A 60948-nucleotide genomic window follows, 5' to 3' on the forward strand; every position below is an offset into this window, starting at 1 on the left:
CAGTCAGAGTTTGAGGCCCAGTCTTTAACGTTCCCTGTAGCCATTTACTTTGATTCACTCTCAGTCCTTACCCCTCTGTGAGGATGAGTTGTTGTCCAGGTCAGAGGGACTCTAGTCAAACACTCAGCTTTTGAGGAGGTTTGTTGATTGTTCTTCTTTGGCAGCTGCCAATGGCTGTGTCCTGTTGTGTGTAGGAGTTGAAGAGGATAACGCGGGCAAGCTCATCCTCCCTTTTCCGAGGCAAATGATTTACTCTTAGACTTTGCTCCGAAGGAGTTCCAGGGAGGACTGCCACTTGTACATTTATCATCTGTCTCACAGCTCTCCTGTTACTTTGTAGTCTTGTTACTGCGAGTTAGCTGTGTGTCAGTGTGGCGACCGGGGTTTGAGGTTAGCCAATTCATTCACTTTAACCTTAGCTTAGTGTTGCCAGACAACACCACCTTGGGAATTTCACCTTTAAGATTATAATAGTTTCCTATAATCTTAAAGGCACTCAGATCCGTCATACAACGGGGCAGAGACAAAGTAAAGTTACAAAATCACTTTATTGAACATAGCATCCACACTGATGTTACCAGGGAAATAAGGGAGACCAGTCAGGGTGGAGGCCTACCAGTAGGGAGATGAGTCCAAGGAGTAAAAGGGGTCCCAGGAAAGTCACCCCAGACACTCGTGACACGCACGCACACAATGGTGAAGAGCAACCTGGGGTGAAAGCACACACACAGCACACAAAGGAGACACCGCCACTGAGGACACCACATCCACCACTGTAGTCTAGACCTGTGAAAGGACAAACACACAATTAAAAGAGTATAAAAACAAAAAAAACAAAAACAAAAATACAGTGTGTGTGTGTGTGTGTGTGTGTGTGTGTGTGTGTGAAAAAAAAAAAAAAAAAAAAAAAAAGGTAAATAACTAAACTGGGCAAATTAATACAAAACAAACTGAATCATACTTGGACAAACAACCATTATCTGCAACCTGTGCAAAAGTAACCACAATACACACAATCAAAATTAATAATTGCAAGTTGCAGGCAACTTAAATTCCCACAAAACAAAACTCAAACATTTAATTGCATGTGGACACACACACACACACACACACGACTTAAAGAGGCCGCCAGGCCTAAGCGACTAATGCCACGGTTGCCGACAACCCTCCGCAAGGTAAGGCAGTCCGAACCGGAGCGACAGTGCTCAGCTCCAACCTTTTTATATACAGTCTATGGTCCACACACGCAGGAGAGGGGAAGGAACCAAGGCTGTGCTGTTTCTGCAGCGGCAACCTGCAAACACACAATTAAAAGAGTATAAAAACAAAAAAACAAAAACAAAAATACAGTGTGTGTGTGTGTGTGTGTGTGTGAAAAAAAAAAAAAAAAGGTAAATAACTAAACTGGGCAAATTAATACAAAACAAACTGAATCATACTTGGACAAACAACCATTATCTGCAACCTGTGCAAAAGTAACCACAATACACACAATCAAAATTAATAATTGCAAGTTGCAGGCAACTTAAATTCCCACAACCCAAACCGGCCCTACAACAAAAACAACAGTCTTATTTACTGTCAAACTAAACATGTAAACTGGCAGCGCAGCCACCACTAGCCTACCTGCAACACCAACAGAAGAGGGACAGGGACGAGGCAATAGGAAGTGACGTGCCCTCAGCCTCCGCAAACAAGAGAGAGAAATCCAGTGACGCCTACCGGCTTTTATATCCCCTTTCCCTACTGCCATTGGCCAGAGGGAGACATGCAATTAGGCACCATCTTTTTTCAATTGATAACACAGGGCCACAATACTCATCATCCTACTACATCAGCAAGCTCCTGCCCATTGTTGTGAGTCCATGGTAAAGTGTTGTCTTTCCCACACACTCCATTTACCTCCACATTCACCTCTAACCGTTGTCCTTGGAGAAGGGGCACCAAGCTCACGCACATGCTGAGAAGATGTTGAAATATGGCAACAGCCTACTATATCTACAAAAATTATAGTCCCAGTGATTTATCATTGTCCAGCAGCTGGTTGTATTTTCTCACAACAGAAAAACAAGAATATCAGTAGAAATAAGCAAGCAGAGGTGGAAGCCAATAGCAAGGTGTTTGCACTATAAGGGACTACATTGCGTAAAAGGAGGGATTAGTTCGAACTAAAGTTTGAACTAAATATAATTTGGATTGAGCTAAGAAATGTGGATCTGCAGAGGCCTGATAAGGTCTCACCTTTAAAGGTGCTGTAATGGGAAATTTTGGTATAACTCATGTGTGCCTATTCAAAACTGTGTAACCAATGACTGTGTGGATAGTTCTAATGAAGTTTTTGAACCTAACCTTTGTACATCCTTTATGGTTGTGTGAAAGACCTCTGTGTGAACTGATGAAGAACACATGTAGACAATATATGTGGATGTTTTTGCCCTTCTTGTTGTGATAAGTGTGTTGTTCATACATTGCGTTGGGGGAGAGGCAAGCAGGTGAAGACTCAGCACAGAGACAATCCCGTGAGAAAGAGTATCGTATTTTGTCTTTGTGGAATGTGTTTTTGGAACAATAAGACTGTGGCCCTGGGTAACATCCTCAGGCCACTCACTCACTGACTGTACTACTGTTTGGTTGTGTTTGTGTGACTCCATTCATGAATGTTTATTAAACTCAAGAAAGACAGCTGACACGTGAAGATCTTCTTTTTCAATTATTGAACAAGGTAAAACATTTTTGCCACCACAATTTTGGCACCCCAGATGGGACTCCATCCGTGAGCGGACTTCAGGACCTCTAGACCGAGGGTGTTAGAACGTGCGCAAGCCAAGAGCCAGGCTCTTGGAAAACCTCTAACTCCCCAGAAAAGGAAGGTTGAGAGGAGGGCCTGATGTCTGGAGGAGCGAGGTCCCCTCACTGTTGGAGTCCAACGAACCCGGTGGCTGTAAACGCGAGAGTTTTTTTTTGCTGTTATTGTTGACAGTGTGGACCTAGGTTGTGGAAGGCCTGACTGCGCAGAAGTTGTTGCGCTCCTCTGCCTGCTAATGGAAAGTGGTGCCGGTAGACGTGCCGGGCACCGGGTTTTCTTTTTCCTGGGGAAAAATTAAAAACGGTGTTTGAGGGAGCGTACTGGCCCGGTGTAGGGAACCTGGGCGTCTAGATTTGGAATCTAGCAGCTAGATCTGGGATCTAGGGGGTAAGTTGGACTTACCAGCCTCCGTGAAGGGAGAGGAAGAGGGTTTAGTGTGTTATGTTTCTCTTGTTTGTTTCGGCTTAACATTTTTGACTGTCTTAGGAGAATTAAATTCAGTTTGCAAAAAAAATTTATTTAATAGTAAAAATAAGATAATCCAAGAGCAGAGTTAACAATTGTATTGTTAAAATACAACTAACGGTAAGTAGTATAAAATAATCTAGATTTGATTAAAAAATTGCTGAAACGTCTGAGAGGAAATAATTATGGGATCAGAACAAAGTAAACCCTCTGAGGGACCAGATTATAATGCCCCAAATGTGAAGCACATGACAGTAAACTATGGAAAAGAATCCATAGCCCAGTTAGATGTGTGGGTCAGGGAGTGTAGTTTCCCAAGGACAGGCAGCCTGAGTGTTAAACAGCTCGAGGGTCTGTGTGCAGTGCTTAAAAATAGAGAAGAAATGCATCAAAAACCTAGGAGCCAGACTGGAAAGTTTTTGATATGTGGATGGGTGAGGCAAAGCGTAGGCAGACTCCCAGAGAAACTGCGCCCCAGTGTGTGAAGCTGGATCCGGACCTGGACTCCACCTCCACCTCCAGCTGCTCCGCACCAGCTCTCTCTCTCTCCGGGAAGGAACTGTGCCCCCGCCTTATGTTGGCCCCCTCCCTGTACCTGAGCTGCACTCAGAGGTCGCTGGGGCTGCTGCCCCCTTACCACAGCATGGCTACGGCCCTGCTGCTTCACACTCCTCACCGGTGCCCAGATGTCCTTTTAACGACATGTGAAGAGGGAACCTCACGGGGACAGGACGAGGCGGCCCCGAACCACCACGCAGGAGGCGTGAGGTGACACCACATCTCTATCCCTCAGCTCCATGACCCGTTCGGGCCTGGAGTATAAGAACAGAACAGAGGTCGTGGCCGGGGACGTGGATACAGTGGAGGGGACCGGAAGAGAGGACACTGGGCTCGCGACTGCCCGACAGAGAAAGATGAGGAGGACAACAGAGACTGACTATATGGTGGAGGTGAGAGTCAGGAAGGATCTAGTGGAGACACTGGGCCGGCAGCTGGGAACACACTGAAAACACGTGAGCGCACACACACTAACACACACACACACAAACACACTGATACACAGACACATTGACGTCACTCTCCCCTGCTGCACTACACACACACTCCGGTTGTGATATTGAGAACATTGTGAATGAAGTGATGCATGAGAATACATTTTTGCATTTGGATTGGCTGTATTGGGATGATATGAAATGTGCCGCTTCACTGACATTGCCAGTGCAAGTGGGAAAAAGTGTAGATTTACAACAATCTGAACCACACATCGCATTGGGGAATCCTGCATGTACAAAGTTGGACCATTGGGTGAAAAAATTAAATGCCTCCACAGACTGGAAGGCTACAACAGAGCCTCAGGTGTACGTAAACGAAACCCTAGGGGCGAAACGCAAGTTGTTGGTTGTGATGTGCTAATCACAAATGTAACTATTTGTTTTGATTTTCCTGATTCTGACACTGATAACAGCATGCTGTAGTCTGTTGAAGAGATCCCAGAATTAAAACAGATTCCTGACCACCTCTGGGCGAAAAGTAAATATGATGTAGGCCTGATTAAAAATTGTGAGCCTGTCATCATTACACCAAAAACAGACTACAGACCCTGTCGTAACCAATACCCTCTCAGACATGAAGTAATTGAAGGCATCAGGCCTGTATTTGACGCTTTGCTGAAAGCGGGTGTGATTGTACCATGTGCTAGTTCTCCAATGAGAACCCCCAAGATTTGACCGGAAGGCGAGCCTCCAGAGTGGAGATTTGTGCAAGACCTGCAAGCCGTTAAGTCAGCTGTGCAGGCCAGAGCGCCAACGGTACCAAATCCACACACCATTTTGTCTCAAATTCCATCTAATAGCAAATGGTTCTCAGTTGTTGATCTCTCAAATGCTTTTTTCAGTGTTCCTGTGCATCCTGACAGTCAATTCTGGTTTGCCTTTTGTTTTGCTGAGAAAATGTACACGTTCACCCGTCTGTGTCAGGGCTATTGTGAATCTCCAACGATTTATAACGCTGCTCTGAGGGACAGTCTGCAGACTCTGGTGTTGCCAGAGGGAAGCGCTTTGTTGCAGTATGTTGATGATATTTTGCTTGCAAGTGAGACCAGAGAGGGATGCGTTAAAGCCACTCTGGCTCTTCTGACCCATTTGGCTGAACAGGGGCACAAAGCCAGCCTGTCCAAACTGCAGTTTGTTGCCACAGAGGTCACATTTCTGGGTCACGTGATCTCTGCTAAGGGAAAATCCCTCTCATCAAAGAGAATTGAAGCAATTCAGAAAATTCCAAAACCGGTGACAAAGAAACAGGTGATGTCGTTTTTGGGCATTACAAGCTATTGCAGACAATGGGTCACTCATTATGCTGAAATGGAGGCACCATTAGCAGCAATCGCTCATGGGAAAGGCCTGAAAGCATCAGACCCTGTCACCTGGACTGTGGAGGCTCAAAAAGCTTTCATTGACTTGAAATTGACTTTACAGACACCTCCGACACTTGGGTTACCTGACTGCTCACGACCTTTCACTCAGACTGTTGACGAGAAGGGGGGTTTCATGACTTCTGTGTTACTGCAAGACCACGGGGGCAAACAAAGACCTGTAGCTTATTTCTCATCTAAGCTTGACACAGTGGCTACAGGTCTGCCTCACTGCCTCAGAGCTGTAGCAGCTGCGGAGAAGGCAGTCATAGTGTCACGTGACATAGTGGGATACAGCGATTTGACCTTGCAAGTCCCACATGCAGCGTCTCTCATCCTCCTCGAGCAACGATAACATCTATTTGTTCCCCAAGACCTGATTTGACTGATGTGCCCATTGAAAATGCTGATTTTGATTTCTTTGTTGATGGTTCTGCTTCTAGGGATCCAGACACGGGAAAGAACATTGCAGGTTTTGCTGTCACAACTCTCCATGACACTGTCATAAAACCTCTGTCTTCTTCACACTCAGCACAGGCGGCTGAGTTGGTGGCTTTGACAGAGGCATGCAAGATGGCTAAAGGAAAATCTGTTAACATTTACACAGACAGCAGATATGCTTGGGGTGTGGTTCATGACTTTGGGCAGATATGGAAAAACAGAGATTTTCTCACTTCCACAGGGAGACTGATAGCTCATCATGTGCTGGTTACTGCTCTCCTCGACGCCATTTTGTTACCTAAACAAATTGCTGTGTGTAAATGTGAGGCTCACACTAACGACACTGACTCCATCTCTCTAGGTAATGCACCAGATGGGGAATTCCAGCAAAAATCAGCTCAGACAATGGAACTCCTTTTGTAAGTGGGGCACTGAAATTGGTTGGTGATTACATGGGCATTGATTTAAGACAACATTGTGCATACCACCCAGCCTCAGGTGGAGCATGTGAAAGAGAAAATGGCACTTTGAAAAACAAACTCGCAAAAGTGTGTGAGGCCGCTAAAGTGTCCTGGACTAAAGCCCTCCCCATTGTGCTGATGCATATGAGGGCCAGAAGGAGAAGCAGAAGCGGTTTAAGCCCGTTTGAAAGCCTGTTTGGGAGGCCTCTGAACACTGGGATTGGGCCCGCTAAGAGACAGTTGCCAGAGACTGGCCTGTGTGAAGATGAAATGTTACGATATTGTGCAACCTTGTCGTCTGTTTTGTCTGATATTCACAAGCAGGTGAAAGCTGCCCTGCCCAGACCAGCAGAGACGAAACTCCATGACCTCAATGTGGGCGACTACATTGTGGTGAAGGACTTCCGACGAAAGAACTGGAAAGCTCGCAGGTGGAACGGACCGTTCCAGGTGCTTTTGGTGACGGAGACAGCGGTAAAGGTTGCAGAGAGGCTACGTGGATACACGCCAGTCACTGCAGACAGGTTCCGGATCCAAACGCACAACATGTACCTGATCGAGAGGTCAAGACCGGCCCATCCCCTTAAGCGGCTCGGATGCGGCCTAAGGGTGGCGACTGGCATCCTGCTGGTCATTTCCATCTGGGTGGGAGTGATTGTGCTGTGCGTGGAGGAAATCCAACGTCAGAGGGTAAAGAACAACAGCACAACAGTCTCACCTCATCCTGACAATGAATCTGAAATAGCACACACACCTCACTGGCTGGTGAGGAGATCTGCTGTGCTTTCTCCCACCACAACCTCGAGACTGGAAGATGGACTCCTCTAAAGTTTTTTTTTTTCTTATCCAATCAAGTTGATTCTTTAATATCTCAGATAAAGCCAATCAATTTAATATATATATATATATATATATATAATCATGGTTTGATTTTATTTTTCCTTTTTTATTCTCATGTTATTCAATTTGTTATAATTCATTGTAATCCTTTTCTTTATTAATTCTCATTATTATACGACAGTAAGTACAGGACAGTGTGAGTTCCAAAAACCAGAGGGTTTTTGTCTTTTATTCATTGTGTGTTATGTTTGAGTTATCTTTGCCATATTATTTGAAGTAGATTAGCTCAGTAGTAGAAACAGGGCTTTTTCCTCATCATATCTGAGGTTTTTCCCTTTTCCTTAGACTAAGTGTAGTTAGACAGATGGGTCTTTTTGCCCCCTCTTGTCAAATGGGGTTGGACTTTTGGCTCCTCTGTGCTTATGGCCTGTGTTCTTCTGCCTGGGGTTTCAACTCCTATGTTGGAGACTAAAGTGGTGAGAAGGTCCGGCTGGACCAGGGCTAGCTGGTTAGCATGCTAACTTCAGTAGAAGATAAGCAGTGATAGAAATAGAAGCAAAAGAAGATGTAACTTTGCATTGCATTTCGCTGTCTTGGTGAGCAAAGCAGTGACGTTTGATGCTGTGGTTTTGACAATCTGTTGTTTTAATTGACATGTTTTGTTAAAGCCATTAACAGCAACATCTAGTTGTACAGTCAGTACAACAAAAACCATAAATATTGCATCAGTGCCCAATGGTAAAATCTTTTCACTGTTCAAACTATGTTTCATCTACTTGATAAAGCAGATAGAAAAAAATTAACAGGATTTATTTGGTTGATCTTAGAGATCAGTATTTCCCTTCAGCAAACAGCAGATTGCCTGTAGTGCAATTGCATCTCAAAGTATCAAGTTTTAGTTTTAATTTGCAGCCTAATTAGTGTTACTGCACTTGGCTTTAACCAACACCATAATCAGTATTGTACGCAGACCTTGATAATGAGCCCTCAGCTCTCTGAAGAACACATGCCACACAAAGAAAATTAATGATGTTTTATAAATTATTGAGCTGCTTCTCCTGAAGTGTAGCACATATTGTTCAATGTCCCCACACTGTGTAATTTCTACTGCTTATCAAGTTGTATTTCTAATGATGGAACTGCATGTGGTCGTACACATTGACGGCCAACAGGGAGTAAAATAAAGACTAATTCTGCACAACCAATCAAGAAATAGTTTATTAGGGAAATGCATGTGGTATGCGCCTTAACCTTTAAGCTACTGGGGAGTCCCTCTTGGTGGACGTTTTGTGTCAGACTGTCAGATGCTGCTGTTGGTTGAAAAACTGCAGTTGAACTTCACTATTAAGTTCTCTCTGGAGGTGAATGTATTTAAAAAAAAATATGTATATACTTTATTATAAATGTTTATGAGAAGGATAGATTTTAAGCCTAGATAGTGAGAAATGTACCGGCTCAAATGCAACTGTGCACGACAATATTTAAACAGAAATCAGATTTTTCTGCAGTAGCTAAGCAGCAAGAAACTTCAAATATTAATTAAAATATTTTCCTTTAAGACATTTTTGCCTCCTTCCTCTTTGCTAAAGTGTTTATTATTTTTTACACTCATATCAGATGTGGTGTCACAGCTGTACACACCTATGCACTCCTGAATACATGAGAGATTTCTAATCAAAATTTTGATTTTAAGGTATTTAATAGATATTTAATAGATTTAAAACACCTCAACTTTATTGAAAATATTTCAAAAAGGTTTTAGCAGCTATATTACCTCTATGGTAGTACGTTTTTTGTTGTTTTTTTTAACTTAAATTTCAAATCAGCTTTAAATGCCCAATAATTCAACAAGATAGAAATTGACAGAACAAAAGGGTTAATATTTCATTCTTAATTTCATTTATTTATGTGACTCAAGACCATGAGCATGTGTTATGGAGTACAAACAAAACATACATTAATAACAAACAGCATGGCAACAAATGTTGTAAAGAAAGGAAGGACATACTTCAAACAGGCACCTAGTTTACAAATAACTTTTGGTTTATCTGATCACAATGACAATATTGATTTAAACATAGATGGGTGGTTTAAATAATATCTTGGTGAATACTTTGGCTGTCCTACTTGGAGACAACTTTAACATCTCTCATGAACTTGTGTTGACATTTCTTCTCGGCGTACTTAGAGATTTGTGAGGTCCACACTGATGAAGATCTTCTTGTGAGATTGATATTTCCCAGCATTATTTTTTTCCACTGAATCTAACTGTTATGGGTCGGGTCTTGCCCATGTTTTCTCGCACCCCCACAATGGTGCACCATGGAGATATTTCCTTTCCTTAATAGTCGCACCTGCAACTGCACCAAGTTGACACCCCTTCTCCACCAGTTGAGCCTCTGTTTCCTCACCAGTCTGTTCCTCCTCTATCTCACTGATGCACGTCTTCTTTCCGACTGTACTGCTCCAGTTCACCTTCCAGCTGTTCTCCAGAGTGTTGTTGCATCCAGATGCCATCAATTGTTTCTGCGCCACTCTAACTACTGCCAATAGTTAATAGTTATCAGCACAATTTTGGTAAGACTAGGTGCCACAGTCAGCCAGGATTGAATGAGTTTCAGCTTCGACTGCTGCCATTATATCACAACTCAAAGTTCCTCCTGGCTCTCACCTCTCGTACTCATGATGATGGTATTGTCTTCCCAGAAGTGGAAGTAAGTCACAAGCAAGTCTCAAATCTAAACTCTGAAGTCTCAAGCAAGTCCCAAGTTACTGTGGTGAGAATCGAAGTCGAGTCCCTGCTGTAAGTAAAGCAAGACAAGTCAAGTCATTATTATTGTTCTTGCCTCTGCCAAGCAGGTGATGTTTTCACCTGTCTGTTGATTTTGTCATAAAAAAAGCACTGAACTAAATTTGCAACAAACTTGGTAGAAGGATGGGGGAGGGGCCAGGGAAGAACCACTTAAAGATTGGTACAGATCTACCAGATCCAAGAATTTATGTATTTATTTATCACTTTCTTTTATCACTTTATTTAACCATTCGATTAAAGATAGTCGATTAAAGAAAGACATGAATTGTCCAGAGTATGTTTCAGATTGAGCTTTTTTGAAGCTTTTGGAGCAATGTCACAAAGATCCCACAATTGTAAAAATTCACTTTACTCACATGGAAACTGAGGCAGCAGAAATAAATAATAAGTTATCTGAACTCCCTCAGTGTGTAAACAGCACACAAGAACAGAAGGACCTTTGAGTGGATCATTTATTTGATAACCATCACACAAGAAAGTGAGGACATAGGCACATTGAACATGAACGCATTCTGTAGATTGCTGTGTAAAACACATGAGCAATTCATACAGTAACATGAAAAACCCAAAATACAGTGTTGACAAGATAGCACACAGTTCATAATACTCATCAGTGCAGCAGCTAGTGGTTTGCTGCTATTTGTGCCACACACAACTCAACTCAGCTCAGCTCCAGCTCCTCAGCTACACCCACAACCAAATGTGGCTGTGTCACCCATACCTGTCCTGTAGACCTGATGCACAACCAAGGTCATTTGTCTGCAGAGGATGAAGAACGTCACATGATAACAATAATAATAAGTTGGATGCTATGATTGTTACAGTATAACACTTTTTACCAGGTAACCACATGTCTGACATTTTCTGCCATGCTTATCATTTTTATGGATGGGAGTGTCGCTTGGTCAGTGAATTACTTTGGTCCAGATTGAAATACCTCAACACCTCCTGGATGTATTGCCACAGATATCAAAGAGCCACTAGTATGACTAGACTCTTTGTTCCAAGTAATTAATTATAATAAGAATAATTAGGGTCAAAAGATACATTTTTTCTTTATCTCAGTTAATTGCTGAATGTCATAGTTAATCGCGATTAATCATGTGTTTTATCATATGATTAAAATTCAGTTTTTGAGCATTTCAAAACAGTTTTCTCTTGCTTGACGACACATAACCATCAGCCTGTCTGAACTAGATGCTAACATTAGCATGTCTGACGTGTAATTATGAAGATTTCTGATAATGTATTTATCCGTAGACTCTGGGTAAGGATCTTTGTTGGCACACGATTAACACGATAAAAAAAAAAATGTTATGCTCAGTCCTTAATCTCATTGTGATTAATGCGATAATGCTGACAGCCCTAATATAATATTTTGTTTTGTAGCAGACGCCTGGATATAATTCATCATAATTGGTAGTTTGTGTAGTGTTGTATGTTTTACACAATTATTCTGTGTGCCTTTCTGTGTTAGATCAGTGGATAGGGTGACACAGTCTCTTTGGGGTGAATTACTCCCTAATTTGTTTTGGTTTTGAGCAATGCCATTTTTTGTGCGTTTGATTTGTTAATAAAAAGATGCACACATCTGTGCAGCAAAAGAAAAAAATTGTCCGTCACAATTTTCCTGCAATTTCTACAGTGTACTAGATAATCCACTTATCCTCCCCTGCAGAGATACTCATTAGCCGTTGCTACAAGCTAAGTGACATTAACTCTGGATACACTAAAGAGCTGTTGCAGTCAGTTTAAAACACTGGGACATTTGTCATAAGACAAGATGACTCATCATCCTTTGTCATCAAAGTTTTTATAGGAAAACTTAATCTCTGCTGGTTTGTTTGAGGTTGCAGCTGATCTCTTTTCCAAGCAATTTCTCATCATATCCCAAAAGTGGTCAAAGATAAATATCTGAACAAAAAACTGAGCTTCAATACAAAAATATCGATAATATAGCTGACTTTAAAAGCACATATTGGTCAAACTCTGGTAGATAATAAAAACAGAATAACAATTACAGTATCACAGTGAGTTACACAGCATGAACAAATATACAGCAAGTCAAGATTTTGCATTGTAAGCCACAAACATACAGTTGTCTACAACATCTGTTTTGGTTCTTTGGCGGTGACATTAGGCAACACTCATCATTTCATTAATATTGAACAAGCTCTTATAACACTAGTAACACATTCAAATGAATTCACTAGTTATAACAACAAAATTACGACCCACTATTATAGACAGTATAGTATAGACAACCTTTGTCCATAACACCTGAGCTGGCAAGCTTCACATTTCCAATTCATATTTAAATACGTGCAAAGAGCATAAGAAAGCAGTTAATTACCTGTTACCACAGCGCTGTCAACAACAAGCTGACTTACCTATAAACTAGTTACATAGTAGGCCTCCTCCAAGCTCTGATAAAACACAGGAACAATGTTGCACATTGACAAGGGCATAATACATTCAAGTCATACCACACCAGTGACTGCTTTGAAATAAAGATAGCATCAGAATCACCACTTTAACATACATGTAAAAAAAACCCTTCTTTTGTCTTAGTTATGGCCTGTTTGATAAACCTTTGCTTAGCACATATATGCGTGCTATATAAATCATATTTGTGTTTTATGTAGCACTGGAGGTATGGTAGGAATGCAAACACTGCACATTATTTACTTGTAAAATAGCTTTGTCCTGGTTACATTCTTATCAGCTCTGTGAGTATCTTGGTGAAGGATTTGTGTTTTTTATATAATACTCATAAGCAAACATTTAATCTATATAATAATTTCTCAACAACAATAATATCTCCAGATAACAACCAAAAAAATCTCAAGAAAACAGAGAAAAAAAAACATCCAATATTTTTGTTTTGCACAATCCTATTTTTTAAGGGGTGCATCAATGATTTGAGTACAGCACTTCCATAAAATTAAGAGACATTTATCAGAGGAATTTTCAAAGCAGCAATTATGATAATGTCATTTTTTAGTGTTTTGAAGTGGTGCTGCTCTTGATAAAAACTTAACTTAATGTGTAAATTAAATATAATCTCTCTTTAAAATGAAATTTCCTTAATGGCAAGAAATTCCAGGTTTTCCCAGGAAAATCATTATATTATTTCTGGACAGTAATTATTTCAAAATCTTGGAAAAACATGGAAAAACACACTCCAATTATAACAGTGTTAAGTGTACACCTTGGGGTGAGCAGTAAAAATGAAGGTTAACATGCCTCACGTTTATAGTTTCTTTTATGTGCTTTATTCCAGCCTCAGTGGACAAACAGCTTCCACAACAACGCACAACAAGAGTACCACTCCATGTTTGTAAAATAAAAAAAAAGTGCCTGACTGCAAGCTGACGTTTGCTGTGCTGCTGCAGCGTTAGCTACATCCAAGGTTGTTTACCTTTATCAACTCTATGAGTTTATGAGTTTCAAGCTGCCTCCCCTTTTCGCATGTTGTACCAATGTTCAGAAACAAAACCAAGTGCATAGAACATAGTGGGTAGTTCATTGGAGCCTGGGAAATAACAGTGCTAAGCTGGGGGCTGGACTGGCATGACCAAATTTCTACCCATATTTATAATGGATAGCATTTGCTGTTTGCACTCACTAATTGTGAAGACCTTCTGATATTGTCACTGGTGCAGTGTAGATCGCATTAATACTTAGATTCCATTATTAAATAAATGTAATGCTTGTTTAATGTATTGCTCGTTTGGTCATCTTGAGATGGGATGTTTTTCATGTTGCTAGTCTTACCTTGAGCATTTAGATACTATAATAATTCTACTATTTCTAGTTCTTCTCATTGTGTTCTAGCTGTGTGATTTCATTGTATCCATCTAACTCCCTGCAAAATAGAGACATCAGTTACATGCAGGGAGCTTGAACTTGGACCCTATGCAGTGTTATCTCTATGTCTTGATAAATTCTTGATAGTTTGAACTTCTCTCTCAAACTCTCTTTTTAGTGATTTTACACATCTGTCACTTTTCATAAGAACAACTCAGTGCAACACAATCAATGTCTTCCTGGAGACCGTGTCTGAAAATGTGTGCTGTTTTCTCTATATTTAAACAATGTCACATCTCTCCCCTTTTATCACGGCTGGCTCATCACTCTGTCATCCTGACCTAATTGGAAAACATATCATGGCTGCTCCTTTTCAGGCATGCCCTAGCCTGATATATGTCTGTGTTTCAGATTACCGCCCACCACAACCAGTCGGTTTCTGGAGTGTAATAATCTTGAGATGCCTGTTTTAGTAAGAATATTAATAAAAACACTAAATACTATATTAATATACTGATAACAAATGTGGTTTCTCCCCAACCTCCTCTTACATTTATTTACTCTGTCTCTTTGCTTTATTTATTATCATATTATTTGACATTTTCTAGTTGAAACTAATTACTTTGCTTCTGAAGATAACATGAGGTTTGCCAAAGTTAAAGGGTTATTATTTCCCTAATCTCTAATGGCTGGCCTGGGAGACAATTAAATATTACTGATTGCAACATTGTTTATAATTGTTTTCATATGAAGAGAAAGAACTCTCTGGGATTGTAGCACATTAATGTGGGATTGTTAAATGAAATTTCTGATTTGTATTTTGTACTACTTGAACATTTAGAGTTTTTGTTGTAGTATGTTATTTTGATAAGTCGAGCATTTATCCAGTTGGAGGTTAATTATTGTGTAGACTGCTGGAAATTGAGGTAGTCGACCAATAGCTTTTGTGTGAATTATTTCATGATGTGTTTAATAAGGTGTGTATACGCTGATGTTTGTCCATTTGCAATGTTGTGGAGGTAGATTTTGTTTTTATTGTTTGAAGGCACAGTTTTTCAGTGATTGCTGGATGTCTTATATTACAGTATCCATCATATGATTTTGCTATCGAGGCATTACTGTATAAGTTACAGAACTAATCTAGGACAGACATTTATAATGTAGCTGAGTGTGGTGAAGAGGGCCTGGCAGTGAAATTACGAATGACATGCCTTTGAAATAATATTCCACAGATCAATGGACTTCTTTGTTATGGAGAGGGAGGCAGAATATGTTGAGAGAATGGGACATGACGACTGTCGTGGTTGTTCTCATTAATGCAGCATGAAATAATTTCTGATTATGCAAGTTTTCAAGGAAGCTCAATTGACTGTTTCATGTAATCTATGAAGTAGGTTACAATAAAGCTAGAGAGTGTTATGTGACTGACAGTTATGAATGGTTTTAAAATGTATATCATTTCCTTGTTGATTTAATCTCAGACATCCTGTGTTCATTTGATTTCGGACAATTACAACCATTACTGCTTTAGTTGATTGTATGTAACATGATGGTGTTATTATGATGATGAGTAAAATGCAAACTACATTGGGAGAAAAAATAGATGCATCATAAAATTATCATAGAATTATCTAACTTCAAAATCCCCATGTATTTGTATTTTCCTGCAGACTGTCTAACTTGCAATAAACAATTTATTTGCAACATTTCCGTACCAGACCTTCATCAGGCACATGGCTTTCAACGATTGGTTTGATTGGCTTTACAGCCACTCCTACTTAAGATGGCTCCTCATTGTTGAAAACCATTTGCCTGATGAAGGTCTAGCACCAAAATGTTGCAAATAAAATGTTTATGCAAGTTAGACAGTGTCTGGGACTTTTTAATTGCTACTTTGGATCCATTCATCCTGTTGAGATGCACCTGCCTAAATATACATGCAAAGTGTTCTTCTGCTTTGAACCACTAAAAAAACCCTAAAGAGCAAAGGGATCGGGCATAGGGTCTAACCTGGTGGTATGGGTCCTATGCTTGTTGACGCTCCTTTGTTGAAGCAACACATTATAAAAGCATGAACATACAATAGCATGATAAGTACCATGATAGGGGAATTGCACATAATCCCCTGATGCTGAGAAATTAAAGATTTTCCAGAGTCCATTCAAGCAGAATTGAACCTGAGTATATGGCTTCCTGTAGGTGGAGGAGACTGCACCAGCAAAACCTACATCAATAGCTTTTAAATAAACCACTTACTTTTAGTCTTTTCTTATTTTGGACAAAGGACAGGTCTCATAGTGTTAGTCAATGGTTCACTTTTTAGCTTCTGTTATCACTGATAGTGTCCACATGGAGCCACCAGACAAGGATGAAGTGAAGTGAAGTGAAGATAAGGGCAAGACACATGTAACCGTAATAAGGTGACCAATAGAGTCTTTACACATATAGGTGCAAACTGAAGACTAACCTTATTTGGGTATGGAAATGTGTTGCACCTATGCAAAGACTAATGATACGTCCTCTAGAACAAGACATCTTGAGGAATTGGTGTGGTTCTCTGATTGCCTTGTTGACACTGTACTGCTTAAGTGTTTCTCCTTGGTGCATCATCAATAAATTGTGAATGATTTTTCTTTGGCTCACAAGAATTTCCATGACAACCACCATTTAGGTGCGGTGAAAAGTGATGCATGATGTACTGCTTTGTGAAGTGACAGTAAATTGTATAGGTAGCACATGCTGACGTGACGTGCTGATCACTGGCTATAGGCTCCATATGTATTTTTCTTTTACTCAAATACACACGACAGCCTTTATGTCTTCCGTTTGAATAATACAATAAATATGGAGCCAGAGTGTGTAAGACATGTTTTTCCAGCCAATAGGCAATGTTGTTTATGCTGTTCTACAGAGAAATGAAAAACTTTAATAATGAACCTAAAGAATAATAATTTAACAAGTGCACACACAAAGCCAGCTGCCTGTTAACAATACCAGCAAAAGCAGTAATGATACTGAATGTGTTGGTACAGCTAGCACAAAGAATGAAGAGTGAGCAGTTAGTAGCTAATCTTAGACTACTTACATGAAATAACAAGCCATGTTTGAGATTGATGAATGTGTGAATGTTTGTCTGCACAGTTTGCATCTCACCTTCTGGGGCCGTCCTTTAGCCTCTCAAAATGATTCCACGCTCTGGATTTCCTGACAGACATACTGGTGTGTGCTTAGTGTAACAGACTGTCTTGTGTCACTATGTTTTTTGATATTTGAGGTAGTGTGCAAGATTTGCTGTATGACTGTTGTAAGCCAGAAGTTGTTGAGCTGTTGAGACACATGTGTTAGGAAAAATGAAGTTGTTAATTATACTTGGTTACATGACTATGTTATACTTGCCGGGACCAGTCGTGTAAATAATGTCCATTTGTCCGTGACTGAGTGTAGCCAGTTCCTGTGGAGAATTTTTTTTTCCTTGCAACCATTCAACCAATCAAAACTTAGTCAGCTCAGCCCAACTAATATGTAAAACTGATCTGCTGAGTAAACTAAAGTTTTAAAAAAAATACAGTTAATTGTTAATTTGGATGTGCTTAGCTGCCCGAGGTTTGCACTTCCTTGCTCTCTCTGGACTGTAATGTGAAGCCCAATGGAACCCTTGTGTCCGCTGTCTCTGCAGTAGTAATAGTGAGCACAGTGATATGCTAACCTATGGGAGCAATGGCTTAGACTAACTGAACCATAATTGTTGACCATGGCCATTAACAATTTTAAGTGATTACTTTAAAGATGAGGCACTGCTTAGAACTGCGGTTGCAATGTGTAACCATCGTTCCAGACAGTACACTTGTAACATCGGATAGTTAATAGTTTTCTCCTCCCTGGGACTACATTGCACATATTATGGCTTTGTTTGGTTCATTTCTGGGTAGCAGTGTGACTTAGTTATCCCATGCCTGATACATTGAAACTGCCAGTGAACTAGCCCTCTCTGATTCTTCACCATTACTGCCTTTCTTGGGTACAGCTGCCATTTCTATCTCTCGATCTGAAAGACTTCTATCTGAGTGGACCATTGCACACCCCACCCTTGCATTCCTGTTCACCTCCACTGTTTCAGTCAGCTTGTTGTCATTATGGACTCGATTTCTCAGCCCCAAGACAAGGCGGTTGTGATGACTAGTGGCATCTCTGAAGTCAGTGCCCCCACAGGGTGTTTGCACAGGCCTGCTTTTCGTGCCCCACCTGGAAATCGTTCTCCACAGCTGGCACTGCATGATGCAACAGATAGACCTGGATTTGCATACTGCCTGGAAGCCCCTCTTAAAGTTTTCATTGTAGTAGCCATAGATGATGGGATTGACACTGGAGTTGGAGAAAGCCAGCCAGTGAGCAAAGGGAAAGATGTAGCTGGTCAGGAGGTCCAGCTGGTCCCTGCCTAAACCTGCATAGTCCGCCATCATCATTAGGGTCCAGAGTGGCAACCAAGACAGCATGAAAAGTAAAGCCACAAGGATGAGCATCTTTATGACCTTGATCTTTTTCTGTGATATCATTCCTAGACCACCCCTTCTACCTCCCAGCTGGACTGCATTGGCCAGCTGTGGCTCTCTGTTTGCGACCACATAGGAACACAGTTTGACTCCGATGCTTCCATACATCAGGGTGATGACAGTGAGGGGCACTAGGTAGATGTGAGCAAACAGAACTGCAGTGTAGACCTTTCTCATTTGAGGATTGTCAAAGTTTTCATAGCAGGTGTACAGGGGGAGTGTGTTGTTGAAGTCATCATTGTACACCATGTAGTGGAAAGGGAATTGCTCCACAGTCAGAGCCACTGCAGCAGGACACATGATCACCACTGCTAGCACCCAGATGAAGACGATGGCTGCCTTGGCAACAGGTACAGTTGGCTTGGGTTGTAGAGGGTACACTATACAGCGAAACCTGTGGTAGATAAGAAGGGCATTGACACTAACTGTAGCACCAATTCTAACTGATATGTATTAGACCACAGCATTCACTAACCTTTCCACAGAAATGGCCACCAAAGTGAAGACTGATGCAGACACAGACACGCCCTGCACAAAGCCGCTCATCTTGCACACAATGTTGGAAAAGGGCCAACCTGTTGAGAAAATGACAAAACACTTAGTAGAGTACCACTCAAGCTAGTAGCTAATGGGGTGAAATTATTGTTACAGAGTGATTATAAAGTAGCAGGAAGAAGTTTTAGGCTGTCCACAGATTTTCTTGTAATTGGATTTTTAGTTTGGAAATGGCTGAGACAGGTATAGAACTGGGTGAAATTAGGGTGACAGTTTTTTACCATTGTTAAAACACATTTTTTGAAACCTTTCATGCTTTCCTCAAAACTGAAAACACAAAACCCAGTTGACCAACTACATTCACAAAACCTATGACTCTTCTTGCAAAACAGTCAAAACAGTTCTGTTGTTGCTCAAAATCAAACACTGTTTTCAGATCATCCACAAAGTCAATCACAATAAAAACAATACTGAGCATTCATTACCAAAAAGCATGTAGCTCTGAACACTGGATCAAGCACTTGCATACAGTTAGACTCAGTACAGCAAAAGGCAAAAAGGACAAAGACAAATGAAAAGAACATTACACTGTAAGTGTAACTGCATAATCAAACTCAAGAAGTGATTCATTCAGCCTCAGCATCACACCTTTGTACTGGATCAGGCCACAGGAATACATCACAGGTTATGTTCTCCCTTGCCAGGCAAAGGGGTGAGCCGGATGCAGTCTTTGCAGTACTCCACACTTATTTTCACAGCCTGTAGCAGGTTTTCCCTGTTACAGGGTTGTTGGTCATACACCTTGCAGCGCAGTAAAAACAGTGATGAACTCTCCCCCTCCTTTACTGTATGTATGTACACTGAAGTTTTTTTTCAATTGCTACCACTCTAAAATGTACAGAGGCATCTGGCATTCATTGAGAAAACAAAAATCTGAATAATTTTTTTTAAGAAAACTTCTGAGATAATGATCTCATTAATTCAGAGGAACAGAGCAGGATTTTTTTTCCTTAATTGAATACATTATGCTTCAGTAAAAATGAGACAAAATTATTGAATCTGACACATGGAGCAAAATCTCCTCTCACGTCTCTAAAACCCTAAACACATTTTCTCCTTTGAACCCAATTTGCAATGCAACATGAAACTTTTTGCAATACACTGCACACAGTTCTCTATGTAACACACAAGAATCTGACATAAAAGCATTGCTATTTGAAATGCCACACCCATGGACCAACTGGCCAATACACATGCCACCTGGCCAGGCACCCAACTGCTCAATTGTCAACTCATCAATCAGGATGTAAGCAGTATAAAAAGACCACAGGTACATTTTTACAACAACAGCGGAAGCAGAACCGAGAGGAAAAGGTCAAGAGAGGGCGAGAGAGAGAGGTGGAGGAAGAGTGAGAGGTAGGGGTAGAGATGGAGGGGGTGGATGAGGACAAAGAAGAACACAGCTTTCAGATGAAATCTGGGCAACATTAGTTGATTATGTTTTTAACCATGGGTTGACATTGAGAGAGACTAGGCAGAGGATCCAGCCCAACCTGAGCTGATTTACTGTTGCCTCTGTCATATGCCAGATATTTATGCTTGAGCACAGGTACGTAACCAAAATACCAAAATAACTATGCATAATTCATGATTCCACAAATCACACTGTATACATCAGTTGTTGTGTGACACCTATTTACTTCATGAATGGCTGCAAATGTCATGCATTCTATTCTACTGCACAAGAATCCTGCACAATTTACTGTGAAAAAATGTCTTTAGGCTACAATGACCAGTTACTATATTCTTGGTTTATCTAAAAGACTAAGAGGCAAGGACATAGGGGTGGAAGGAGTTGAGTGTTCAGTGAGGCACAAGAAGTGGAAATAATGAACTTCGTTTTGGCAAATAATTCAGTGAGACTCAAAGAGATTTGAAGAGATTCGAGAGATTCAAAGCCACATCATAAGAGACAACACAGTTTTCAATAACATCAGGCAAGTCCGTCTGTCCACCTTGGCCTGTATTCTCCACAGAAACCAAGTGCACATGAAGCAGCTTTACAGGCTGCCTTTTGACAGCAATTTTGCAGAAATTAAAATTGTGAGACATGAATATGTGGGAGTAAGTACAAAATTGAATACAGCACAATACATACAGTACCGCATTTTTCCTACTGTACTAGACTACGCCATATTGACTAATTATTTTGATTGTTTTCATAGAGACTGGAAACAGATGCTAATGTTATCCCACACAAGTTCATTTTCACCGATGAGGCTGGCTTCAACTTCACAAAGACTGGGAGTGGAGGACGAAACATCATTGATCACAGGGCCATTGTAGATCTTCCTGGCTAACAAATGTTTGCCGCCATCACAAATAATGGTGCCCTCCACTACATATCAACCTTGGTCCATACAACACAAACCACATCCTCACATTTTTGGATAAACTGCACTTCAATGTGGTACCGGTGAACCATATGGATGATGCACAGCAGCACAGATGTAATAGTATGGGACAATTCCAGCTTCTATCTTGCAGCCCTGGCCTAAAACTGGTTTGTTGACCACCCACAGTTTCTTGTTCAGTACCTTCCACACTACTCTCCAGTTCTCAATCCAGTTGAAGAATTCTTTTTGGCATGATGGTGGAAGGTGTGTGACTGCCAGCCCTGTATGTGCATGGTTCTTCTGCAGGAAATGGAGGTGGCATGTGATGACACTGATGTGGGGACTATCCAGGGGTGATTATGACACTCCTGGTGCTTCTTCCCTCACTGTCTAGCCAGGGAAGATATTGCCTGTGATGCTGAAGTGGTGCTGTGGCCACACACAGACTGGCGGTGAGATACAGCCTAACTATTTTTCTTTCCTGTTCTATTTTTTTTTTTTTTTTTGCCTGTTTGTATATTTTCCCATCAAATTTCCTTTTCTGTTCACTGCTGTTGATAGACCTTTTTTTGTTACTACCACAGCAATATAGGATGTGATGTACATTTTATTGACTGATTCGATACATGTGGAGAAAAATAAGAGGTTTTGTTTCAACACTATTTCTGTACACTTGAACAATTTCTCTCTGCAGAATTCAGAACTATGATTAGAAGCCCACCAAAGGTGAAAGTGGTTTTGATTGAGCACAACAGAGTGTAGCTGGTTGGACAAATGTGAAATGACAAATGTGGTGATATGAAGTGCTCCATTTTGCTGAATATATTAGTCCTGTTTTCAAAATGTTGTTTAAGCGATTGAAAAAAACTATAAACCTCTCAATGACAATATATATATATATATATATAACTTTTTTATACTTTAATATATATATGTATATATATATATATATATATATATATATATATATATATATATATATATATATATATATCCACATGTACAGTATACTGTATAGTCATTGATTGTCATACCAGTTCTCTTCTCTGAACCTCCTGATTATGGTGGCCACAGAGGTTTCTACCCTTTGTCCTGCTTCCCTCATAGTTATTAATTGTGAACATGAACGTGATCTATCACAGTTGGTTGAATTTCACCCAATGGTCTTGGTCTTCCTTGTCCTCCTCCTCTTCCTCCTCTTACATGCGCTGTTCCTCTAACCCTGAGATTATTTTCCTCCATTGTTTCCTTCAAACTGAAACATTGAACAACCTGTGCACGTATTGGTTTCATCTCATCATTAGTAACAAGTGTGAACAATTTTGAGTCATCGTGTGTAAGCTATAACATCTGTGGCGTACTCGTGTTTAACCACCTGTGGTTACCATTATGCATCGGAAGTGCAAAACAGTGCCCAAGGGTTTTAGTGAGTTAAAAAATATTTTTAGAGTTTTGCAAAAAGTGATTGAGACATGCAAGTTGTGTTGGTGAAAATTTCTTATGGTTAAAAAAAAAAAAAAAAAAGATTCATGGGTTGGAGTCCCAGCTTTGGAATAATAGAGTGGTCTGGTTCAGTTCTATGTAGTATATTTCTGCGTTTCTTGGATTATTTTTGTTAGTGTGTTATTTTAAGCACATTGTGTCTGTCTATACTTCTGACTTAGATGAAGATTGTGACATTTTTTGACAAATTAATTCAGAAAACCAGGTGATTCCAAAGGGTTCACATACTTTTTCATGTCACAGTATTTAGTTGCACACAGTGATAGTAGTTGCTTTGAGTAAGCTGACCCCATCATAATCTGTTTGTGACATCTGCTCCTATAGTAACCAATAAATGAGTGTGAGAGGGATTCACTGTAGAGACCAATGTCTGCTCTGCCAACAGCAGAGCCCATCAGTCATATGACTGGTAGCAATCAACAGGGTGCAGCACCATTGGGCAGACGCTACCAGATTTCAACCTTGGCAGTTGAATAGTGGGTGAAGCTTATTCTGTCCAATAGACTGAACAGACAATGCATGAAATGAAACCGTATTACGGGAAACTGAACCACAGTGACTAACCTTTTTTCCATGAAAGGACTAACATATGCTTGAATGGTAGTTCCACATTTACATTTTGGGTTTTAAGACCAGATGAGGGCACTTAATATGAAGCCGACACACTTCACTTCATTCATTTCTATCATGACACTGTGATAGGTTTGGGCAATAAGGTAATCATTTTCCAAGTGGCCACCGTCAATCCAACAACTGTTGATTGCCAATATGTTTGCACGGGTGTGTGCTTGGCCTGTACCTTTACCTTATCCCCTGTCACCTATGATCTTAAATCTGAGAATCTAATCTTACTTAAACATTAAAGCATATAGGCTACAAATTACCTTGAGATCTTTGATAAACAATGTGCTGGAAAGACAGGATGAACATCTGTCTGACAGTATTTTAAAGAGTCCAATGATGCCAGATGAAAGACGCCTCAAAGTGCAAGGTTCCAAACAATAACATATGCTATTAAATGATCAGGGTGCACAACTGCACATATAGTTTTTGGTCTAGTTCTCAAATATGATTTATGAATTGATGTTGCTTTTCAGCCCAAATCAATCATAGAGCAACCACTAAAGACAGCTTGTCATTTAGTCACTTCCCTGTTTTGTGAAAGACAGAAATCAGTGCAACAAGAATGTGCATAATGTTGATGTGCAGGTCACAAGCAGCCTATTGCACACAGTGTTTCTACCTGTTGTTTTTAACTTTGTTGAAAATGCTCCTTTGTCATCTTTTGACCTGACCTGCCTAAACATATGGTATTTTATAGTACGTGTGCTACCCGTCCCACCCACCTGTTATGGCCCATCTCCAACTGCCAGTTCCTATTAGGGAGTAATTATTAAACAAGTTGAATTCTCAAGGAGGGAGACCATTATATTAGAACCCAATCAACGATAGCTGATATAGTTATTCAGTCACCCAGCCTTACACAGTGACATAGTGAATGTTCAACATCTTACTACTTAATTAAAAGCATGGATGTGAAAATTCCTTGCATTTCCATTACATTATGTCCTTGCACTCTTGAATGTATAATGTAACGATCTACCTGACTCATGATAACATGAAACAAGTTAATATCCTGTTGTTTAGATCAGGAATTCCAGTGTATGATCACAACTCTTCTTCAACACTTCAATTTGCTTTCATTTTTAAATGAACGTACTGTATATTGTGCTTCCAAAAATAAATACACAAAAATGCCTCAAATTATATTAATAACCAATTAAGGAAGCAGATGTTGAAAGCCGAGAACTTTTCTCAACAGACTCCAGGGTGGTTTCCCAGGAGACGACATGTAGTTACCGGGCAACTGGCTCCACCAGTTCTCTCAGCTGTTAGGTTCTTAGCAGTTTTTCAGCAGGCATTTCTCTGTTGGTAGTGCTACTGATTTCTGTGTAGTTGGGGGCACATCATGTTGTCTGCTTGTTCCTGTATGTTGTCTTCTTGAGAGCTTATGCAAAATAAAGCTCTGATTACAGTACTCAACTTCTTTTAGATATGGGATTGCCATTGTCTTTTAATTCTGTCAAAAGCTTACATTAGTTAAATTAACTCCAAATTTGGTGCCACAGGTGTGCTGATGATTTATTGTCATCTACTCAGGCAGTTACTCATCAGGCATCCTTTCAACAGCTGTGACATATGTACGACATAAAATTATATAATAATAAATAAATAAGCACATGCAGAAATAAATAATCAAATACATAAATAAATGTAAAATAATACATTTTGGAAATGAAAAATGCTGTTTCTTCATCTTTTTATTGATTTCTACATATTTTTATTTCTTCATTTATTGAATTATTTATTTATACATTTATTTATTTATGCATTTTAAGATTTATGTGTTTATTTTTATATTTATACACTTTTTCATCTAATTATTTATTTCTGTAAATCTACATTTCGGAATTTATTTATCCATGTATTTCTGTGTCACTATTTTAATAGGGCAGGCAGTCCGAAAATCATTCTAAAGTGGGATTGGTCAGCTGGGCGGACCTGCCATCTGTAAGACTGATCAAACAACCAGTGCAACCTGATACTATTAACTTTACTGTTAACTCTACTGTTAACTTTAACTAAATTAGCCAACCATGTGACATTCACTTCACGAGCTCTATTCGTTTTTCGTTCGTTTTTTGCCATAAATGTGCAAAATTCACCTCTGCTGCTACATAGCCCTACACCCAGACACCCAGTGGATGGTAGGTTCCTGCAATTAACATTTTGTGATTCTAAGTCCAGACTGTGATAACTAAACTAATATGGAGTATTGAACAGAAAACCTAGTATATGAGATAAAAACCTGATCTGTAGACTATATACCATTGTCAGTGATGATGTTTCTTCTGTTGCGCTGTGTAGCTTATCATTATTATTTCCTAACATTGATTATTGCTTGGTCTCCTTACTTAATTGTAGCTCTGGTTTCATGACTGTTAGGCCCACACATACAAGGAGGGAGAAGGTTGACAATGTGGCAAACCCTCGCTGTGCCTGCACAACTTCATTCTTACAGTCACTGCCTCTGTTGTCTTGAGGAAAAGAAATGTGGAGTTAGTCCTCAAACAATATCAAGAGGCTTGATGCTGCAGGGTATAGTGGAGAAATGTCTCACATTTTAAGGTATGCAAGGCATCATAACTACAGTGTGACTTGCTTTTAGTGGATTTAGTGCTGCAAGTTAGAAATTGCACTTCTAAGTGTAATCTGTCTTCTCTTTTTAGGTAATCAGACAGTGGGCAAACATTATGATGTTTGATGTTTTAAATATGGACCCAAATGTTCCTTTTGTGATTCCAAAAAAGTCACTGCAAAAGCCAAAATGTGGAGGTCTGCATGTATTGGTTGTAAGGTACCTTAACTTAAACTTTTATTTAGTATGACGTTCCTTTTTAAGTTGGTAATACTATAGTGGAAACCCAAAACAAGCTACAGATAAGCCCCCCTCTGAAAGATACCCCCAGGAGAGCCCGAGGGGGGGGGGGGGGGGGGGGGGGGGGGAATCAAGTGGATCAAGTGGATCAAGTGGCCTCAAGCCAACAACAAATCTTTGTGGTCACAGTTTGAGGATGACATATGTAAGATCACTGAGATAATAGCCAAGTGTATTGCTGTCTCGAGGCTATGACATTGACATGACAGGTTTGGCCAAATTGAGAGAAACAATGCTTAGCCAACCTACAAATTGAACCATCAGGCCAACAAAATACAAGAACTTCAAATCCTGAAACACAGAACAAGGTAGCTAGTGAAGAGGAAAAGCAACCACTTACTGAGCTCCGCAACATCATGAGAATGAAGCTCATGACTCTAGCTCTTGGGGGAGAGAAAGAGCAAGGAAACATGCTGCTTTTATTTCCAACCTTTTCAGATTAACCAAAAAGCTACTGGGGGACAAGCACAGTAGCAGCCTCAGTGGCTGTCCCAGGTCCAAGCAGAGTACCATACACAGTGTACAAGCATTGCCCAAAACTCCTTTGGCACTTTTGGAACATCTTAAGAGTGATCTGGTGCAGGGGGAGTGTAGCCAATCAGTGGAGGTGTGCTGAGGGGGTCTGGACCCCCAAAGAAGCAAACTCAACAGCCATCAGTCAGTTCAGATCCATCTCACTGCTAAGCATGGAAGGCAAGATATTCTTCAGTGTCTTGTCACAAGCAATTGAGTTCCTTCTGAAGAAAAATTACATTTACACTGCTGTTCAGAAGGGTGGGATCCTGGAATGTCCAGCTCTATGTGACACACTGGCATGGTCACACAACTCATCAGAAAAGCACAAGAAAGAAAAGGGCCTTTATGGATGACCTGACTGTCACTACAACATCGGTCCCAGGCAGCAGGTGGATACTTCAAGGCCTAGAGAAGCTCCTCAACTGGGCAAGGATGAGGTTTAAGCCAACAACATCAAGGTCCCATCAAGAAAATCAGTGAAGAGCTTGGGGCCTGCCTCACCAAGGAGGACAAGTCAAGCCTTGACAAGTCAAGGCCTGGATTTACCAGCACTCAATATTACCCTGAATCTTGTGGCCTCTGCTGGTGTACGCGGTGCCGTGCCACTGCAGTGCCACTCTGTATGGCACAGGCAACATCCTACAGCTCCCACTCAATGGCCTTGCAGAAAAGTTCATGTTGTCACAGACATGAGAAGCTCTACAGTACAGAGAATCCAGAGACTCAAAGGTGTCAGCCGCAGGCATCCACGTTCGGACAGGGAGGAAGTGGAACGCAGGGAAATCTTTGGAGGTGGTGGAATTACGACTCAGACAGAAGGCACTGGTGGGGTCTGTCGCAGCAGGTTGAGCGGACATCATCTACTTCTCAAATACCAGGGTCAACAATATTCTGGGCAAGGAGCATTAACATCTCATTCAGAAGGAAGTGCGAAGAGTGTGGACGAGGTGGGAAAGTGCAATGCAGCACAAGATCACATGGTCTAACACCTGGCAAGATGACTACCATTGGATAAGGTTCCTGGTCCAAGCTGTTTACAATACAGCACCAAGTCCAGCAAACCCTTCATGTCTGGAGCATGAGTGAAACACCTTCCTGTCCACACTGCATAGAAAGAGGCATGTGGAACACCTTCTCAGCAGCTGCCCAAAAGCCCTCAGAGACGAACTATATCACTGGTGCGACAACCAGGTCCTAAAGGTAATTGCTGACAGCATAGAAACGGCCATCAAAAACCAGCAACACAGACAACTCAGTGCCACATCCAGAAAATATGCCAGCCTCAGTAACAACTCAAGAACATGTGCCCACTTGTGATATCATTGATCTAGATCCAACTGAGGAGAGAGGTTTTGCTTGTCTGTTAAATTAAATTTACGCATAACATTAGATGATGTACAACCCTGTTTCCAAAAAGTGGGGACACTATAAAAAGTAAATAAGAACAGAATGTGATGATTTGCAAATCATGTAAACCTATATTTAATTGAAAATAGAAAAAAGGCAACATATCATGTGTTGAAATGCTGATATTTTGTAGTTTTATGAAAACTTTATGCTCAATTGGAATTTGATGCCAGCAACACATTCCAAAAAAGTTGGGACAGGGGCAACAAAAGACTGTAAAAGTTGTGTAATGCTAAAAAAACACCAGGTTGAATATCTTACAACTGATTAGTTACTTAAGCAAGGTCAGTAGATGATTGGGTATAAAAAGAGGCTCCCAGAGAGGTAGAGTCTCTGTGCAGTGAAGATGGGGAGAGGTTCACAACTCTGTGAAAGACTGTATGGACAAATACTTCAACAGTTTAAGAATAATGTTCCTCAACATAAAATTGCAAAGAATTTGTGAATTTCAGCATCTACAGTTAATAATATCATTAAAAGATTCAGAGAATCCAGAGAAATCTCTGTATGCAAGGGAGCTCAAAAACCAATATTGGATGGCTGTGATCTTTGGGTCCTCAGGCAGCACTGCATTAAACTCTACCATGCAAAAAAGAAACCATCTCTAAACATGATCCAGAATCGTTGCCGACTTCTCTGGGCCTGAGCTCATTTAAGATGGTCTGAGGCAAAATGAAAAACTGTCCTGTGGTCTGACAAATCAAAATGGACGCTGCATCCTCAGAGCTAAAAAGGAGTGGGACCATCCAGCTTGTTATCAGTGCACAGTTCAAAAGCCAGCATCCGTGATGGTGTGGGGGTGCATTAGTGCCCATACACATCTGGGAAGGCACCATCAATGCTGAATGGTATATACAGGTTTTGGAGCAAGATATGATGCCATCCAGGCAACATTTTTTTCAAAAAAGGCTTTTCATATTTCAGCAAGATAATCCCAAACCACATTCTGAGCATATTACAACAGCATGGCTCTGCAATAGAAGAGTCCGGATATTAAAGTGGCCTGCCTACTGGAGGTTGAGTCTGGCTTCCTCCTTGTATTGCTCTGACCAGTCCCTTATGTGGACATATTGTACAACACCTTGCCCCTGTACAGCCTTAACTGCCATCTTCTCCTCCCAGTTCTGCTTCATTAGATCGAGGGGCCCCTGGACTGGCTAACTGTAGGGCAGCTCAAAAGGGGACAATTTAGTGGACACCTGAGGCACTTCCCTGTAGGCAAAGAGCAGAAAGGGTAACCACTTACTGCAGTCCTTGTCCGTATTAGAAACAAACTTTCTGAGCATCCTCTTGAGAGTTTGGTTAAATCTCTCCACCAAGCCATCTGTCTCTGGGTGGTAAGATAGCAGAAGGGTCCTGATAGCAGTTATTCCCAACTTATGCAGCAGGCTCATTAGACGGGACGTAAAGTTGGTTCCCTGGTTGGTCAGGATCTCCTCTGGGATGCCTGTCCGAGAAAAGAGCTGGACAAGAGCACTGATCAGTTTTGGAGTGGTGACCAGAGGGAACCACATACAACAACAATGTAGTGATATCCTGTGTTTTTCCAGGGGGCCCACAATGTCAATTGCAATCTGCCTAAATGGGGTGGTAATCACAGGCATGGCTTAGGATAGCACTGTTTTTTTGACACTCTGGGCATGTTTTACAATATGTCTGCACATCAGTATACATTGAAGGCCAAAAGAAGAACCAATAGGCTAGCTTGAGATATATCTTGTGGTGACCTAAGTGTCCCAGGGCATGGTATGTGCAAGGTGCAGTATAAGTGACTTACAACTACCTGGCATCACTAACCACCTGCTGCCTAGCTCCCTCCCCTGATAAAGGATGCCATTGTGAAGGACATACACTGACTTGCCAGTTTGGGGTGTGTGATAAGCAGAGGTTAAAGGATAGTTCGGGGTATTTGACATGGGGTTGTGTGAGGAAGCCATGTATAGTCCGTGCATACCTGCAGGAGATTCAGAGCAGCATACTGCCAGTTTAGAGAAGCAGCAGGGACCACCGGAACACTAGCAGAGCAATGTGCTGCTATACATTAGGCCAGCAGAAAAAACGTGTTTTAGGCACTATTAAAAGATGCCTACCGAAACAATCCAAAATCTGTTCAAATTTAATTCATTTAGAATATTTTCAGCGCTTTATCTTCCCATCAAAACATCACTTTTCTTTGGGACTACATTTTTCTGAACTACCATATTCCTAGGCAAGACAAAGGCAAATTTATTTGTATAGCATATTATCATACACAGATAACCCAGATAATATCTTATTAGTGCAAGATTAAAATATTAAATGAAGGAGGTATAGAACAGAGCAGTTTTTAGCTTCTTTTTAAAGCTTGGCCAGATATGATGTGCACTGGGAGCTGGTTCCAGCAGTGGGTAGCATAGTGGCTAAAAGCTATTTCACCCTGTTTGGTTTTAACTCTAGGCACCACTAACTGACCAGCTCCTGCAGATCCTAAAGACCTACAGTATTAGGCTCATATTCATTGAACATTTCAGAGATATATTTAGGGCCAGACCAATTTGTGACTTGTAGAGAATAAGAAAAACTTTGAATTAAATTTTGTATCTGACTGGAAGCCAGTGCAAAGTCCTGAGAACTGGAGTAATATGCTCTCTTTTCTTAGTTTTAGTGCAGCATTCTGAATAAGCTGTAGCTGTCTAATGGTATTATTTGGTAAACCAGTGAGGAGAGCATTGCAATAATTGACTCTATATAGACTCTATATTTATGACTCTATAAAGACATAAATAACTCTCCCTAGGTCTTGGTTAGACACAAGGTCTCTGACCCAAGCTATGTTTTTAAGATGTGAAAATGATGCAGATTTATTATAGCTTTGATGTGTTCACTGAAACTAAGATCTTAATCCATGATTACAGCAAGATTTTTAACATGGGTTGAAGTGTTGAATGCTTTAGATTCCAGGTAAGCACTAAGTTGTGGCATTCCTTAGAACTACCTCAGTCTTGTTTGTATTTAATTAAAGGAAATTTTGTTGCATCCAGCCATTCACTTTTTCAAGGCACAGACACAGAGTTAATGGCACTGAAATCATTTGGTGAGACAGCTACATAAATTTGTGTGTCATCTACACTGTTATGATAATGATAATGTATTATGATAATTATATGTCCAAGAGGGAGTATATACAGGTTGAACAAAAGGGAAATGGATTCTTGTGGCACTCTGTATGGCATAGTGGTTTTCACCGATTCATGAGTACCAATAGAGACAAAACAGAGTGAGAACTGTTCCTGAGCGTCCAACCAAGTTTTCTCATTTGTCTCGCAGTATTTCATGATCAAAAGTATCAAAAGTTGCACTAACAAGACCAGGACAGTTATTTTTTGTAAGTCTGTATTTAGGTGAATGTCATTTAGTACCTTTATGAGGGCAGTTTCAGTACTGTGATGTTGATGAAAACCTAATTGGAAGTTGTCATAGTAGCCATTTGTGTTCAAGTAATGTCATTACTTATGATTCATTACTTATAAGTAATGTCAAATCATTCAACTGATTTGGTTAAAAATTACTTTCTCAATTGCCTTGCCTAAAAATGGAAGGTTTAAGATTGGCCTATAATTTCTAAGTGCAGAGGCATCAAGAAACATTAAAAAAAAACATTACAAATTTGGAGGGGCTGAATCAGGGAGAACTGATGCACTGCAGTTGTTTTCCAACCATGTTTCAGTTTAAAGCATAGAATCTAACTGGTATGAGGAGATAATATCATTAACTAATGTTGGGGAGACTGAGGATGATTCTGATGCTGCTGTGGAGCTGGGGGAGGTGGGGGGCATTGTGGCTGTGATTGTAGTGTTGAAGGTGGAGCTGGTGAAGGCAAACAGGAGGGTGAAATTAGGGGAGAGAAAATCGAAGTAGGGTGGGGGTTGAGTTGAACCCCAGCAGTGACCAGCTTTTTTATCTGGTCAGTGAATTGAAGAGGAGGGAGGAGGGGGAGAGGGCACCTGGAGAGGACGCTGACCTAGGTGGGGTTTTGGGGTTTAAAGAGGGTAAATCCCCACAGGCACCTCTTAGCTCTGATATCTCTCTGAAGGCTCACTTCAGGTGGGGGCTGGGGTGGCTGTCTTTCAGAGTTTCTGCCACATTGTGTTGTGTCGTGTCTTCCTCCTGTGTTGATTCCTCTTGTCTCTTGTCGTTGGAAGAGGGAACAGATGGTTGATGCAGAAGGAAAAATAGGTTGTAGATGAATAGTTTTATTCCTTACTTGTTCAGACAAAATCCACCTACCTTAAAAAGGTGTCTGCGATCCCAGACAAAGTGGAAATTGTCAATAAAGTGAATTTAGAGGACAGTACATGCATTTGAAAGCCATGTAGAATCTGCTTATTCTCTCAGCTCCTCTTCTGACTGGTGGAAGAGAGCCACTGATAAACACCTCACTATTCAGAAAGCTTACAGTGTTCAACAGATCTGTAAAGTCCTGTTTCAGTATTTCAGACTGCTGCTTCATGACAGGGACATTGGTTTCTGTGTGCAAAATTATGTTTTTCACGTTTGGATGTGCAGCCATAATATGTTGGATTATTTTTGTCATATCAGAGACAATATCCTAGGGAAGTATTTTGGTGTTTTTGCTGCACATGCTTCTCACATCTTTTACAGCAAATTCACCCACAGTCAGAGTTTCAGGCCCAGTCATTACCTTTGCCTGTAGTCTTTCGCTGATTTACTCTTATCCTTACCCTTCTCTGTGTGGATGAAAGGTTGTCCATGTCATCAGACAGAGATCCAGGGTCCTACAGTAGTGGAGCAACTCTGCTCTCAAGTTGCATACTCAGTTTTTCAGGAGGTTCGCTGTGAGATCTTCCTTTCACAGCAGTCCACGTCTGTGTTGAGAACCCTCAAAGAGACTCGCATACCTCAAGAACTTGTTGGCCAGAGGCTTATAACTGCTAAGCCCCTACCCCTAGACCAACCAAAATCTTCCATTTCCATTTCTTCATTTTCAAATAATATGCAACTCTACTGCTAGTTGTCATGCGAACAAATATAAATTATTAAAGAAAACATAATTTTCCAAGTAACTAACTCAAATAAATCCTAAAATCTCACCACAGTTTTATTAGGTAACATAACCCATGACCCAGTTACACATGGTATCATCTGCCATCAGTGTGCAAGTTTCTGCTGCTTCTATATTAGACAGAACTATGTAGGAGCTCTGTTTCAGACCCCAGGATTGTGGAGGAGAGGAACATCAAAATATGCTGACAAGAGTATAAATAAACAGACCTGAATTGACTGTGATCTGTGACATGATACTTCTTTGTCATACATATTACTGCAATGGATCTGTGTGAAGTTGGAATTGTAGTTTTAATGTGGTGTGTGCACCAACCACAATGACAGAAGGGAATTATGTGTCTGAAATACCATTTGTAAGTGTATTACTGAGTGTCCTCTTTACCAAGTGCCATCCGTAATCAGTGACGAGATCTTCATCACATTGTACATGTTCACACATCCATACATTACATACATTACTGATGAGGTTATTGCCAAAGTGTAATGAAAATGATGTAGAAACTGTTTTGTTTGAGTTGTTGTTGATTCAACTAGCCAGCCTGATGAGGACTAAACGTATTGTTACAGTTTTTGTCTAGGTGAAGCTCAATAGGCTTAATTTTTTGTTGTTTTGTTGTTTTTGTTGTTGTTAAAGTGGTGTTTAGCAGTGGTGGAAAGTAATAAAGTACATTTAGTCTAAGTACTGCACTTAAGTACAATTTTCCAGTACTTGTACTTAAAATTTTATGCTACTTTATACTTCCACCACATAGAGTGCCAATGAATATGTGTTGACACAAGTGTGTCTTTGGTGAGTGGTTTAGTAGGGACGGTACACAGAAAGCAGACTCTTTTTCCCCAAAATTGGATCAGCGGTCTACTGAAAAAAGCGATCCAAATGTGTGTAAGTACTGCCAATCATTATGGTCATTGGAAAAAAAAATGTCCCTAGCTAGAAGAAAAAAGCAAAATATACCATGTGAAGTCAGGCTGAACTGGTGGCTCAATTTCAAATGCAGGTTAAACCAATGCACATCTGAAATTGACTTGGGTTGTGCTCCATTCATGTCAGACGGCTCTATGAAGCTGATTGGGTGTGAGATGAGAATTCCAGTAGGAATTGTGAAGGACTCATGAGATTAGCATACCTATGTGAGGGAGACAATCCTTCCCTTTTCTCCAGGTTCATACACAGGGAGCTGTGTTCCAGTTAGATGGATGGGTCTGGAAACCAATTTCATGCCTTTGTATGAAAAGATTTTTTTTTTTAATGCGATATGGTACAAGGGAAGGCGGAGGTTGGTGTTTTTCCCGAACTGCAAGTTGATGGAGTTGACATCATTTTAGGAAACGACCTGGTAGATCGTCGTGTGTGGCCAGATGATGTAAGACTGGACAGTGTACAAATACCTGATGTGTACAAACACAAAAGATATGTGCTTCATCTTTAAACCCTCCAAATGTCACTGAGCCAGAGCAGGTGGTTTCTACAGCCTTTGCTTCAGAAACGTAACTTCAGAAACGTAACATAAACGTCACAGTTTGTGCCATGATCAGTGCAATGACTGCTGCAAAAAAGTATTGATTGCTATTACCAATGGATCTATTTCTCCTTCAGAGCTGGTGAAAGTAAAACAAGCCATATCTGTTCTCAGGCTTCTCCCTTTCTCTTGGTTAGTAAACCTGATTCCACACATGGGCCCTAAAGGGTTAATGTAGTGACAAAGTCAGATTCCTTTCCTCTCCCTAGGATGGAGGATTGTGTTGATCAGTTGGGAGCAGCCATATAGGTCAGCAAGTTTGATCACCTTAAAGATCTCCCATACTCTTACACAGTCATGTGTAATGAACTAAGTTGTTTGTGGGTTGGAGCGTTGTGCTGTTTATTTGAAAGATGTAGTGATGTAGTGAAGAGAGTGCAGCCGCTATTTGACTGTCCAAATGTGAGTTTGTCAAAGCTATTTAGGAAAGGTTGTGGGGCAAGTGGAGGTCCATCCTATTAATGCGAAAGTTTTGGCAAAACAGGCACTCCCTGTTCCAACCACCAAGTGGGCGCTGTTGCATTTCCTCTAGATGGCTGGTTATTACTGTAAGTTTTCCCTCTGTAGTGGCCACACTGACTGAGTTGTTGAAGGGTGATGTTAAATATGTTTGTTCTCCAATTCGTCACTAGGCATTTGTCCAAGTGAGGAGCCTGTTGTCGTCAGCTCCTGTGCTTGTGGTTAAAGTTAATGAGTGTCTAAATCCTTTCCAGATCTTACTGCCACACCAGATTCACAATGACATCCTCTCTGTATAGATATTATAGAAACTGCTAAAGCATGTTATATTCACTTAATGCAGAGTTGTTCAGCTGTAAACCACTTTACTAGGATTAAGGCAGGGCTAAAGTGGTTACTGTAGGTTGCACAATGAAGGAAAAAATAAAATTAAAATAAATACAAGGTCATAAAACATATCCAGGACAGCCATAAGTAAAAGATGACACAGGTTGTTAATGTGGAGACGTTGCTTGAATCATACAGGAATATAAATAATCAGGTTATGTTCTACTGTCTATCATATCCTGAACATGATTTTGAAAAATGGATGGCGTTGACGGCATGACACAGAGCAGAGGTAAAAATTATTATTATTATTATAAAATATACGCTATTATTGCAATATCTATTGAAAATTTAAAAAAAACTATAATAATAATGCTATCAGTCAAATTGATCTTAACTTTCTTTATTTTGTGTTTTGTCTCTTTTAGCAAATGAAATACGAGTGTAGGGAGGTGGAGAGTCTGTACCACCAAAAGACACACAAAAAGAACAATTACACTTGACGGATAATAATAAAGTAACCAGATGAACTGATAAACAAAAGAGCTACAAGGCTGAAAATCTGCCATCATGATATTATCTTATATCTTACTTTTATTATTGCATTGTATTATTATACAATCCCCATCTAGGGCACCAAAATGTCCACAAAGAGCTGTGTGAACAGGCACAAATGAACATCATCATAAACATGCAGCCTAGATGTGCCTTTTTATGTCGTACACAGAGTTACCAAGAGCTCAACTGGTACTGTTCAGACTTTCAGGCACGTTCAGGCATCAACATGTGTCTTCAGTGATCCGATCACAAGTGGTCACCTTGAAGTAGATCTGTTCTCACCTGCTTTAAAATATGTCTCTACATGCGTCTCAACTGACCACTTATGATCAGATCTCACTTCCCCGCTTCATATGCAAAAGGGGTGTGGAAGTGTTGAGTGAATCAATGTGCTGTGCACAGCTGTAATGAAATAAGGCTCACTACCTCTGAATGTGGTCTGAGTGATTGGATCTCAAATATGTCCTCAATGCGTCTTTGGTGCGTTCATATCTGTACTTAGAGCTGTCCACTTGTGATCGGATGTTAATACCAGGCCTGAACAGGGCCTATTATCTATTACAAACCTTGAATGTTTTTAAATGAGGCACTAATGCAACTAAGCTGTGCCACTTCCTTTGTCCAGATATTGAATCTGACGGCTGTTATTAATACTAAATCTGGTCAGATGAGACCAAAGTTGAACTTTTTGGCCTAAATGCAAAGCGCTATGTTTGGCGGAAAACTAACACTGCTCATCACCCTGAACACACCATCCCCACTGTGAAACATGGTGGTGGCAACATCATGCTGTGGGGGTGCTTTTCTTCAGCAGGGACAGGGAAGCTGGTCAGAGTTGATGGGAAGATGGATGGAGCTAAATACAGGGCAATCCTGGAAGAAAACCTGTTGGAGGCTGCAAAAGACTTGAGACTGGGAAGGAGATTCATCTTCCAGCAAGACAATGACCCTAAACATAAAGCCAGAGCTACAATGGAATGGTTAAAATCAAAGAATATTCATGTGTTAGAATGGCCCAGTCAAAGTCCAGACCTAAATCCCATTGAGCATCTGTGGCAACACTTGAAAATGGCTGTTCACAGACACTCTCCAGCCAATCTGGTTGAGCTTGAGCGATTTTGCAAAGAAGAATGGGCAAAGATTTCAGTGTCTAGATGTGCAAAGCTGGTAGAGACATACCCCAAAAGGCTCGCAGCTGTAATTGCAGCGAAAGGTGGCTCTACAAAGTATTGACGCAGGGGGGCTGAATACATATGCACACCACATTTTTCAGAATTTTATTTGCTTAAAATTTTGAAAACCATGTAGCATTTCCGTTCCAATTTACAATTATGTGCTACTTTGTGTTGGTTTATCAAATAAAATCTCAATAAAAAAATATTTAAGTTTGTGGTTGTAAGGTGGCAAAATGTGAAAAAGTTCAAGGGGTATGAATACTTTTTCAAGGCACTGTATATGCACATAGCCGACCCTGCACATAGTTTTTGTTCTCTTTCAGTCTTTCACTGTTGATGGATTTAATATTCTATACACTGCAATTGTTTTGAAGTCGATGGTAAAAATGTACACCATTACATTTTGCTCAGACTAAAGTGTATGCGTTTGGAGGTAGAACCTCCTTCAGTCTAATGCAATCCAATCCAATAGAGCTGAAGCAAAAATGCTCTGAGTGTTACAAATTAAATATAATAAGTTTAATAATGGTGTTATTATAGCAGGGTTGTTATATTGAAGTATAAACCGTTACCTCCACTATTCATGAAATATAATGAATTGCTACACACCAAAAGCATATAAAGCAGTCTGTCTTTACATGGTCTGGCTGCAATATTAAAATGATGCAAGAGGTGAGCAGAGCTACAGAAAGTGCTGCTATAGTAACTAAGCACTGTTCCACTGAGACTGTGAAACATTTCTGGTGACCTGCGGCATACTTTGTAAACAATAAGGTTTATTAACATACAACGGGGCCTTTCATAAGACACAGGCTTGAAGAGACTCTGGAAAAACTTATGAATTGGCTTATTGTTAAAGTGCATGGGATGATGGCAGAGAGCATGAGGCTTCATCTAGATCTCATAAAAACCTTACTGACATTATCATGCATCACTGTAGTCCTGGTTTGAGGATGTCCCTATATATTAAACGTTCCATTTGTTTATGTTAAATGTGAGCAATAAATTCATTATCAATGGCATCTGCCGCACCCTGACATAAATGCTTAGGCCTACATGTTGTTTTGCTATGTTTTGGACATACACACAAGTGGTTATTTGTTTCAAGGCAATTAACTGAAGGTACAGTATATCTGTCATGATGCTGTCTGTGGTGCTGAAACAGCAGCACATCTCCAGGGGCCAATTATAGGTATAGTCTATGCTCAACAGCATGTGTGACGCCTCTGTGAAGTATAATCTATTATCACTTACACCAACTCTCTGGTGGTCACATCAATTAACTGCCTTTTATAACTTGCACCTTTTTAATCAGTGAAATGACAGTTTTGTGTCACTTTTAATATAAGATAACTCGTTCCTGGCTGCAGTGTTGCAATCAGTAGTTTGGTGGGTGTCACCGAGGTATTTACAACCATGGGAAGTTGGCCTGACTCAAAGAAGAGGTCCTAACCAGTCAAACCACTTAGGTTTTTCACTTACTCAATGGCTCTGTGCATTTGTTTATAAGATTTTTACTTTTACATAGCAGTGCCTAATAGTTTTCAGGATCCATATTGCTAAGATTTACGATAATTGTTTAAAAAGTGATTTAATTTCAGTTAAAATATATATTTTATAAGATGTTTCTAAGGCATGTTCAGTCTCTGAGGTTTAAACAAACTGAAAAAAAGACTAAACAGACTAAAGGTACTGTATTTCTTTTATGTTTTTCATTTTGGGTTTCTATGTGATATGTGGGATTCCTGTATTCAGTTAATACAAAGTTCAAACTGAGGAAATGTCTTTGTGTTTTTTCACAGTGCAGTCCCTGACAAAAGTCTTGTCACTTGGGTACAAGTTGACCTTAAGTGCCCCTCAAATATATGTCTAATCAATTTTTTTTTTTACAAGAAATGGCTAATTTCAATCCCAACAGCTTTTGAAATAATGTTTTGGTGCCAAACGAAACTGCTGAAAAGTATTCTAACGTTCACAGCTTGGTAAAGCCCATTGAGTCAGTTTTTGCAAAGACAAAAGTCTTGTCGCCTTGTCATATGATGCACCCAATCCTAGATTACAGCCTCACCTGTGATCAATAATTGATCAATCAATTAGTGGGTGTGTATAAAAAGAACCCCAGCACATCAGACCTTCACATCAACTGCAACTTGACCTCTGACATCATGCCTAAGATTCACCCTGAGACCAAAGCGTTGATTATCAAGAGGCTGAAGACCAGATCCACTGCTGAGGTGGCTGACACCTTCAATGTGTCTCAGCGTCAAATACAAAGAATAAGAAAAAGATTTGAAGAGACTGGAGATGTTTTTGACAAGCCCAGGTCCGGCAGACCCCGCAAGACAGCTGCTCGGGAGGACCGTTTGTTGGCTCAAAAATCCAAGGCCAGCCCCTTTTCCACTGCAGCAGAGCTCCACCAGGCCTGGTCACCTCAAGTCCCCGTGTCATCCGGAACAGTTTGTAGAATTCTGTCTCGAAATGGCCTCCATGGTCGAATCAGTACCCAAAAACCAGCACTAAACAAAAGGCAATTAAAAAAACATGTGGCATTTGCCAAGGCCCACAGCCTGCTAAATGGATGGACGCTGGAAAAGTGGCAGAAGGTGGATTTCTCAGATGAATCTTCGGTTGAATTACATCACAGCTGCCGCAAATATTCCAGGAGACCTACTGGAGCCCGCATGGATCCGAGATTCACCCAGAAAACAGTTAAGTTTGGTGGCGGAAAAATCATGGTCTGGGGTTACATTCAGCATGGTGTGCAAGAGATTTGCAGCGTGGAAGGCAATATCAATAGCCTAAAATATCAAGAAGTATTAGCTACCTCTTACATTCCCAACCATAAAAGGGGTCAAATTTTGCAGCAGGATGGTGCTCCATCACATACTTCCATCTCTACATCAAAGTTCCTCTAGGCGAAGAAGATCAAGGTGCTCCAGGACTGGCCAGCCCAGTCACCAGACATGAACATCATTGAGCATGTCTGGGGTAGAATGAAAGAGGAAGCATGGAAGACGAAACCAAAGAATCTTGATGAACTCTGGGAGGCATGTAAGACTGCTTTCTTTGCTATTCCTGATGACTTCATCAATAAATTGTATGAATCATTGTCGAACCGCATGGATGCAGTCCTTCAAGCTCATGGAAGTCATACAAGATATTAAATATGGATCTCACAGCACCACTACTTAATTCACTGATGTTATGCAAAATATTTTTGTATTTGAAGCAAATTATTTGTTCAATTTTCACATTACTCTCTGTGGGCGACAAAACTTCTGTCTTGCCAAAATCTGACCTTTCTGTGTTCATTAAATGATCAATCTTTCTTCAGTGAAGCAAATTTATTTTAGTATATTAAACATAATTTTGGAGGGTTTTAGCTTTCATATGAGCCATTTCTAAAACCAGTGGATTAATTAAAAGTCAGGTTATAAGCTGTTGTTTCTACAAAATGGATAGGTGACAAGACTTTTGTCAGGGACTGTATATGCTGAATAATTGATAAGATATTTCACAGTTTCTGTAGTAACATCACACTGGGTTATTAAAACCAGGATTATTCCCTTAGCCTCTCAGTAGTTGTTAGAGAGACAGAGAGTGAGAATCATACTTTACTCTAAACATGTATATTATTGTATATATGTATAATAAATTTTTATTGCTGGCATCAAAATTTAAATTGAGCTTCTATTTATCATAAAAACGAATTTCAGTATTTCAACATCTGATATGTTGTCTTTGTCCTATTTTCAATTAAATATTGGTTTACATGACTTACACATCATCACATTCTGTTTTTATTTATATTTCACACAGTGTCCCAACTTTTTTGGAAACAGGGTTGTATTATAAGAAGGTCTTCAAAAGGAAACTTATCATTTTAACGGATATGTAAAGTAGGAGCTGATGTAAAATAGGAGCTGATAAATTTTACGTAAAAAACTTGCATTATAGAAAGCAGACAGTAGTAAGTTTGGGTTTGTGTGTAATGGAGGTGATCTAGAGATGTGTTTTAAATATAGTTCCAAAAAATGCTTTACTTAAGATTTACATTCAGAAGTTGCCAGTTCAGGGATCTAGAGCTGTACTTTACCTTATCAGAAAATGCAGAAAACTGGACTTGTTGGTAAATTACTGACACTGTTGTCATTGGTTTTGTATGTAAGAGTGTGTTGAGCATAGAGATTTGAAACAATATACTATAAAATCTACACCAGACTTGAGGCTGCTTTAAGTTAAACCTGCATTTGTTTACTTTTTTGGCCTCTTGTGGGCAGAGCAGCAAACCTTAACCACAACATTGACATTTTATTTTCTTATACTGTAGACATGGTGAACAGTTGGCTATTTCCATTTAGTGCTATTTTGATCTCCATAAGGGGAAATATCTGGCTCTGTAGCTACAAAAGACTCCACTATGCTCAGCAGCTAGTCGCTGACTTTGTCTGTTGGGTGTATGATGCCGAGCAGTTTCATCAGCAGGTTCATCAGAGCTTTTTCACTTTTCACCATTTTATTTCTAATTTAGTTCATATCAGCTATGGGAGACTGTGCTTATTAATGAATAGCACCATGTGCCTGATGTGGCCTTGTCTGGCTCAGAGTTAATGCCAGTCCCTTGGTGGAGTTACTTGACATGGATGATTACCAACTCTTGTGTTACTGCAGTGAAATAAGTGCTGTTCCATACGCTGCTGTACTGTGTCTCAGGTGTAATTCTAGGAGCAGTATCTTCATCCATTTGCCTCAGTGAACTGAAAATGACAGCCTTGATTTCTGATTTCTTGCTTTGCAGATACACCACCAATTTTATGTAAGAACATCAACAACATTACTGTGAGCAAACACTGGAAATGATCATGTATCATATAGACATTAAATGTGTCAGTTGTGCTACGTACAGGTGAACTCCTGTGCCTTCAAAACAATTCTGAGAACCGACTTTCCTGCAACACACTGGTGACAGCAAGTCACCAGCGTGGAGTTATGGCAGAGGTGAGAACTGAGGATGAGGGTTTTACCTGTGATGAGGTTGTCCACTAGTGTTGTAGGGATACAGAAGATGCCCACAAGTAGGTCACTGATAGCCAGGTTGAGAATGAAGAGGTTGGTGACTGTGCGCATACGGCGGTTTTCCAGTACAATCAAACACACCAGGATGTTCCCAACCATGCACAGCAGGAAGATGAAGAGGTAGGCCAGGATGTAGCTTGCAGCCACAAACAGAGAGTGCTGATAGTAGGGGAAAATGGTAATGTTGGTGAGATTGGTGGTGCCAACCAAGCTGTTGTTTTTAAGGGATGCTGTAGTGGCTGATCCCTCCAACTCCATTCCCTCCGTGCCTATGTCGTCCAGTATTTCCATCCTTTGAATGAAACAACAGTGCAGGGAAAATCAAACAGTGATGATAAGAAATCATTTAGAAGTTTACTTTAGAACAAATATGACCAGAAAAATTACCTCAATTTACAACTGTTTATTTTGTAAATTACTTTTGATTCAGCAAGCATTCTCATTTGAAAACAATTTATGCAGAGTCAACTAACCATTCACTACACATCTTCCCCCACCAGTCATTGTGCAGCAAATGTAATCAGGAGCAGCAGGTCTGTCAAGCTTCGGATCTCTCTAACAAAGCTGCAACCTCAGCATGGTTTGCTACCTGGTTTAGTAACGTAATCCTGCTTCCAAATGTTAAATTGTCAGGTTACAGATTGCTTAAAAACAAACCCTTATTCATATCCAGATCAACTTCATTGTAAACAATCGACCCACTGTGTGAGAGCCCAGTGGGGATGCTTCTCCTTTAGAGTGTAACCTAACATTAGCAGTTCTCCCCTGCTCTCTTGGATTTTAGGAAAATTAATGCTCCAGCAACCCTAACCTTCACCAAACATGCCGCGTGGCCCTCATATTAAAAGATTTTTCTCTTGTAATATTAAACCAGAAACACACCTTTTAAAAGTACAAACAATAAAGCCTAACACTAACCTCTGACTTGCTGGTCCAAGTATGTTAGCTAAGCAGCCAAATTGGGGTTATGTTGGATCTTCCATGTCTTCAGTGTGATGAGCTAAGAGATGAGTGAAGATTTGGATGTAGAATATATAAACAAACAAAAAGGACTCAAACAACTGTCTCTGTCTGTTAGAGTAATGTTTAGCTCAACCTGACATCCCAACTCAACAGGGAAACATCAAAATAAGGAAAAAAGATGCTATAAAAAGTCCAGAGAAAAACCTGTCCTCTAATGACCTCTACTACTTCTCAAGATGTGCAGTGCACTCAAGTGCAGGGTTTGTGAATAAGAATGAGCAGCACTGATAATTATTGCATCACCACATTCATTGTGCATTTTCCGCTGCTGGATAAAGAGGATCTATTATCCTAATTTCCGGCTCTACGCCATTTAACCATTTAATTTTTTTCTTTGTGTGGAGGAGACGACCATACATGAGCGCTACAGTCCCTGCCAGAGCCCTGCTGGCTTCATGTGAAGTGGCATAGCTGATTGCTCAGTCGAAAAAGCCCAATAGTACCGGGCTGATCCGCTCAATAGTTCTTTATCTAGGAATACAGCAGTTAAGCGGTGAAAAATGTAGTAGAAAAGGAAAGTGCTGTTTTGACGGGAAGATAAAGCACTCAAAATATTCTAAATGGAACATGCATTTAAACGGATATTGGATTTTGTTGGTGGGCGTCTTTTAAAAGTGCTTAAAACACATTTTTTCTGCTGACCCCGTCCACAGCAGCACATCGCTTTGCTTCTGTGCTGGTGCTCCCAGCTGCTTCTCTAAACTGGCAGCACGCTGATCTGAATCTACTGCAGGTAACACACTGACTGTGCATGACTACCTCACACAACCCCACGTAAAATAACTTGAACTCAGTTCAGTTTAACTGTCTAAACTCATCTCTCAAAGGCCCAAACTCAGTAATTAAGTAATGAAGCTGAATAGTTGGTAGCACCTTACTCCTATGAACTACCTCCCATGGTGATGCACTTCCTGCCAGGGTCTAACAACCTGTTCACAATAAATTTACCTCAAATTTTTCATACTCTTTTTGTTCCTTTTTATTAGTCTCCCCTGACTGAAGTGTTACTTTTTCTGAAAGAGAAAGAATCATTCTAATACATGTTTTGACACTTGTTGTCCACAATGAAATGAACTTCCACTTTGCACCATCTTTGTGCATGACTAGCCCACAACTCAGACATACTTGACATACAACCATGCAAACACTCAATCTGGTAACATGGAGTATATGTTGCATCCAAACCCAGTCGAAAAGAATTATCAATCATCAACCATCTCATTAAATTAAATATGTTTCAAAAAGAGACACACTTAAACTCAGAACTACAACATCTAAAATTTACACAAATTGATAAAATATTTTAATCTACTTACAACAGTAAACAAAGGTTTAATTAATAAAAACATTCAATTTGTCCATAACACATCCATTATTGATTCATTATCATCAACGCATCTATCAACCACACAACAACACTTGCCAACATTTACGGTAGTGATGACTGTCATTATACTGATACTGATATCAATACTGTCATTAAAGCCACAATTGACCACACAATTACCCACAGTAGATTTAGAAACTGTCACTCCACTGAAATAGTAAAGCAGTACATGAATGATTATGGACTTAGCAATAGTTGGAGAATGAGAAATCCATCTGTTAGAGAATACTCTATTATTATTTATTTTATGATATATTTTTATTCCTTCTACCAATCATCACCCAGAATTGTCCTTTTCCTTGTTGGCTATTTGCTCACCCAACATATTTTAGAGAACACAATTCATCCAATCCTGATGAGTAATCACGCTCCTGTCTCCCTTTTACCTACCTATTAACTCTCAAACAAATATCAAACCCCCTACAAGATCAAGCTTCAACACAACACTTTTAGAGGATCCCCATTTCAACTCACTAATAAAAAGAGAGTTGGTATCCTTTCTGGAGATGAACAACTCTCCAGAAACACCAACTGTTAGGTCCTGTTGGCTCTCTGCTGGGTTTCCCTTCCCTCATGTGTTTGTTTGTCCCCAGTTTGTTTTGTGTCTGTTTGTGTGCATGTGTGTGTGTCTGAGTAGCTGGGCGTGACTTCCGGTTCTGCCGTTTCCCACTAGTCTTCCGCCAGTCCAGTCATCAACTCCACCACCTGCCACAGTATTTACGACCAGCTCAGCTCACCACTCACTGCCACGTCGTTCCGTCACTGGCAGTGGTATCGTGCTTTGGCCAAATCCTGTTTGCTATGTTTAGTGTGTTTTTTGGACTTTTGGTAACCGGTTTCTTCTGTGTGCTTCAGGTTATGCCCTGCCTGTTCTTCTGTCTGCCCAGCTTCATATCAGTCTGCCTGCTGGATTTCCCTGCTCACTGCCAGTCTCCAGTCTCCCACCTCCCTCTTCTACTCGACTGAGCCACCCTGCCTAAACACTCCAACCAGCAACTGCTCCATTTCCCCTCAAAAACTCAAAAAACTTTTACTGACACCTCTGTCTACTTAGCATCACGGTGACAAAAGCTGTTTATAATTTGCAATGTTCTTTATAACTTTATATATTATATATATTCAACTTTATAAACAGATTTTCTCCTCAGATACCTCCATTACACTCCCAAATATAAAAAGGTAAAATGACTTGGCTCTCTCTCCTGGAATTCTGGATACAAATCTGTAAAAACACCTATGACCACAAACACAAATTTACAATTTATACAATACAAAACTATCCACAGAACCCACGTCACCCAAAGTCAAATGTTTAAAATGGGATTTGCTGACACAGACACCTATTCACATTGCACTCTGAGTAGCACTGAATATTATTTCTATGCCACTGTCATCCTGGTGCCAACTGTCAACCAGTTCACTCCTTTTGGACAGCAATAACTGAGAAACTTTCCACTATTCCATCCCATTGTCCCCATCACTCTGGCTGGAGGATATCACAGAAGTTGCCCTCCCACTGAAACACATAAACCCACTACTCATCTCTCTAACTATGGGAAACTTATACATTATACTTATACATTCTTAACCTTTCTAAATTCAAAACAGAATTTTTCCCCAAACCAAACCTACAACCAATACCATGGCCTTCAGCCATGATAATCATATTCCTCTCTCCCTTCCTTCTCTCTTTCTCCCTCTCTTTCCCCTCATTTCTCTCAACAATTACTGTCCACACACAGACTATATAAAACTGGCCTAATCACTATCATGAAACAACACCAATTTACCCTTGCGCCTGTCTCTAACAAACTCAAATTATCTTTGTATTTGTTATTGTCACATCTATATCATTCATATTTACTTTTATCTAACATGTTTTGTTCCCCAAAACTTTTTTTTTTCTTTTTTTTTGGTTGGGGGGGGGGCTGTTATCACCTGGTGGTTAGCGTCCTCCAAAGGATATGGAGCATGACCGCTGTCAGGGGCAGCCCTGGATTTCTGTACAATACAAAACCAGACCAAGCATGTCCCATCCTCCCGGTGCTGTGCACCTGCATCACTGGACTATAACAAAACAAACTAACAAACCAAACACCTTCCACCTCCCCAGTACTGTGCGCCTTTCCCACCGGTGGATGGTGACAACCACAGTTTTCAGAACCACAATTCAGTTCAGCAAAGCATTACGTCTCCGTTGAAGCCTTCAGCACATATCTGAGTGCTGCGTTAGACTGAGATGTCAGAACAGTGCCGGTGTTTTGGTCTCTGTTCTTTGCTCTACCTTCAGCTTGTACTCAGCCACTTAGTTTCTGTCTCTATAAGATGATGTTCCTGCTGAACATGAAAGGAGAAAAAATGACTGACAAAAGTAAGGAAGAGAAATCACAGAGGACTGGTTGTTCACACAATAGTCTAATCACCCAATCAATCCAATTGTGGTGGCCTTCAATTAGCGGCCCTTTATGCAAATCATATGTGAAATCAAACACATTTATACACTGTATTAACACTGTATTAACAACATATTATGTCCAACTATCCCCTAGGATTTGGCTCAATGACTGACTTGTCTCGTAAAATTAAAGTACTGAAAATATAGTAAGGTACTTTTCTATAAATCAACAGTGCTCTTTCAAAAAATTGCCTGTAAACAGCCAAAAAGTCTTAATTTTCAGATCTGTGTTTTCAGTACAATACAAATCATATACTCTGTGTGTGTGTGTGTGTGTGTGTGTGTGTGTGTGTGTGTGTGTGTATATATATATATATATATATATATATAAATAATTCCAATTCACTACCACAACACACAGAAAAAATATTTTACCTATATCTATATTTAAAGGCTTGTGTACTTAATTCAATTTGCATATAAGGAACATTGTATTTTTTCAACCATCTTTATGCATTAAGTTATGTGCATGCGTCAGTTATGTGCATCACATTAATACATTGATGAAGTACCTCACATAATCCCAAATCAAATAACCCCAACTATCCCTATCCCTAGTAAAACACCATAGAGCTGCTAGTGTGACTGTAGACTTTTTTAGCCTAAAAACATGAAATTAAAAATGGAAAATTATCACACAGCAGTCATAAATTTAAATACAGATACAATTATATTTCATATTATAGCAGTACTAACATGAGCAAATATGAATTTGTAGTGCAAGCCTCTTCTACAGTTAATTTGTCTGAAAACCGTTGTGCAATGAGTTTAAATGTATGTCCTGTCCTTGTTAATATTCAAAGTGGCAGTTCACACAGGTGTACACCTAAAGGCATGAAGCTGAGACAGACTAATTCCAGCTCTCCCTTGGGAAGTTGGAAATGTCAGACTCAAAAGGAAAAAGTCAAGCATGACATTACTATTGCACTAGGAGTAACCCCACTGTTTAAATGTCCTCAAATATCCTCATAATTATTTGTTTAAACAATTAAAAGAGTTAAAGGTAGAGGAAAAGGCTGCCAATTCTTTTTCATATTGTAGTATAGTTCAACATTTGCACTCAACTGTCACTAAGAAAAATTTTTGGAAACTACAGAATAATGTGGCCTCTTTTGTCCTCTTAGTAGTTCCTCTTGAATTAAAGCTATTTAGCAAAGTTTCAGGAGCAGGACCGCATCTCAACCACACCTCTTCTGGCAATCTCATAAATACCAACCTAACCCCCCTTTCTCCTCTTTCGCTCTTGTATTCTGTACCAAAACCGAGAACACATACATATCACCTCGAGCAAAACTCAATCAGTCAGGCTAAAACATATGAGTTAAATAATCCATCTACTCATCTAATCCAGAGCATGGATTTTGTTTTTTTATCCCCATTGGGTAATGATCTTTTTGGACTGAATCAGGACAATCAACTCCAAAGTTTCCATTAGCCCATCTTTTCCACAATACCAGCCTCCATGCCCAAAGACCCCACACTCCGTGGTCCTATACCGTCCAGCTGGCTCCATCTTCTACGTCATCAATATCCTGCCCAATTCATCTCTCCTCAGGGTTGAAAACTATAGTTCACCTGGCAAGTCCTCTGCGTCTCCAGGCCCACCTCCTTCAGCAAAGAGAGGCCGAGGCAACACGAGTGCAGTCAACCAGTGTCACAGAATTTCTCCTACTCTTTCACTTCAGAGGATAACTTCAGTGCCCTGCTATCATTCTGACACTGGTCGCACAACCGGCAGCCAGCCACTGCATCTCCATGCTCCAACAAGGTCCCCTGACAGTCAGCCTTGACATAAATCTCTGTTTGGACTGTAGCCTCACTCCAAAAATCCTTTATGGAGAAAGGCATTCCCTTCGCTTGCACAGACAACAAAGCAAAACTTTTCAATGACCTCATGTAAGCCTGTCATTCCCTCTTTCCTCCAACCACAGCAGCTCACAGTACCCAGGGCTTCCGGCACCAGGATGCCAGTGACCCTGGCATCTCCTTCCTCATACCATCGACGCTTACAGTAGCTGGACCTTGTGGCACCAAGTTGCCAGCAACCCCGCCGCTTCCTCAAACTTCAGCAGCTCACTGTATACAGAGCTCATGGCACCAGAACGCCAGTGCCCCCTGCTAAATCCCCTCTCCAAATGCAGCTCTCTAAAGACATCCTAGTATTCTACTTAAGCAGACTAAAACCAATCAATCTGGTCAGCCAACACCCATCTTCTACTTCAAAGCCAAATCACCCCTAAATCCTTTTGAGACCCTTGCAAGCTACCTTCTCTATTGCAAAGCTAAGAGCAACAGCAGTGGATTCTCTTCATCGTGGATTCCCCATGAAGCCTCCTCACACCGCATCCAAAAATCAAGAAAGAAACCACAAGAACACAATAATCCATCTGTTTAATAAAACTTTCAAATGTAACCTGGTGTGGTCCTTGCTAGTGAATCTGTCAAATAATTTCCCTCAATAATTAATACAGCCTCCAGTCCCTCAACAACAACTGTGATTCTATTAACTGATTATGTGCCGCCGAGTGTAAATTTACAGTCATATGGACACTGAGAGGTGTAATTTATGATTTGTACTAACCATGAAAAAAAAGAAAACACAGTCATCTAGTACAACTGAACGGCTGCTGAATGCAGCAAACAACACTATCAGATGAAATAGCTCATCAGACTAGAGCCACTGAGATAGGGAGAAGTGCATCAATTCAGAGGGTCAAAACAATATTATTCACGTAGCTTTAGGATGCTCGGACTGCTGAATAATTACATGATTATGGTGGAAACAAATAAGATTTGATGTAACCAAAATTAAGATTGGAGTGAAGGTCACTGGGGTGGTCAACAGTGTTCTTTATTTTCAATGGCAGGTGTGACTTATTGCAAATATTTCCCATTAAGGAATGGACAAAGAGGTGGCAGGGAATTTTTTTTTTTTTTTTATTAAACCTTTTTTATTAAAGCAACGTTTCAAAAAAAAAAAGTTGGGACAGGGACAACAAAAGACTTGAAAAGTTGTGTAATGCTAAGAAAAACCTGGTTGAATATATCACAACTAATTAGGTTAACTGGCAACAGGTCAGTAGGTGATTAAAGAAAAGGAAAAGGCCGAAAACCAATACTGGATGACTGTTATCTTTGGGTCCTCAGGTGCCACTGCATTAAAAACAGACATGATTCTATAGTGGAAATCACTACATGAGCTCAGGAACACTTCTGAAAACCATTATCTGTGAACACAGTTCATTGCTTCATTCACAAATGCAGGTTGAAACTCTACCATGCAAAAAAGAAACCATATCTAAACATGATCCTGAAATGCCCCCGATTTCTCTGGCCCAAGCTCATCTAAGATGGCCTGTTGTCTGACAAATCAAATTTCAAATTCTTTTTGGAAATCATGGACACCGTGTTCTACGGGCTAAAGAGGAGAGGGACCATCCAGCTTGTTATTAGCACACAGTTCAAAAGCTAGCATCCGTGATGGTATGAGGGTGCATTACTGCCTATGGCTTGGGTAGCTTGCACATCAGGAAAGGCTCCATTAATGCTGAAAGGTATATACAGGTTTTGGAGCAACATGGGCAACTTCCAGACTAGTGTAATGAAAGTGTGAAATAAAATGTATCAGACACAAATTTATCAGACACAAGGTACTCTCAGTGGATATGCAGTGAAAAGCTCGTTAGTCTTACAGTACACAGCTGTCAGTTTCAGACTACACCAAGTGGCAACCTCCTCTTATATATAATATAATATATTAATATATTAATTATATACTTTTAACAATTTTAGCATCTGCATGTGGAGACAGAGGCAGTTTAGTGTCGTTTTCTGTCAAAAATAAGTAAGAAATTAATTTATGATGAAAAGAAACCTAACACTCAAGTAACCTGCAAACTATATGTAGAAAGATAGAGCTGGCAGTAGCAGCAACGCAGCAAACACACAGCCAATGTGAATACACACGCTGCCCTCACCCCTCGCACACACAGCGTCAGAGAGAGAGATCTGCCTTCTGAATTGGAAATAGTGAAAATGCAGACCAATGGCTTAGACCAATGGCTTAATCAGAAACAGAGTTGGTGAGATAAAGTGTGCAAGATGACTTTTATGTTGCAATAATAAATAGGAAATCTTTTTTCTTAATTTCGCCAGTATTGAGAATAGAACTGTTGGAATAACGTTGGAGCTTATCAATGCAACAAAATAAAGCATTGAAAATATTCAAAATATAGTGCAAACTGCTATTAGCTTCTTTTTGTGGGCATGTTTTCAAGTGACTTTTTTGCTGTTCCCTTGAAGCACAGGAGCATAGACTTAAGGATGTGAGCCAGTCCATAGTTCTGTTTATTTGACCTTTGCTGAGGAAGGGGTCGTCTGTAACTTTCTGACAGGGCCATCTCCTGATGTGGTCAGGTCCATTGGCGACTATTCCAACTGCAATGCATTCTGTATGCATTTACATCTTTGTTTTGAGTCAGTCAAAACATGACAGAAGGCAGTGATTGTTTTGTTCTGTCTTATTTTTTAATAATTCAAAAATAGTTCTTATCCAATCACTCGATGTTCCATGGAATAATTGGCAGAATACTCGATGACTAAAATAATTGATCTGAGCTAATAGTTGACTCACTGACAAATGGTTTTCCTTATTGAGATACAGGCTGTTGATGTAAATTCTTAAATGCCAAATATCCAAGAACTTTGTTTCCATTTCACAGACCATCAAAACAATAAATCCCAACCCAAATGGCTTCATGCAAAGAATTTTCTTTTCCTGCCACTTTTGTGGTGCCATACAATAATGAAATTAAGTCTCCCAGTGTTATATTGTGTGAAAATTTCTTTTTAGTGAGCACATGCTGGACACATGTTCTTGTTTTTCATAGTATTTGAATAAAAAACTGATCTTAAATTGATAAAAAAAAAAGGCAGCATAACGTAATGGCTAAAGGACTGTACAATAATTTTTCTATCCCACAACAAAAAAGTTTTTAGAAAATACTCTTTTTTTTAATGAAATAAACAAAACACCTTGAAGACATCCGTGTCCATCTCAGTCTCAGTTTCTGTCCCTCCGTGGGTCACCCCCTAGGGGGCGTCTCCCACCCACACTTCTCCCTTTTTGCTGTTGCACTCCAAAGCAGAATGACCAGAGGATTTGTCATTTTCCTCTTTTGTCAGAATTAATGTAGATCACTTCCAAAGCTGTACCATTTTTTTTTCTTTTAATAGAAAGGGTCACCTTCCATTACTCCTAGAAAACTGAAGCTTTATATTTGCACTTTCACCTCATAGTCACTGATTCATTGCGAATCCATTGCACTGATACCATGATAATATGCATAATACTGTGTGCTGTCTACCCTGTTATCATTATCACCTACTTTTTTTTATGGTGGAAGTGATACTCAAATAGTGTAATAAGTATTTTATGTAAAGACATCATAACATCATATCATTTCCAAACAGATATATAAGAATAATTCAAAACATTTTTTTCCAAGCAGCTTTGACTTCTGTTCGACTCTAGCTCGACTACATTTTAAAACGCACTCTTAACCCCTAAAGTCAACAATTTTTACATAAAGGCAATAATGAATCAGGAACAGTACACCAGGAGAAATTACACAAACGGCTTAGAACAGTATGAACAGTTTGTGTTGTTATTTTCGCTGCTATTGTAGTTTTGCTGATTAAAAAAAATAGGGACTTGACTGATTCAACAAAAAGCAAATTTTGGAAAAGTAAAAAGTTTAATCTAGTCGTTACTTCACAGTTGTTGTTTTTTACCGTTATTTTGAAGAGCGTGGGTACCTGTGCAGCAGTCATGTGAGACACTGGTCAACACTGTAGAGGAGAAAAGGTGGAAACCCTAGCCTGTGCATTGTACCGCTGATCAGATAAATTAGCATTGAAAACGTGAAAATGACCTACCTTTGTGGTTTCAGACGGTCTCTAACTTGTGGCTGTCAACTGCTGATTGTTAAACATGCGCAAATAAAGCAGAGCACGGACAAGCGACAGGTGCTGTGCGCCGTCGTCGGAGGTGAAGTCCGTCTGAAGTTGGACAGTAGACACAGGCGCTCCGTGCGCACCCAGCGGCGCCTCCGCACCCAGCGCCACCCAGCGCCGTGACGGCGGACACGAAGCGCGGCTCCACAGGAGACCAGAGAGAGACCATCAGAAAATCCCCGTCTGACTGGCACAACATCAGGGTTTCGGTACCGAATGCATGTATGTATTGAATTTACATGTATGAAATATATGTGCATATAAAATAAAAACATGTAAAAAATAAACCAATTGGAAAAATACCATGTATATGTTTGGCTTATACAAATATGTATGTTTATGTATTGATGATATTGTAGACATCTATCTATCCCAAAGCCTGTCAATAGGATACATGTTGATATTATATACAGTGGGTTTTCAGTCTGAGACCACTTTCCCAGAATGGGAACATAGACATTTAAACATTTAAATTAATAAGAAATTAATAAGAAAAACATATGTATGCATATATTATTTTTATATGCATAATGTTTCAGTAAAATTACATATGTAAGTTAAATATACTCTCACCAGCCACTTTATTAGGTACACCTGTTCAACTGCTCCTTAAATAACTAATCAGCCAATCACATGGCAGCAACTCAGCGCATTTAGGCACTTAGACATGGTCAAGACGACCTGCTGAAGTTCAAACCGAGCATCAGAACATGGAAGAAAGGTGATTTAAGTGACTTTGAATGTGACATGGTTGTTGGTGTCAGACAGGCTGATCTGAGTATTTCAGAAACTGCTGATCTACTGGGATTTTCCCACACAACCCTCGTTATGGTTTACAGAGAATGGTCCGAAAAAGAGAAAATATCCAGTGAGCAGCAGTTCTCTGGGCGAAAATGCTTTGTTGATGCCAGAGAGAGAATGGCCAGACTGCTTTGAGCTGATAGGAAGGCAACAGTAACTTAAATAACCACTCATTACAACCAAGGTTTACAGAAGAGCATCTCTGAACACGCAACACGTCAAACCTTGAAGCTGATGGGCTACAGCAGCAGAGGACCAAACTGGGTGCCACTCGTCTCAGCTAAGAACAGGAAACGGAGACTACAATTCAAAACTGAACAATAGGAGACTGGAAAGACGTTGCCTGGTCTGATGAGTCTCAATTTCTGCTGCAACATTCAGATGGTAGGGTCAGAATTTGACATCTACAACATGAAAGCATGAATCCATCCTGCCTTGTATCAACGGTTAAGGCTGCAGGTGCCGGTGGTGTAATGGTGTGGGGGATATTTTCTTGGCACACTTTGGGCCCCTTAGTACCAACTGACATTGTTTAAACACCACAGCCTACCTGAGTGTTGTTGCTGACCATGTCCATCCCTTTATGACCACAGCAAACCATCTTCTGATGGCTGCTTCCAGCAGGATAACGCACCATGTCATAAAGCTCAGATCATCTCAAACTGGTTTCTTGAACATGACGATGAGTTCACTGTACTCACATGGCCTCCACAGTCGACAGATCTCAATCCAGTAGAGCACCTTTGGGTGTGGTCCATTCGCATCATGGATGTGCAGCCAACAAATCTACAGCAACTGTGTGATGCTATCATGTCAATATGGACCAAAATCTCTGAGGAATGTTTCCAATGCCTTGTTGAATCTATGTCACAAAGAATTAAGGCAGTTCTGAAGGTAAAAGGGGTCCAACCAGGTACTAGCAAGGTGTACCTAATAAAGTGGACAGTGAGTGTAGATCGTATGGTCACAACATGTTAAACCATGTAAAAATTCATCATATAGATATTTTAATATATGTATATATACAAATAATACTATGGATAATTCATTTGTTATTAAGTTATATCTTCATATATCCAGAGGATATATGAATCGTCACATACATACAGTATGTGATAATAATATATCCATTTATAGGTGACATATATGGCAATATTACTCTTGTTGCATATTTGTCATATATTACATTCCTGAACGGGTGCTGACTTGCCCATATTAGTGAGAAAACAAAATGTAGTACACCTAGTTTTACTGCCAAGGTGTAATTAATATTTTTATTAGATTTCTTTGCTTTGTCTATTTTATATAAATATCATTATGGTAAAATCTTATTAAAGATCTTAATCTTAATTAAATCTTATTTTTTTTTCAATAGCTTCCATGTCATGAGACTCAGTGACTACAATTCAATGCTATGAACTGCTTTTTATTGGGTTTTTGTGCTTCTTTTATTTTGTATACTATTTTCAAAAACGATTAAAAAATAAGTAATGTAATGTGAACCAGTGACTCAAAATACATGCCAAATAGTTTTACTACACGAGACATACATTTCTTAAATCAATGCAGTTCTCCGTACCAGGTGTAGTTGAAGGAAATCTCTTTTTCCCACAGCACTGAACACATTTCAAATAAATGCTTAATTTGCACAAGGAACGTTCCAAGTTTCTTTTATTGGCCCCTTCATAGTCTGTGCTTCCCATTTCCGAACACTGGTCAACTGTAACCGTCTTCCACAGTCATCACACTGGACCTATCCAAGTGAAAAACAAATTATTGATTTATTTATATATTTTCATTATTTTGCTTTTACACATCAAGGTGGTTTACATGCGTGTGTCAGTTGGATTTCTCTCAGACGTACTCAAGTGCGCTTGTTATGTCTACATAAGATTTGTTATTTGTAATTTCTCTTCACATTACATTTACCTCTGCCTGAATTGCATGCTGAAGCTGGTTGGTTAACATGACACAATGAAAGCAAAATCTCTACTTTGACAACAGTTACACAACAGCTGCTATCATCCTGGAAAGATGGAGGTTCAACCACAATGGTAGTGGGTGGCACATAACTCCCCCGTTCCACTTAACAGCCAGTCTATTTTGCCATGGCACGTCCAGGTTTCTGCATTAATGAACTGTGGCAAAACAGAAAAGGGAGAGCACTAATACTTTTTATTTAACTACCTGTGAAATGGTGTGCATTAAAAGACAATTAATGCAAAATGAAAAAGATTCAATTGCTGACAGGCACAAATGACAGAATGGCTTCACAGTTGTCAAAGTTCACTTACAATAGAATAAAATAAAAAAAACATGCAGACTTTTTTTTTGGACTTTTGTGTCTTTATTATAGTGCAGTGTAGATGAAAATGGACAGGAAAAGGGGTAGAGAGAGGGGAATGACATGCAGGAAAGAGTCGAGCCGATCGGGACCTCTGACAATTAAGTTCATGTGCCCTTTATTTTTGGTACTTAGGGACGTCTTTATCAAAGTGTTGGTACTGTTGGATGTCCAATAGTAAGAATTACTTCCAACCAAAAACAATTAGGGGGTAATTTTACGGATAAGCACACTCAACCCGAGAAGATAGAATAATCAATAATCTCAGGTAATGTGGTCTTTGTTTGGATTGAAGACCTGTTCATATCAGCCAATTTATCACTCCGTGAAGCTGATAAGCACAAACACGCACACACACTGCACACATTACCTTTGGTAAACTGTACCGACCTGTTATGTAATGGTTCATCAAGTAGATGGTGTCCACCACAGTGAATGTATGGGCAGCAACATGAAGCAGGCCCTCAATCAGCCTCCAAAAGAGAAACTGCCTGCAGACCACAGACCAAAATTTTGGTGTGGTCGAAGTGTACATAGCTCACAGCGTTGGATAAAGATGCTGCACTCTTTAATCTGTGGGGAGCACTGCAACGACCACCTCCATGTCCCTCCATTTCCACAGTAAGGTTAACTGCATGTCAGGAATTAAGAGAAAAAAAAATCTTGCAATTTACTCTGGAAAACAGCATGATAAAAGCAATATAAGCAACATATAATTGTTGTTGTGTTTTACCATTTTTCAGTATTTTCCAGTATTTTTCCTTTTAGTGCTACTCTGGCAGATTAGGGTCTTTTACTCTTTTTCTCTGGTGCACTGAATTTTCATCGCTTCATCGATTCAATCATCCATCAGTATCCTTATGACTGGGAGGCGGCATTTAGCACTATATTGAGACAGGTGACTGTGGATCTGATGTGTGCTCCCCCTTCTTCCTCAACCTGTGCTGGCTGGTGTGGCTGTAGTTTGGTGTGACTATTGTCTCCAGGTGTCTCTGCATGATCTGGCTGCTCCAAGACAGTAAGGTAGGCTTTTAGTTCTCATGGTTGCCTTGCACGGTTGCACATTCATAGCAAGTGGCAGTGGAGTTATGTCTGCCTCTGCTCCCTTGCTTTGGATATTTGCTCCTCTGGATATGAAGCAGACATGAAAAAATATAAATAGATTTTGTAACAATTTCAGCAGCTGCATGTGGAGACAGTGACATTTCAGTGATGTTTCGTGTCAAAAATAAATTAGGAATAAATTTAAATTGAAAAGAAACATTCCAGTAACTTGCTGTGACGGCCCAGGGCTGTATGTGTAACTGGCTGTCTTGTGTTGCAGGTATTTGGCCACCCACTGTGCTTTCCGCCATGGTCTGCTGTGCCCTGGTCTCCTGCTCTGCTTTGCATTGCCTGGCTTCTTGGTTTCTGGGAGACTCCGCCTACTCTAGATTACTGAGTGACTGCACCTGTGAGGAAGGGCATGAAAGCCGGACTTCTTCAGCCTTCTGTCTCTCTCTCTCTCTCTCTCTCCTGACTGTTTTTCTGTTGGTTGTTTTTGGTTTTCAACATTCACTTCACACACACATGGCTTTCACTGCATCCCACACCTCCATCACACACTGACAACTGACGTCACATCCCATAAATTTGGTTATTATTTTGGAATGAAAAGAAATATTGCTTTAACTCAAGCTTAATGTGCAGACCTCCCTTGATTGTTATGGCTTAAATGAGCTTGTCATAACACTGCTGATAGAGCTGGCAGAGGCAATGATGCAGCAGACAGCAGGTCACTGAATGACATCCACCACACACACACAGGGCAGGCAGTGTGTTTCCAGCGTTCCTAGCTTTCCTCCGCTACTATTACACATCCTCTTTCCTCCAGCTTCATGTCCTTGGCAAAACAGACTTGTCAAGGTACATTTTGTACATTCACTGTTTTACCAAATAAGTTTACTCCTCTGTATGAGTAAGCATACACATATGACAAAAAACAACCTCAAGGATCCACTGGCATACTTGTGCAGTTGAGGAGCAAAACTGAATGTTGCATAGTCCTGTGGCCTCTGTGTGACACTGCCTTCATACAATGGATAGCACAGATGTGGCAAATCAGTTCAGTTTGTCCAGACACTATTTCAAATGCTCTGGAAAGTTACACTTAAATATTCCCCTTGTTGAACATTGTTAATCAGAACAGCTCTTGTTGTGTAAGACAACCCTCTTGAATTCCATTAGCTAATGGGAAATGCTGTACATGTAAAGGAATAGCTGTTGGAGATCAGCTGTGTGAAAAGCAATGTCCCACAAAACTAGGGCAAAATATAAGACTTTTCTCTTTTGATCTGGGAATTTCTGTACCACACCTCCTGTAGCATCAACGTAGAAAGTGAGGGATTATGTTCTCTAGTGTTCAGCTAAAATCTTTTTCCTAGTATCTATTTGTAGGTGCATAGCCTTTTGATGATCCATGAATGATCCTAAATGCCTCTCTTTGATTACTATTTGAGTCATTATGAGTTCAAGCATCATGTCCTAATGGAGCCTTGCTCTCTTCTTCAAATCAGAGGTATCTAGTTATTTTGCTGGTCATGATCTCTCCAATATGATAATTGCTGATAACAAGAATTGCTGACACCATCAGTCAGAGTATTTATTACAGGTATTTTGCTTGTCTAAACTTTGCACCACTGTGTAATTTTCTGTTTGGACCCCAGAGTGGATTCAGACACAGACACGCAGTAGGCTGGGTATAATAAAAGTTTTTTATTGGCATATGCCACAGGGAAGTGAGTGAGTAAGAGTCTTTGGCGAATTGGTGATGATGTTGGGAGTCCTGGTGGAGGCTAGCAGAGTCCAGAGGTGGATTGTCAGCAGAGACAGGTGAGAGTGCAGTGTGAAGGCGGCAGGTGAGTAGAGTGGCAGATAATGGTGGTGAGGCTTCAGCAGGAGCAGGCGACAGCACTGGTGTAAGCGATACCGAGGCAGAGAGAGACACTGCTGAGAACAATGCAAAAAAAAAAACAAAAAAACAATGACAAGCGATCATTCAAAGTTTGTTCACCAGAGAGAGTTGGTGGCCTGGAGAGTTACCGCGCTGGAACAATCTGGCGACGACTGAGCAATGAGCGACAGGTTTGCCAGGGAGCCAGCGCTGCGTCAAACCCCTGCTGAGAAGCACACACACACACACACACACACACACATACACACACATACAAAGAGGAGGAGACACACGGAAAGACAGACAGGTGTGTGTGTGTGTGTGTGTGTGTGTGAGCCAAGTATGTTAGTCACTGACAGTGATAGTAGTGATATGATATTTGAACAAAATATAAAACTGAGCAAAATACAAATGTGCACCAGCTTAAACAAATGAGCATTTGTGTGTGTGTGTCTATGTTTGTCCGTGTATGTGTATTGTTGTTACAGCAAACCTGGCTAAGAGCTAAAACATTAGCACTGACAACTTGCATGCAAGATATCTACATAGACACACAATAAACATGATTTAAGTTTGAGGAGCTTAACTACGAACCACAAAAATAAGTGAAGTTAAAAAAAAACTTTACCTCAAAATGTGTTTTTTTACCTCTAAAATTGGAGCGTGTCCAATACACTGAGCCTCACTTCCATTACAGCCAATAAACTTCTTTTATTACATGTATCATTATTACTGAAGGAGACAGATGAATAACTAAACACAAGATACACCAGACAAACTAGCAGATCTCAATAGTATGCAAACAACAAAAACACGAGCTGGAAATGAGATAATATGTTACTGCAGCACAGCAGTAAAAGCCCTGTTCAAAAAAAGATGGGTCACTGTTACGGCCTCCCTGAACCAACAAAGGCTCCGGAGACTGGCACAGATAGAAAGAACGCATATACCTCTGGTTTACATAAAAACCAACAACCAGCTTTAGTCTAAACAGAATAACATACTCAAAGTACAAAGAAAACAAACAAAAGGGGATGGAGCCAAAAGGCACAAAAAATGAGGAGCTGAGTTGCTGAGCCAGCCACACCATGCGCCATCGTACCCAGCTGGAGTACAGTACTGTAGGGCCTATACAAAGCCTATACAAAGCCATATGCAACAGTCATTTCTAAAGGCTCTTCACATTCAGAGGGTAATGGCTTCAGCAGCAGTCTGCACATGGTTTGGCATTGAACATGAAGAAAGAAGATAGGAGGTGGCAATGTTCAGCATATTGTCTTATTCAATGCCTCCTCATCAAAAGGAACATTTCAGTGTCCACAAGAACATTGATTATGATAAACTATGTTTATGATAAGGGAACTAAAACAAGACTGGGTGAAAACCTATTAGGCTATATGG

The 60948-nt window shown here is 40.2% G+C and overlaps 1 protein-coding gene across 1 annotated transcript; it reads right to left on the reverse strand.

The window, feature by feature from the left end:
• Nucleotides 1-17803: 17803 nt before the first annotated feature.
• npffr1l2 (neuropeptide FF receptor 1 like 2) lies at nt 17804-53764 on the reverse strand. The gene is made up of 4 exons (XM_071482064.1): nt 53393-53764; nt 42539-42882; nt 19071-19170; nt 17804-18989 (listed from the first exon to the last, which is right to left on the reverse strand). The coding sequence occupies exons 2-4, from the start codon at nt 42879-42881 to the stop codon at nt 17984-17986; spliced, it is 1449 nt and encodes a 482-aa protein (XP_071338165.1). The 5' UTR covers nt 42882; nt 53393-53764; the 3' UTR covers nt 17804-17983.
• Nucleotides 53765-60948: the final 7184 nt, after the last annotated feature.

The sequence above is a fragment of the Trachinotus anak genome, unplaced genomic scaffold (genome assembly GCF_046630095.1).
Source record: "Trachinotus anak isolate AG129_WGS33_773 ecotype Australia unplaced genomic scaffold, CSIRO_AGI_Tana_v1 ptg000008l, whole genome shotgun sequence".
Classification (NCBI taxonomy): Eukaryota; Metazoa; Chordata; class Actinopteri; order Carangiformes; family Carangidae; genus Trachinotus; species Trachinotus anak.

Excerpts from the sequence above, each read along its gene's own strand:
- npffr1l2 (XM_071482064.1), bottom strand. The coding sequence starts at position 42,881 with ATGGAAATACTGGACGACATAGGCACGGAGGGAATGGAGTTGGAGGGA. Across the intron at positions 19,171-42,538 it reads AGTGGACAACCTCATCACAG|GTTGGCCCTTTTCCAACATT; the intron begins GTAAAACCCTCA and ends TTTTCTCAACAG. Across the intron at positions 18,990-19,070 it reads GTGGCCATTTCTGTGGAAAG|GTTTCGCTGTATAGTGTACC; the intron begins GTTAGTGAATGC and ends TATCTACCACAG.